The sequence below is a fragment of the Cryptomeria japonica genome, chromosome 4, assembly GCF_030272615.1.
Source record: "Cryptomeria japonica chromosome 4, Sugi_1.0, whole genome shotgun sequence".
Taxonomy (NCBI): Eukaryota; Viridiplantae; Streptophyta; class Pinopsida; order Cupressales; family Cupressaceae; genus Cryptomeria; species Cryptomeria japonica.
The window spans coordinates 4,875,866-4,947,954 of record NC_081408.1 but is presented as its reverse complement, the minus strand read 5'-3'; the positions used below and the strand labels follow the sequence as shown (position 1 = coordinate 4,947,954).

Here is a 72,089-nt window from a genome sequence, read left to right as displayed (position 1 = left end):
ATGGATAAAAGCATTATTTAATGAAGGATGTTGATGTGTTGGAGATGAATAGATGATTGGTATGTCACGCATGAAGTTTTTTAAGGATCTACAGCAATGGAAAATCAAGAGGAATTTATCTACAACACAGATTGAACCGCAATAACCTAACACAAGTTCCTAGGAAGGAATGCAAGTTCCGAGGTGAGGTAAAACATTTTCAGATCGAAGGATACATTGAACCTAGTCAAGATTGATGATCTAATCGCCAAGATTGATCATGGGAAATGTGATCAAGGAGATTAAGCGGTTAGCATATTGTTTATAAATAAGGAATTGTTGATAAACAATGTATGCGGGCAAGTGTAAGCACAGGGATGCTACATAGTGATTATCGAGCACAGAAGCTTGAAGACCTGTTTGATTAACAGAGTAGGGAGCCCAACAGAGGGACAAGATAAGTCCTATGATTAGATTGTTTTGAGCAAATAAGAATCTGCTTTAGCATTTTAGATGTGAAGTTGCAGATATATTTTTATTACTGTTATTTTGTAAAGTGATAGAAAATCTCTTAACTGAGTGGACTTAACAGTCTTATTTGTAAATCCTCTAGCAAGGTAACATTCTAAATGAGTGTTTGAAATCCTTTGACAAGGTCAATTATAAAAAAGTGAAGATCCTAATAGATCCGAGGGAAATCCCTTAACTAGGTCACATCTAGCAATGTGTTTGTAATCTTTAACAAGATTTGCTTTTAACCGAGCATACTCTAAAAGAGTATATTTCTTAGTGGGTCCAAAATCCCACAATGGTTTTTCCCTATTTGGGTTTCCATGTTAAATCTGGTGTTATATGTGTTATGATGACTATGTGTTTATGAGTTAACATGTTTAGCATTTTTTTTTTATATTGCAGAAGTATAAGTTACCAAGGTTGAATCTGTTGATTTTCTGGAAGATTAAGTTTGTATGATTCAACCCCCCTCCCCTTCTTATCTTGTTAGCTATTGGCATCATTACTTTACATTTAGTATTAGAACTAACAATTGGTATCAGAGCTTTGGAATCCGGAAGGAAAGTTTAAAGGTACTTGAGGCAAAGATCCGAAGATGTATAAAAGGGATGCACCAAAGCTGAACAAGTCAAGTTTCTCCACATGGCAGAAAAGGATGAAGTTTCACTTATCAGGAATTGGAGATTATGCAACATATTATTTGGAGAATGATTACATACCATCAAGCACCAACCTGATGACCTTGGAGGAGATAAAGGCAAAGCAAGAACATATTCAAGCTATGATTGAAATAACATCAGCATTGACCGACTCAGAGTTTAATGATCTAGAAGGTTGTAATGATGCAAAAGCAATGTGGACCAAGCTCATATCTATGTATGGCGGTGATGAACATGTTTAGAGAGAAAAAGTAGATAGTTTAAGAGGACAACTTGAATCCATGAGAATGAATGAAGGTGAAAACATAACCCAATACAATACGAGGTTAAAGGAGACGGTCAATCAAATCAAAGGAGTAGGAGGAACTATTGAAGAAAAGGATGTCACAAGTAAGTTATTGAGAATCCTTCTACCTGCTTATGCAATCCGAGTCTCTACAATCAATGAACTAAGGTATGTACCAAATATGCCAGTTTCTTTGGATGCTACTATTGGTAAGCTACATGCATTTGAGTTAAGTAATTTTGATAGCAGTGGGTCTTCAGTAAATAAAGTAGAATCTGCATTTAGTTCTTTTCATATTGGTATATTTGAGGATTACAATGATAGAATGAGTAAGTATTCTGAAGGGAATCACAGTGGAGCAAGTGAAAGATTTCATAAAAACATGGAAGAAGTGCACAAAATTCATGAGGAAATCAAAAAGCAAGAAGAGTTTGAAGCATTATTAGCCAGGAGGTTACCGAGAGGAAAAGGTAAGTACAAAGAAAAGCTACCTTTAAAATGTTTCAATTGTGATAAAATAGGACAAATGGCTTCTAACTGCCCTGACAAAGAATCTAGTGAAAAGAGAGAATACCAAGATAATAGGAAGAAATACAACCAATACAAAGGACACCAAGACTTCAGAAGGAGAGACAGAAAGACATGCCTAGTAGCTGATGAGGAATCTAACGATGATAAATCTGATGAAACTGATACAGAGGAAGTTGTTTATGTGGCTATTAAAGATGGATTAGATGAAGAAAGGTATGAAGAAAAATCCCTAATATCTCACATAAATATTAATGATTCTTGGATCATAGACAGTGGATGCTCACATCACATGACAGGTGATAAACACAAATTTGTTAAATTAGAAGATTATAATGGAGGCTATGTAAGATTTGGTAATGATGCACCATGTCTGGTGAAAGGTAAAGGATCTGTAACACTTCTTGACAATGCTAAATATGAATATGTATACTGGGTTGCAGGTTTGAAATACAATTTGTTGAGTGTAGCACAGCTAAACAATACAGGATACCAAATAGAATTCCAGAAGGGATGTGTCAAAGTTCATGACAAACATGGAAAGCTAGCTGCTACTGGGACACAAACAAAAGGTAATACATTTCATCTTGACTCAACTCGGAACAAATGTCTATATGCAAAAATAGAAGATACCTGGTTATGGCATAAAAGGTTTTGTCATGTAAATTTTGATAATCTGATCAAAATAAGTAAGAAGCACCGAGTAAGAGGTCTACCAAGTCTGGAAAAACCTAAGAATGTTATGTGTTGAGGATGTCAGATGGGTAAGATGACAAGATCAAGCTTTACAAGTAAGTCCTACACTTCTAAAGGAATTTTAGATCTAGTACACACTAATCTTTATGGTCCCATGAAAGTTCAAAGTTATTATGGTGATAAATATTTCATATTATTTGTGGATGATTACTCAAGGATGATGTCAGTTATGTTTTTAAAAGAAAAATCAGAAGCTTTTCAAATGTTTAAATGGTATAAGGCAAGAGTTAAAAATGAAATAGGAAGATAGCTGAAATGTCTTAGATCTGATAGAGGAGGAGAGTTCACTTTTGATAAATTTAACTTATTCTACAATGATCATGGTATAAAAAGGCAAGTGTCTACACCGAGAACACCTCAGCAAAATGGGATAAACGAGAGAAGAAACAGATCAATTGTAGATTGTGCTAGAACCCTGATGATAGAAAAGAGGGTACCTCAAACATTTTGGAAAGAAGCAATCAGCACTGCAGTTTACACCCTGAACCAAGTACAACTGAAGAAAGAAACTATGAAGACACCATATGAAATCTGGTATGACAAGAAACCTAATGTAAGTTATTTTAAAATCTTTGGAAGTAGATGCTATGTACACAAAGATGACAGAAATGGAAAGTTTGATTAGAAAAGTGAAGAAGGAACATTTCTAGGTTATTCTTCTAGAAGTAAAGCATTTAAATGTCTAATCAAATCATCTAACAAAATAGTAGAAAGTGCAAATGTGAAAATTGATGAATTTGCAGAAAGAAATGATGAAGGAAATTCCAAAGAACCAGAAAATTATGAAGAATTTGTTTATGTTCAACCGAGAAATCCTACCAAGAAAGTTACTGAAGAAAATGAAGATAATGTCCAGTTACCGAGTGATGAAGAAGATCATACAGAGCCTACCGAGCCTATATTAGCCAAATATGTCAAAAGACATCATGCATCAAGTCAAATTATAGGAGATAAGGATGATCCAGTGATGACAAGGAACAAAATGAGACAGAACACATGTCTGATATTTGAATTTGAATCGAGAATAGTAAACGAGGCATTTAACAGTGAAGATTGGGTAAATTCTATGACAGAAGAGATTGATCAAATCAAGAAGAATGACACATGGACACTGGTCCCAAGACCGAAGGACAAAAATGTAATCGGTACAAAGTGGATTTTCAAAAACAAGCTAAATGAAAAAGGTGAGGTCATTCGCAACAAAGCAAGACTAGTTTGCAAAGGTTATGCTCAAGAAGAAGGAATAGATTATGGGGAGACTTTTGCACCTGTGTCTAGACTTGAGGGAGTAAGAACATTGTTGGCATATGTTGCTTTCAAAATTTTCAAAGTATATCAAATGGATGTTAAATCTACATTTTTGAATGGTATACTAGAAGAAGAAGTTTATATTGAACAACCTGAAGGATTTGTTGAAGACAGGAATAAAGATCAGGTATGTAAATTGAACAAAGCTTTATATGGTTTGAAACAAGCACCTAGAGCATGGTATGAAAGACTGCACTCTTATTTGATCAAGATTGGATTTATAAGGATAAGTGAAAACAACAATATGTACATGAAGAATGATGAGGACAATGGAATACTGATCTCAGCCATATTTGTTGATGATATTATTTTTTATGGAAATGATTGTCTATGCAAGAACTTTGGAAATGAAATGTGCAAAGAATTTGAGATGTCATTAATTGGTGAGATAAAGTATTTTATAGGTTTATAGATACTACAAATGAAAGATGAGATTTTCATTACTCAATCCAAGTATATAAAGGAAATATTGAAGAAGTTTGGAATGGAGGATTCAAAACTTGTAAGTACTCCTATGACTACTAACTGTAAACTATCAAAGAATGATGAATCTGCATCTGTTGATGAGACACTTTACCGATCCATGATTGGAAAGTTGCAATATGTTGTTCACAGTAGACCGGATATAGCACATGCAGTAGGTATTATTTCAAGAGTTTTTGCAGATCCCAAAGAAACCCATATGACAACAATCAAGAGAATTTTCAGATACCTGAGAGGCACTGAAGACTATGGCTTAGTATATGAAAAGAGGAATGATATTGATTTGAAATTTTATACTGATGCTGATTGGGCAGGAAACATTGATGACAGGAAAAGCACAAGTGGTGGAGCTTTCTTCTTGGGAGATAGACTAGTAAGTTGGCTTAGCAAGAAACAAGGATGTATTTCACAGTCAACAGTTGAAGCTGAATATGTTGCTGCAACATTGAATTGTACCAATATTGCATGGATCAAACAACTGTTGGAAGGTATAAATGAGAAGGTTACCGAGCCAGTAACTATACTCTGTGATAATATGAGTGCCATTAACATTTCAAAGAATCCTGTAATGCACTCTAAGACAAAACATATCTCTATAAAGTATCATTATCTCAGAGAAGAAGTTCAAGAGAAGAAAGTTGTGCTAGAATATATCAGTTCAAAGGAGCAATTAGCAGACATCTTCACAAAGCCACTGCCAAGGGACACTTTTGAGTATCTCAGAAGCAAGTTAGGGGTCCTACCCCTATCTTCTATTCACTGACAGAGTTCGGTGAAAGAATCAATTTAATGATCTATAGAATATTATGTGTGGATTGATGTTGATTTATGCACTTTAGGAGGTTTTCTAAAGGTGTGCAGGAAATAGTATTGAAGGAAAGATTGCTCTGATCGAGTTTTAGATGTTACATTTGCATGTGTAACATAGAAAGGCAAAACACTTCATAGCAGAAGAGTTCATGATTTAGTTCTTTTACTTTTTGGCATTGTTGTCAAAGGGGGAGAAGACTAAATGGTAGACTAAATAGAAAAGCCTCAAATAAAGAAGATAACAGAAGACTAATGACAGGGGGAGAAGATTTTAATAGCTCAAGGATAACAGGAGAAGTCTCCACGGCAATTTGAATCTGAATCAATTTGAATATCTTGTTGGTATTACCATTTACAAGTTGGTATTGCCATCAATGCCAAAGGGGGAGATTGTTGGCATTTCAATAAGGATATTGAAAAGGTTGTTGGAGATTATTGATATAACTGAAGAAGGATGATTATTGTCTTTATAATATTATTTTGTCATTGATGTCAAGAAATTGACTTTCTGATTCAGTATGATGTTTCCATATCTTGAGAAGTATGTATTGATGAGAATTAAGATGTCGGTAAGTGACACAAAAAGAATGATAATGAAGGAGAATAATAAGTTATTCAATGGGCAACTATTACCAAGTTAGACAATGATGAGATCGTGTTGTTTTGATTGTTTTGATATCCTATATATGTTGTTGATTGTAAGGTTAATACTATACTATGTCACCAAGCAAAGAACCTAGTCGGTAAACCCTAAGGTTATCGATATCGGTTAATGAAGGCGGAATGTCTACCGAGTGAAGTTTAGTATTTATCGAGTAACAACTGAGTTATGATAGATCACATTGGATGGATAAAAGCATTATTTAATGAAGGATGTTGATGTGTTGGAGATGAATAGATGATTGGTATGTCACGCATGAAGTTTGTTAAGGATCTATGGTAATGGAAAATCAAGAGGAAGATCTACAGCACAGATTGAACCGCAATAACCTAGAACATGTTCCTAGGAAGGAATGCAAGTTCCAAGGCAAGGTAAAACATTTTTAGATCGAAGGATACATTGAACCTAGTCAAGATTGATGATCTGATGGCCAAGATTGATCATGGGAAATGTGATCAAGGATATTAAACAGTTAGCAAATTGTTTATAAATAAGGAATTGTTGATAAACAATGTATGCGGGCAAGTGTAAGCATAGGGATGCTACATAGTGATTACCGAGCACAGAAGCTTGAAGACCTATTTGATTAACAAAGTAGGGAGCCCAACAGAAGGAGAAGATAAGTCCTATGATTAGATTGTTTTGAGCAAATAAGAATCTGCTTTAGCATTTTAGATGTGAAGTTGCAGATATATTTTTATTACTGTTATTTTGTAAAGTGACAAAAAATCTCTTAACCGAGTGGACTTAATAGTCTTATTTGTAAATCCTCTAGCAAGGTAACATTCTAAATGAGTGTTTGAAATCCTTTGACAAGGTCACTTCTAACAAAGTGAAGATCTTAACAGATCTGAGGGAAATCCCTTAACCGGCTCACATCTAGCAATGTGTTTGTAATCTTTAATAGGATTTGCTTTTAACCGAGCATACTCTAGAAGAGTATATTTCTTAGTGGGTCTGAAATCTCACAGTGATTTTTCCCTATTTGGGTTTCCACGTTAAATCTAGTGTTATATGTGTTATGATGACTATGTGTTTATGAGTTAACATGTTTAGCAGTTTTTGGTTATATTGCAGAAGTATAAGTTACCGAGGTTGAATCTGTTGATTTTATGGAAGATTAAGTTTGCATGATTCACCCCCCCTCTCATCTTATTAGCTATTAGCATCAGTACTTTACATTTAGTATCAGAACTAACAGAACATGTGTTGACCAATCTTCTAAACTCCAAATTCATATCTCATCTTCATCCTAAATGAAGAAGAAAACCTAAAAACATTCTCAAACTTCTTCTTTTTGTAAATATCATCAAAACCATGGCCATTCTACTAACAAGTGTCAAGCTTTGAAAACACAAATACAACATTTCATTGATTCAGGAATTTTAAAAATAACATCTGACAATGAATAGCATATTCATCATGATCATTTAAAATAACATTCAAGTTTCTATTATGTTGCTCCTCACTATGTGACATAGTTAGCCTACCTATTGGGGACTCCTTGTCATTCATGGTGGTACAATTTCAGGTGCAATCATACTTAGTGAGAAACACAATAGTCTATTTATTTTTGCCTATATGCTTGGGAGGCAAGAATATTCCTTTGGCTCTTTCTAAGGTTTCATTGTTTTATTCTATTGCATTATTCATAAACTTGATGTCCTTTCTTGCATGGATTTTTCCTTCATGCGAGCGCATGTATGTTCCATGAGTGGGATCTTCTCCTTGCTTGAAACAGTATGTCTATTATGAATAATCTCTATTTAGAGAACATTTTTTAACCTTCTTCTTCTTTCTCTCTCCTTGACAATTGCCTCTTATATTGTATTATTCATAAACTTGATGTCCTTTCTGGCATGGAGTATTCCTTCATATGAATGCATGTTTGTTCCGTGAGTGGGATCTCTCCCTTTCTTGAAATGGTGCATCTATTATGAATAATCTCTATTTAGAGAACTTTTGCGAACCTTCTTCTTCTTCTTCTTCTTTCTCTCTCTTTGCAAAATTACCTCTTCTATTGTGTTATTTGTAACTTGATGTCCTTTCTTGAATGGAGTTATCCTTCATGCGAGCGCATGTTTGTTCCTTGGTTAGGATGTATTCCTTGCTTGAAATGGTACGTCTTTTATGAGCAATATCTCTCTAGAAGTTGTGTAATTCTTCTCATTGTCATATACTTGGGGGGAAATGATCTCTCTCCCTCTCTCTTTCTCTAAGGATCCACCTTTCCCTATTGTGTGGATGGTGTGAGTTTTATTACTTGATGTCATTCCTTGTGCAAAATTATGGGTTGTTTTCTCAAAGATTCTCTCTTATACAAGAGGTGTCAGTCCTTGACTACAACCTCTTTTCCACTTTGTAATGTAAATCTATGATAAATTCACCCATCCCTCTTGGGGATAAACATGATTCATCCTTCATCAAGAATCCCTTTCACCTATCAATAGGAGGAAGAACTGCATTCTTATTCTCTTCCGTGGTTCATTCTAGAAGATGTTATATTTGTCTAAGACAACTCCTCTTGGGGGTAGATGTCTTTTGAACAAATATCTCTTCTCCTCTGAGGATCACCTTTACACTTACAACAAGATATCTCTTTTCAACTATCTTATCCTTGCTTGAAGAGTATTCCCTCTCTTTCTTGAATTTATGACATTTTTGCATAACGGATATCTTCTTTGTGATGAAGGCAACTATCCTTGTTCTACTTTCCTTAAGATATCAACATCAACCTATGTTGACATCTTAAGGGGGGGGCACCCACACTACTCCTTTGTACTATACTTCTCTCATGCATTGTACAGTGGGACATTCTTGGAACTAGAGGGAAGCCTCTTAGAGAAAGATGTCACTTTTTCTTGTACAGTGGGTCATTCTCAGAACTAGAGAACAACCCCTTAGAGCGAGATGATGCCACTTTTTGCAAGGTGATTATTCTTGGAACCAGAGCATAGACTCTTAGAGCGAGATATCACGCCTTTCTTGACACATGTACTATACATTTTATATAGGTTGTAGTGTACTCGGGTATAGACTCCTATGAGGCACTTCAAACCTCACTTGCACACACACGCACTTGAGGTTGAGTGGAACTAACAGTGTTATCACTCTCTCTCTTTACATGGATCACCAAGATAGGCTCTAGGGGTGAGATTTTCCATGTCCTTCTCTCAATGGATCACCTAGTTTTAGGGGTGAGACATCCATGGTTTCTCTCTTTTTCACCTTTCTTCTCATGGATCACCAAAGTGTGTATTCATGTCCTCTCTCTCCTTCCTCTCATGAATCCATAATTTTGCTATTGATGGTTCGTGCATGATGTCAGCTTTTCTCTTTTATGTGATCGCTTGTGTTTATGTGATGGCATTGGTCTTTGTGTCCTGATTAGTTGTTTAGACATCTGAGTTCGAGGTCTCTTCGGCTAGTTGTTTTGTCATCTTGTGTCTTGTTTTTTTCGTGTGTCTTTTGTGCTTTGTTTTTGTTTTGTGCGTCTTGTTCTTTTTTGTTTTGTGTGCTCTTGCATATGTTTGAGTGAGTTAAGATCCTAAGATTGGGGGCTTGGTTCCTCAATATTAGTGACTTCTTATACTCCTTGTGATCTTGCTCTGAATCTCTCATCTTTATCTATCTCTTCTTCTACTTTACCAGCAGTAGTGGTGTAAGTCATACTCCCACTAAAGTGGGGACTAAATGTAGTGTTATAAATTGCACCGCTTGCAATTTTAACCACATTTGAGGTCGTCACCTTGGTGACAACATCCTTCTTCCAAACTGAGACCCCTTTCTACATTTTCACCCCTTGACCCCTTCATGTTTGAGCCTTGAGATAGCCTCAGGACCTTGTGCGGGCCCCAAGATAGGGCAGGACAGGGGCATGGTGCCCCTGTCCCACCCTCTTAGGTGGCCCCAAGATAGGTCCCCCTATCCCTATCTGCACTTCGGGACCCCAAATCTCCCCGATATCGGCCTTTTATGAGATGAATTAATCTTCAAGAGGCATGTATAAAAGGGAGTTGGTTTTCTCATTTGCACAAAAAAAAGGAGGAATGAGAGGCAAAATTCAAGCGAAGTGGATCATAAGAAAGCATGGGCGAAGATATACATCATCAAGCATTCAAGAATTCAAGTCTTCTTCATTCATCCATTGGAGCAACATTGCAACATTCATTTGCATGTATGTGTGTGTGTTAGGGTTTTGTCATGTTACATGCCATTTCATGCAACACTTGTGATTACATTCAACAAGAAAATCAATAATCATCAACACGTTGCAGATCTACAAGGTATATATTTCCATTGTTTACATTCAAGCATTTGCAATTACTTTATTTCAAGGTTGATTCCTCAACTAGTTTGGGCTTCATTTGCAAAGATGGAAGAACCCTTTTCATTTCATGGATTTTGTGGAGGACCATGTACATTCTAGCCATAGTCCCGATGACTTTTCTCCAAATTTGTTACAAGGTAGATCTGTATCAGTCTAATTATCTCAGATCTGAAGTTACAGTGTGATCCCGAACTGGTAGCCCCTCATTTCACTCATTTCCCCTCTCTTTTCCACATAGTCAACAAGTCAACTTTCTCATTTACAAAAGAGGGTAAATCACACTTCAACCTTTGCAATCCACTTGGAATTCACATCCTTGTTTCCCTTGGATTTGGATCTTGTGGATTCAAGCCCCTCTTTTGAATGTAAATTTCTCCCAAGTGAAAACCATCCTAGTGACTTCCTTTCTCTCTCCTAGGTGGGGGAGTCACTAGGGTTCAATTTTCTACTTTACATTGTTGTTGGTGTTTATCTTAATGTATCCCTTGTTCGGTTTAAACTTCACAAAAGATTGTTGAGAAATCTCATTCTTATCAATCAGAGCCATTGAAGGAGATAATTCAAATTCACTCATTTGAAGTTGATAATTATGAAGCACCGCGCACAACTACATAAAGGAAGTAAACTTAGAAAAGAGAAGCTTATCGCTAATGTATTTTTGTAAATTAGCAATAAAATTTCTTTGAACATCATGATCAGACATAGGATAAGAAATTTGAGAATACAAATTTTTATATCTACCAATAAAATCAATCACTTTCTCTTTAACTCCTTGCTTACAATGAATCAAATCATTCAAAATAATCTTACGGCCAATATTATTGTGAAATTGTTGAATTAAATCATTAGCTAATTGTTGAAATGATATAATAGAATAAGGAGGCAAAGAACAATACAATTGCAAGGATTTATCCCTAAAGGTTTGAGTAAACAATTCAGCCATAAGTCTTTGGTCATGAGCAAAGTCACTACACAAAGTTTGAAATGTTTTCACAAGAGTCAAGGGATCACTTTTTCCCTTGTACAAATCCAATTGAGGGACTTCCATATGTTTGCAACGGAAATTACAAACAATGTCAAGAGATAATGGGCTCGCTACATCAAATGTGGGCACATATACTTGGATTGGGTAATGGAAGCCAACTATTGTTGTAGGGATGAAATAATTAAATGAGCCAGGTTATTGATGGTTACTTTGGTGGATGGATTGAAATAAGATATATTGGATTGTGGTAGAGGAGTAAAATTGTTTTATGTGGGTGGAGGTTGAGAATAAGGAGGTGGAACACTATGATATGTGGGTATGGGAGATGATTGAGACACAAATGCAAGAGTCATGGAAGGAGGTATATAAGAATTTTGATTAACAAGGTTGATCCCTTGACTAACATGTGTATGATTAAAATTTTGTGTGGACATAGTCATGATAGAAGATGTAAATCTAGGCACATTGGGCAAGGATGTAGGCATAGGAATGGAATGATTGACTTGATTAGAGGGTTGAGAGTAACTAAGGACTTCAGCACAACTTTTGATAGGCATGATATTAGTTTCAACAATATGAGTAAGGCCACAACAAATCAACATCGATTTTATCACTTTGCACCATTCTTTTTAATCCTTCAATCAATACGATTGCCTCACTTTCCAGGTATTTTTAACTCATCCATTTTTGAAGATTTTCAAATTCATTATCAATATTCTCTAATTGGTCAATGGTAACCCTAGTTAGTGATTCATTCTCATCATGAGAATTATGAAAAGAAGGGATAAATGACATCAATTGTTGGGTTGGAGGAACCACCAACATTCTCATAAAAGAAGTTATCCAAATTAGGCTCCATATCCTTAGTAATTAAACCTTGGGAAGCCATAATTCTACAACTTCTTCAAATGGGAATATTGTAGGTAGGACTAATGATAACAAAAATCATGCACAAAGGAGGAAAATTTGCATGCACGGATTGAAGATTATGATTAAACAATGATTTTTTTTGTAAAACTTGTTGATTAACCAATTCATTAAGCGATTTGATTTGTATCTGCAAGATAAATGTCTCTAAATCATAGCATAACATGACATAAAGATTAGATTTGAAAAATCATGCAACCCTCAAGTAAATTTTAGAATTATAAATTATGGTTTTTATGAAATCAACCTTTAAATTTATGTAATTCAATTGAAAATGAGATCTAGGAGTGCAAATTTCAATTTTAAAATGCATAAACAATCAGATCTAAGACAATGAATCCAAATTAGGCAACCCACAAGTTCAATTTTAGAATTATAAATTAGGGTTTGTGTGAATTTAACTTCTAAATTTATGTAATTCAATTGGAAATAAAATTGTACTTATGTAAATTTGAATTTGAAAATGCATAAACAATTAGATCTGAGATCATGAATCGGAAATTAAAGTGTAAGAAGTCGGGTTCACCAAAATGTAATGGGTGAAAATTAGGGTTTCACCATAAAATATAATAAAGCCACTAATTTTTCTTAATTTACCATTATATTAGGGAAAGATAGGAATTTAATAGATCTAGGCTTGATAGACCAAGATTTTGATTGGATTCTAGGTCTCCTAAATGGGGCTCTTCTTTCCCTAATATTGAATTGAATTTTCGAATTGTTAAAGATAAGGGCAAAATAGTGAATTATTGAATCAATTTGATAGATACAGTAAGATACAATCATCGTATGGAGCCACCAACGTGGATATGACCAGAAGAGGATGGTCCAGATATGTTCCTAGAAGTTCAGCTTGATTTTTCGAGACCACATGGTGGTGGTTGTCCTAGTCCTCAAAATTTATTATCGTCAAAAGGCGAACCTATTCGTCTCTACGAATCCTATCAATCCTCTCGAACGCATCGTTGCACCTATTCCTACACATAGTGAAAAGGGGGAAATTATTGGGAATAAGGGTTTGCCTTAGGTCAAACCCTAGTTTTGGAATTAACCATGAAATTGAATTGAAAATGTAAATGAAGTACCACAATAAATACTTTCCTTTTGAGGAAAAAGTTGAAACTGAATGAAAACCTAATGATATACCTTAATGAAGTTTTGTTTGTCTTCATAAGGAATTAGGGTTTCATGTAGATAGTCTTCATAAAACATATAATATGAATGCCATCTCTAATGCTTGAATCTTGACTTCACTATTGCTCCAATGCTTGATAGAAGACTTATTTCTTACTTTGAACTTCCTAAAGTGTATTTGAGATCTTGAATTTGTTAGGTGACTGGTTAGGTTTTAAATGAGAGGGGTAGACCTCCTTTTATACTTGTTGGTCAGAAAAAATTTTGAATTTTCAACACAAGGTGACACATCTAGGTGCCCTCGTTCCCTCCCAAATTAGGTGACCCTTATGAGGCCACAAGGTGCACCCTTTTTGAGAGGACCATGGCATTGGGTGCTATGGTCCTAGTTGGTGCCATGGTCCTAGTTGGTGCCATGGTCCTAGAAATTAGGGCTCTAGGATCAAGGGGAGATAGTGTAGGTAGTGAACAATTATGTTTGATAGTTGCTGTGAGAAGAATTAATGCTTCAGTCAAGCCTTAGAGGACGAACACCAAAGTGAGGCCTAAGGTAGGACAAAAATTGTAGGTGAGTACAATTTAGGACTCTATAAGATCTCCATTTTATCTTTTTTGAAATGTGACCAAAAAAGGCCATTTGAATTTTCTTTAAATGCAGGAAAATGGAAGTGTCCATCTTCTATGTTGCTTGTTAGAATATGATAATAATCACCTACCATTATCTTAAAAAGGCATTCACATGCATAAGGATATCATCAATGTTTGTCCAACCTACTACCCTTAGTTATAAATGTCATTAAACATTGCCACAACAAAAAGTGTCTAAAGGTATTTATGAAATGGTGAGGTGGCATGCATTCCCATGCCATTCATTCATCGAATTGGTAACCCATATATCCTCAATCATTTCAACCATCAATTTGGGGATATCGTCCACGATATCATCGCACTCATAGTTTATGGGTGTCACCTTGACATCTATGAAGTGACTAATTCCTACCATAATTTGAGAGAGTATCACAACCAACTTCCAATTTGGGGTTTGTTTGGTACGAATCACATTCACAACCAGCCACAAATCACCCTATAAGTGCACATGCTCACAATTCAGCATTCTAGCTTCACAAAGGCCAAGAATGGTGGCATAAAATTCATCTTCATTGTTTGAAGCTCAACCCAAGAAAGCTTCAAGAATCCACATAAATTTGTTCTTCACAATTCCTGATTACACACCTGATGCTAGCATGGCTTGGATTTCCATGGGTGGCACCATCAAAGTTGACCTTATATGAACTAGCATTTGGTGGCTGCCACTTCACATCTTTCCTTAGATTGGTAGGAAAATCAACTTGCATAGCCTCATAAATAGGGGAGCTTCACCTAAAAATTATCCTTTAGTTATTAGAAGTTCTTTTAGCATGGTACATTATCTCTTAACAAAATTCTTGGGAGTTATTGGATTATTGGAAACTATGGAAATTATTCTTAAGATGATGTTTATGTATTTATGCCTACATCTACTAAGACATTTGTCATTAAATTGTCATGGACTCTAAATTCAATTATAATAAGATATTCTTTCCACTTCTTTGATGTTTTTTCCATGCTTCTCACATGTGGTTTTAATTTGACCTACTTGTGTTTATTCTGGAACAATTAGCATGATGGTCAAAGATATGTCCCATTTAGAAGGCATAAAAAGTGAAATAAATAGATGGACATGAGAAATGAAATAAAATAATTTGGGATTAGAATGAATGTTAATTATGAATAGTTAGCTATTAAGAAATTATTGTGATGGTCAAATTTGAGATGATTACGCTATAATTCAAATGTTTGAGCAACCTTATTTATTATAGGACATAAAAGTATGCACCACAATGTGGAAAACCATGATGAAAAAGTGTCATGTGTGCTACAATATTAAATCCAAGTAGGAAAATGATAGGATGCACCATGATTTGGAAGATCATGATGATGATGTTTCCATAAAATTTCCCAAGGACCAATTGAAACCTTAAGAAAAATAAGAAGACGTAGAAGCAAGGAAGTAAATAATAAGCTTAAGAACAAATAAGATGTTTCCCTAGTACAAGCTAAAAGAATTAAAGACAATTTGATTATGACCATGATGATGATGATATAGAATTATCGATTTGAGAATAATACATCTCAAAAATAACATAAGGATTAGGAATAATATATCATGATAGCTATGAAATAATTAAATAAGGCTTGTTGCAAGGTTGGAAAAAAAAATGCATACATTTAGATGTATGTTTGATTGCTTTGAAATATTTGGTTAGATGTTTCTACTTTGCTACTATGTTTGGATGGATAGGATCAAAATATTTGGAATAAATATGTGAATACATTTAATTCAAAAATTATTCTAGAACTAGGGGTGTACAAGGTGTTTGATGGATGAAATGATTTGGGGAAATCAAGATGGAAATAATATGGGAAATGAATTCAATATATTGTATCCAAGGATTATACTTTAGAGGAATGAGATCCCTCAATCTATTATGTGTCATTCATGATATGGTAAAATTCTAGCTAAAGATGGTCAAACTTCATCCATTAATTATAACAATAAGGATAGAGTGTTTTACTAAAAATGATTAGACATATTAAGAGTTGTCCCAAAATTGTTACAAATATTAGTTTTTGTTGTTATTGAAGTCAAAATTGTTGATTCGGATATGCAACTTGGTTACATTTCTTGGTTCGAATATGGTTAGATACAATGTAATTATAATGGAACAACAATGTGATTATGCAAATGTGTGGAATCTATTTGTAGTTGTTTCAGAAGGCTTATAATGAAGTATCTTGAATTTTTAAGAGCTTCAATTTTTTGTTCTAAGATTCACAACTGATATTTAGTCAAGAATGATTGTTTTGATGTCTGTGTACAGGAATTCACTGTATTCATGTACTAGCTAGTATTTTGGTAATGCAATTTGATTATTCAGTGTTGTGGACATTTGTTGATGTTATATTGGGCATCCACAAGTACTCTTAGTGGTATGCATTTAAGTTTGTGCAAGGTTGTGGTAGTGCACTTAAACAATTTTATCTTTCGCACTTGACCTATAATGTTTTGGTCCACACAGTTACATGTGGATCTATGGGCAGTGATTTAGGATGGATAGGAAGGTGTTATGACATGGTGTGATGCCTCACACATCTTTTTTGTCTTCTGTATTGCATTGGAGTTTGTTTTTGGGCTGACTATTTTGTATTTATGTGTTACATATAATTAGGCCGACAAATAGAGGGAAGGGGAGAGGGAGGGAGTGAGAGAGATGTATATATATATAGACAAATAGAGGTAGGGAGGGAGGTATGTAGAGAGAGGGAGAGGGGAGATAGAGGTTAGTATATAGGGAAATATTGAGAGTGAGATAAGTAGAGAGGAAGTATGGGAGGGTGGGATGACAAGAAAGGGAGAGAGAGAGAGAGAGAGAGAAGTAAATGAAGGGACTAAGGGGAGGTATGTAGGAAGAGGGAGAGAGGAGAGAGATAAATAGAGAGAAAAAGAGAGATAGGTGGGGAGGGGGAGAGAGAGGTGAGATAGAGGAGAGAATGTGCATGAGGTAGGTAGAGAAGAGTGGGGTGATATAAAGAAGGGTGAGAGAGATAGGTTTAAATCTTGCAGGAGAGGAGAAAGAGAGAAAGAGAGACGAGGTAGAGAATGAGAGAGGGGGAGTGATAGTGATAGGGAGATTGCTAGAAAAGTACTCAATAAGGTGAATTAGGTCTAATGGTTCAGTTGGTTTCCAAAAGACTTGTTTGTGATTGTTATATATGTTTCCAAAATCAATGTAAGGTTATAGGTACTAGCATTTCATCCACAACTTCTCCAACATCCACCCTTTGAAGTAGGCACATACCCTTACTCAACTCACTCCTCCTTGATCAAACATGCTCTAACTCAATACCCTACTTCCTAGGCATTCATACCTACTATTCTAAGACAAGGAAAACTCTTCCTAAGGTTCTAGGAAGTTAGGCAAAATTTTTGTCTTTGATCATGTATAATTTAGTAGTTACTAAGCATTTTGCTCTTCTTCTCAAACTCCTTTGCTAGGTTACAAACCCCAAAAATTACTGTCATACTTTCAAGAAAGTGGAGGGGTCTCCTTCAATGTTCTTAGTTATCCAAAGGTTTTTCAAGTTATAAAAAGTTCAAATAATTCGGGTTCTTGAAAATGCAGTTTTGCAGTCCAAAAAGGCTAGTAGCCCGTGGAGGGCTAATTTACAGATTTTTGTTCACCCAGCCCAACGATGGGAAATTCCACCATAAAAATTGTCTTGAATGATGTTTATGAGGTCTAAGCTCAAATATTTTTCAGGTCTGAGGCTCCATGAAGAAGGTTTAGTGACTGTTCTCAATTTTAGGCACAAAAGTAGGGTTTAGTGAGGGTTTTGGTTCATGCACCATAGATTCTCACTTCCAAGCTTAGTTAAAGCTTCCACACTGCTAGGAAACCTCTACCACAACAAACTAATGCATACCCTACCACTGTCAAATGAGCATTGTGCCAAACACTTGGCAATTAAACTGTAAATGAACAAAATTCACTGTCAAACACTGTTTTTTCTTATTTTTTCACTGTTGTTCCTGCATGACAGCTAATTAGGAGTACACATAGAACATTAACATTGAAAATAATTACCACCAAACAATTTTTTAACTCTGCTTCAACATCAAGAACCATTTTCCAACACAAAAAGGTATTCATAGAGCAAATTTTGAAACAAAAACCAATTTCTTTCCCAAAACAAGGAACTCGTTGTCCTTCACGAACTGTGACATATTTCAACACAAAAAGAATTAAGTATGGAGCTCCAATTTCTTCAAAATGCTAATAGGATAGGTGCAGACCTCTGTCCATTTCTTGTTTCAACATTTGGTTCTTAGAACCCAAATTTTGAGCATTAAGGAAGAATATTAGCCAAGTTAGATAACTTGCCTAATAAGTGCTCAAATTCACCTTTTCCACCACAACTCTTGCATAAAAGAAACTTATATACATAATGTACAAGCAAATCAACTTGACCAAAACCATTTGTGGGAGCCCAAGCCTAGGATCAGTCAAGTTGTGGCATTTTAGAGGCCTCAAACCCTTGACAGGGCAGTGAGGAGTTACAAAATGGAGTCAACTAACTATACCAACTTCCAAATGAAAAACCAAAAACTATTTACATTCAAAGCATTGTAAGAGTAAATGGAACCTTCTCCAACTAGATACAATACAACAAGCACAAAGAATGTACGGCCTGTCAAATGAAAAGAGTTCCCAAAAACATTAAAATCAGAAATGTAAGTACTTTCAACTGATTTTTCTTGAAACTTACAACCACCAACCCTATGCAAAGAAAAGGGAGGTTCTTAAATAAATTTTGAAATTAGTTGCCAATTCCTGTATGGACATAGGGCATTTTTTACTTGCTTTTACACAAAAAGTCCATTATGACAACTTTACAAGCCCAAATGACAACATTTGTTGCTTCAAGACACATTTTGGATAACCTAACCTCGTCAAATTATATAAACACCTAAGACATGTTTAAACACACTATATAAACATGTTTCAAAGCTTTGGAAAGCATTTCTAGACCTTTCAGGCAATTTTGCACATTTTTGCCCTTTTTGGCCTAGAAATCCCAAATTGTCAACTCAAATCCTGAAAGGCAAAACTTGATCTCTTAAGTACAAAATGAGATCAAGAACCACTTGAAAAGACACAAAACAACCTAAAACAAAATCATAAACCTAACACAAGACATTACAAACATGAAAGCAAGAAATACTCAAAAAGGAGAGTTTTTACTCAACTAGGTGCTCCTGCACCAGATAGGAAGAGAAATAGGTCTAGAGATGGAGAGAGAGAGAGAGAGAGAGAGAGAGAGAGAGAGAGAGAGAGAGAGAGAGAGAGAGAGAGAGAGAGAGAGAGAGAGAGAGAGAGAGAGCGCTTAGTGATTACTAAAATTTTATTGTTTGAGAAATTATAAGATCTTGAGATTGGGGAGAGAGGAGATAGTGAGATAGAGAGAGGTAGAGAGGGAGGGAAAGGAGAGATACAAGAAAATAGATAGGTCTAGAGCTTAGGGGAGAAAAAGAATGTGAGATAGAGAGATAGTAAGAGAATGATGATAGAAGCCTACTGATTTATGAAATTTGACTAAGTCTAAAAAATTATAAGATCTCCTAAAATCTAGAATCTGCATTATGACTCCTAGAGATCTGAAACCACTCTCAAACATCCTAACAATATATACATAAAATATAACTTAAAGTATAAGAAATATCTTAAATGTTATATTTTATGTATGTATCTTGATGAAAAGACTAAGAGAATGCTAAAGGAATTGTCATCTAAGTCCATGTTCCTTATCTAACTTAATGTAACCAAAACACGGTCGCATTTTTCTTGCTAAACATATCACGATTGCATTTTAATTTTTAAGAACACGATCACATTTTTATTTTTTTTTAAACACGATTATTTTTTTATTTTTAAGAACACGATCATGTTTTTAATTTAAAGAACGCATCCACATTTTGGCTCAAATTTTTAGAGCCTTAACACATGTGATTTTTGAATTTATTAAAAACACGATCGTGTATCGTCCATTTTAGGATTTTTTTTTGCTAGTGCATTTTTTTGTTCACTGTCTTGGTGCACTTACCCCTATATTATTGTGTCATATTTGTGAGAGTTGTAATCTTGTTATAAATTCCAAATTATGGTTATTTGTGGACTTTTGTGAAGGAAAAAAAAAGTGTTGCAAATATATATTTCTTATATTTATAATTGTTTTGATCCATCTATCTTTAGGATGGTATCCCTACTTGGGAATCAAGTAACTATTTGACTATAAATCACACATTAATTTGTAATGAAATTATCATCATTTATAAGTCCTAACTTTTCTAGATTGTAGGCTTCAAATATGATCATGTTGTAAAAACAGAGTATAGATGTTGTATATGTTCATTATGATGTTATGTAGTAAGATCAATTTAATTTGTAATTTTTTTTTAATTGGATCTTATATTATCAATTTCAAGCTTAGAGGTTTTGTTCCTTATTGCTCTATGGTTTTACTTATTTTCATGTAGTTATGGCTAGGTCAATATGAAATCTTTTGTGAAGTTTAAATATTGAAAATTATGCTTAAGTATGGTGAATACCATTTCTTTGAAAATTTCCTTAACATTATGCAAAATGTGTAAAATGTGCTTTATCTTAGAAGTCTTATCTAGGTCTAGCTTCTTACTTGTGCTTGGGGTCTTGTACATCAATTGCTAATATTTTAGGTAGTAGGTGTGTGGTATGAATTTAGATAGTTTTCTAGGATTTTAAGAGAACATTTGACATCTCTTAGGATCAAGTTTGATGTCATGAGGAATTCTAGATTTGTTAGGAAACATTTTTTTCTTTTTAAAGATCAACTATTTTAGGTTAGGAGTTAGTCACCTTGGTAATTCTACTTGTCTTTAAGTTTGTAACTAGCTAAAAGGTAAACCTCTCTCCTATGACAACCTTACCTTTTCCTAAGCGAACTTAACATCTCATGAGAAACCTTACAAGAAAAAAGGGGCGATGTTTAGATAGTGAATATTCCTTGTACTTTATAAAGAAAATTTCTAGATGGATATTTCTACATGGGTTTAATTTTATTGCTTATAACTTATGTTTGCATGGTACTTTGGCTACTTTGTGAATTATCATTCTCCTATGCATCCTTTTAATTTGAGTGGAACAATGTCTTGGTTGTCATTTTTGCATCCCTGTGGAAGTATAGTTGTGTTTCTTATAGGTCGAGGGATGTAAATGTTCAATCCTTGTCCTCTTCTTCTCATTTGTGATTGAGAGCAATTATGGTTCCAAATCTTATTATCAATGTTAAATGAGCTCAACCCCTTGCATAATCATCATGGCAACCTTGTCAAAAAATCAAGTTAGCCTTTTGGGAGCGTTGTTATGTGTTGATATGCATTAATTTTGTGTCATTGTGTACTGTATGGGGTTTTCATGTGCTCTAGTCATAATTTTGGCTAGTTTTGACAACATCATGTGAATGAGAATGAGGTTGTGAGATGTGTTTTTTGTAATTGTAATAAAAAAAAATCATCTATATTTTATTTGATAATGTTCTAATGTAAATTTGGGGTATTGCAATACTTTTTCTTGTAGTAAAAAAATGATTTCAATGTTGATGTGATTCCCATAAGAACTCATCAAAACTCTTGAGATACATTTGAAGATGAACATAACAACAAAAAGGTGATGATAATATGCTCCAAAAGCCTTTAAAAATTCAATCAACTCTCTCAGATATTATATTGATAAGATTCCTAAATCAAATGACAATTTTCTTATTAGATGAATATAAACAAATTATTCTTCACAACTTCCTAAATATTATTTATGTTCATTTTGTCAACACTTCATATTTTTCTATGTAAAAAATACAGCATAACTTATTTTAAACAATATATCATAATTTACATTAAATATTTATTTAGAAAAGTAAAAGGAATAAAAAATATTTTATTTCAAATGTTTTTATCATTCTCTAAGCATGAAAACTAATAAATTATAACAAATCTGTCAATTTCCATTTTTTATTAGTGGAAAGGGGCCTAGTTATGGTCCATGTTCTAATTACCATTCATTGTATTTTGCTAATTAAAAACCCATTAAAAATCATCTAGTGGGTCAATAGCCACCCATTGGTATACCCAATAGCTGGAAAAAGAAGTTAGTAATTAGATCAATTGTGCAACTTTATTGGAATCAATAACAAATGATTATTAGGGCATTTGTGCATAAGCATTAGATCAACTATGCAATTTTTTTAATTGTCAAAACAAATGGTTAACATAGCAATAGTGAATATGTATGAGACAACACTTTGAAACAACCACTTTTTGACCCTTGTTTGCATAATGAACCCCACAGTATTTGTCTTTACCATCCATAAGCCAACACAATAGCCAACATAATAGGCATAACCCCATTTCCCCATGCAGCTGCTTAAGCCTATTTTTGCTTAGTGAAGTGTTCGCATGCAATTTTTTAATTAGAGGGAAATGAAAATTTGGAACCTTTTCCTAGTTTTGTGGAACAACTACTGCTTAATAATAAAAAATAAGCTAGAAAAGAGGGTCTGGAAATGAGTAGCAACTGCTTATTAAAAAAAATGACACAAGGCTTCACCAAATTTTTTTTCTTTCTTTTTTATTTGCCCTAAATTTTGCTTCTAAATTTTATGTAAAAAATATTATTAAAAATTTCATTTAAAAGTGTCATTTAAGAGGGTTGCTTAAGAACAAGCAGCGATTTTTTTATGCATGGGGTCACCAACTCCACAAATTGTTGCACAAAAAGTGGAGCAGCAGCTGCTAGCCAAAATAAGCTAAGCAGTCGCATGGGGACCTGCCTTAGTAGTTAAGTCGAATATGAAGACAATAAAAAAAAAATCGAAATTCGATTTACCATTTAAGAACAATAAAAAAATCATCGAAATTCGATTTACCATTTAAGAACACAAATTAATCGAGAAGTTTTATTGGAATCAGCCTGAACTGTAGAAATCTAATAATATGGTTTTCTACCATGGTACACTTTCTAGGTTAGTAGATAAGATTGCAGTCATCTTTTTCTTCGATTGTAACCCTTGCTATGATTTTGTCCTCCGTATACGACTATTGGTCCGAGGAAGTGACAAATGTACAAATTCTTTGGGCAATAATTTCTCAGGTACATTTTAAGACATGATGTTCAGTCGACTATTGGTCCGAGGAAGTGACAAATGTACAAATTCTTTGGGCAATAATTTCTCAGGTACATTTTAAGACATGATGTTCAGTCATTCCAGGTAGAATTATGATAAGCTTCATTTCATATCACACAATACACTTCACTCTCTGTGCTACCTGACGTAGTTACTTTAAGTTCCTACTGGTTAAGCCAGGAAGAGGACATTTAGTGCCTCAAAAATTATGGTGTCATAGGATGGTACTAGTGTACACCATCCCCTCGATCATCTTGTCTTTCATTAGCTTGGAGTGCATGCGCATCGTCCTAATAGCCGTTTATCATGGAGCTCATTTTTTCTTCCTAAAGCAAAAAGCACCAGTACTTTACAGTAAGCTCGCTCCTTGTATACAGTTTCATAAACGCCCTTTGTTAAGCTAGCTCTTCTATATATCCTACTAATTTATAGCTTGGATGTCACGAAGGCCAACATAGATGTCTAAATAGAATTGTTAGATGACATAAATGTTATGTATCCGGGGATATGATGAAATATGGAGATAACAATATGTGGCACACCTCACTTAGTTATATTGGGCTTTGTATATAATTTGTGTAATTAGTTATATTAAGTGATGAGTAGATTGTCATTAGAATTATGATATTCTATAGGCCAGCTTTAAACCACACACACTAAGCAGCGTATTAAGCCTAGAGAATGTTAGTCAATTTTGAGTGTTTAACACTTTTAAGTCTTGTTACCTCCATATTTGGCCTACATAAAATTTGAAAAATTTCAAATCAATCTCAGTGTCGAGTAAAGATCCAATAGCTGTTTTTATGTAAACAGTGAACATGCAATCCAAGGTCATTGCTAGTCAAAATATGAAAAATGGAAGATTTTTGAGAATTATCACAAATTGAGGGAAATCGCTTGACAATCGGGATCTAAACATCATTTTATGTCGTGTGGCCAACTTTCCCCTGAACCCAGTTCATACTTTGTCATATTTTAAACTTTCAATTTTTGGTGTCTGTTTCTCCCAAATGATTAAAATATCTCATTTAAGGCTTCGTCATGAGGTGTGAATAATTGTGTGGATCAATTTCCCTATCGTTGACACGTGTTTCAAATTTTAGGATCCAACTCCTTACCGTTTGAAGGTTATGCCATTTTTCTCCAGCCAAAGCAATATATTTAAAATATTTAAATTATTTCTCAAATAATAATTTAATATTTTAAATTATTTTAATATGTCTGGTCATTTGTGCTTAAAAAGTTGTTCATAAGTGTTGGTTGCACTCTTTCTTGTTTTCTCTCAGTGGCCAATTGTTTCCAAGATTTACTCGATTGTTCGTTGAAGCAAAAGGTTAGAAATGCTCACTTTTTGAGCATTCTTAACCTCATTTTTCAACCTTTTGTCAAAAAGGTTAGAAATGCTCACTTTTTGAGCATTTCTAACCCATATTTCTAACCTATCCCCAAAAGGTTAAGAATGCTCAAAATTTGAGCATTTATAACCCCATTTCTTAACCTTTTGGGCCCCACTTTGTCAAGAAGGTTAGAAATGCTCAATTTTTTAGCATTCTTAACCTCTTATTGATTTTATCAAAGAAAGGGAAAATATTAAAGAAAAACAATAAATAAAAGAAGGATTCAAAGAACAGGTTATGAGCGTTCATCAATGCATTAAATAAGAGAGGGAATCGCATCAGATGTTGTAGTCGCGACTACTCTGATAGCCAATATACGTAACATGTTTGAATGTTGCAGAATGAGGAAGAATACACAATATCCATGAGATGCTTGACAAGAATACCACGTATGTTGCAGGTTATGGATGCACAGACAATGCATGGGAACTGTTCGACATAATTCCTCCAAGGAATGTGAATCAAGTGATAGGCAACACACATGACTGAACTCTTCAAAAATGTTCTCTACTGACATGCCTCACTTCTAGCAGTGTGGTCTTAAGGAATGGGATGGTTTCATGCTTTCAAAAAAAATGAATTGGAGTATTACATCTATCAAAAGACAATGCACCTGAAGTGTTTGGCAATAGTGAATGGCGTTTAACAGTTTGAAAAGCCGCCTCAAGGAAATGTGTCCCTCGATAAATGCAAATCACGGGAGCTTTCATTGTGGCACATTAATTGTTTGGCAAAATTCCCCAAAGAAGGTCGTGGTCTCAATAGTGCACTATTTGGTGTCATATTCCTCAAAGTCACGCAGTCTCAGGTATTGGCTGCAATAGTGCACACCATAGTGTTAGCAGAATCCCTCACGGTCACGTGGTCATAAGGCATGAAAAGGTGACAAGGCATGTGGACAGTTATCACCATCACTTCCAGCAGGGCTAGTTTGTGACAGCTACTGCAAGTCATGAGAAATATGGAAACACAAACAACACACGTGAATAGTTTGATAGAATTCCTCAAAGTAACGAGGTCTCATGGCATATACGTTTGACAATGCATGGAGACTTTGGCAACGTTGATTCCAGTAGGTAAACAGTTTGATAGAATTCTGCAAAGAAACATCTCTTTGGCAGGCGTTAACCCCAGAGATGCGGTCTCATGACATGCGGTGATGATATTGCCCTCAACCAAGCTCATGATGCAAATTGGAAATACGATGGTTGCAGGATATGATGTTAACCAAGCTCTCAACCATTGAAGCACGGACATGGAACGTGAACTATTCGAGACAAAATGCTCTTCTTTGAAGCATATTTCCTAACACAAGTTATATTGCAAAAATGTGGTCTCATGAAATGTGATAATTGCAGGATATCCACAAAATGGACTTTGAATGGGGTATTGACACCCATTAAAACTTTTGCACCACATGTTCATTGTTTAGCAGAATACCTTAAACAATGTCATCCATGGAATACGATGATCTCAGGATATGCAAAAAATGAACATTTATAAACTTTCAAGAAAATGCAATTGGCATACATAAAACCAAATTCCACAACCATTGCCTGTGCCAAATGGGAGCTTTGGAACACGGTATGAACATCTATCAAAGCATAAAAGTTAGATGAATTTTGTTACATGTTTTAGTTGCTACTGCTCTAGTAGACATGCATGCAGCAAGTGGAAGTATATACAAGGCATGAGAATTGTTTTAAAAAATGCCTCAAAGGAATGTGGCCTTGTGGAATGCCACAATTGCAGGATATGCAAAAAATGGTTTTGTTGACAGGGCTTTAGGCACATGAAATCGGTCGATGTGAAATCAACATTCTCCCCGCCTGTAACAAAATGAGAGTTTTGGAGCAGGGTATGGATATCCATAAAAGTATAATGGAAGTCAGAGTATTTTGTTAGATATTGCAGTCGGAACAATTTAGTAAGCATGGACAAGACACAAGCAAACTGTTTGACAGTCCGCCTCAAAGTGATAGTACCACATGGAATGCAATGATTACGAGAATATACTAAATGGTTTGTTGAACAAAATTTAATAACTTTTGAAACAAATGCAATTGGTAGGCAAAGACTAAATTCCTTAACCCGCACCATCATTTTCTCTTCTGTACCAAAATTTTGCAATTTGCTTAAGTCAACATGCATGAATGTGTGAAAGCATAGAGTACAAGACATGTGAGCTATTTGGCATAGTGCAGTGAAGGGAATACTTCTCATGGATCACAATAATTGTAGAGTGTATGCAACTGTCAAATCATAAGTGTCCGGTTTGATATGCATAGAAATGTCAAATCATAAAGAAAGACTTGAACAGTTTCACAAAATGCCCCTTGGGTGGTTGTTTCCTTCAATTGATTAAGACAGATTACAAAATTCACCACCGAGATATTGTAGTTGAAAGATATTGGGGTCATATTAATTGGTATTTTCATCATATATGGTTGTATAGAGCTAGCGACATTGGTGGTCACAGTTTAAGAGCAAAGAGAATTTATGATTAATTCCCCTCCAGTACTATTACTAATGTTGGTGATAACTTGGTTAAGTCTCCTTCAACGATTGTGCAAAATAGAATAATGTTGTATCAAAGGCTATAAAGTTGCCAAAGTGAGAGAAAACTTTAAATGATAAGAAGTAATTTTGTTAAATAGCAATATAGTACTGGCACTGGAAAGGGAGCCTCATGTTGATGGAGAAGGTACATGTAACACATTTTATGATTAACATTACACAAATGATAACATCTCGAAGAAGAATTAGATATAAATGATAAATGATCAATGAGATTCATGATTTGGAAAATTTGTTATTGATCACTGCAATTTCTCTTGTGAAAGTTATTAAAGGAAATGACCATGACAAGACCAACTTTTTCAAATTGCTTGGGAATACAAGGAGTTCACAAGAGGAAATGATGACTAGTAGATGTAGTCAAATCTCTCATATCTGAAGACCAAATTGTTGATGAGAAAGTTACTCGCAAATTAGAAGAAGACATGGAATCAACCCCGGCAAATCGACAATGAGTTATTTCTTCAATGTAATGGATTTGAAATTATTTTGTAAAAAGTGACTTATGTCACTTATTGTAACCAAGGTTGGAAAGTTGACTTCTTCTACGCATAAAAGTGTAGGTTACTAACTCATTGAAATTTACGCAGAAAAGAGTTAGTTATCAACCTAGGGTTGAAGTTGGTTATAAGGTAGCTAGTTATCCTACAAGCCTATAAATACAAGGCTATTTGTAATTTAAAGGGGGGAAACTTTTTACAGAGGGGAAAACTCTGCTGGAATTTTAGGAGAAACTTGTAATGACATTTTGATTTGCACCATGTATAGAAAGGATTTTGGACTTGTATATTTCCAAAAGGATAATGAAGAATACGTCTTAGTTTGTATGTTCTAAATGTATTCATGTGTTATCATTGTCAATTTCTCATATGTCAAATTGGTAGTCTTTTTATGCATGTGTGATCTGTACGATTGATGTGATGATGCACAAGCAACCTTTGGTATCTTAGTTTGAATGTGTTGAAGTGTCTTATCTCTTCATATGTTGAGATTTGTCATTCTTCTTTATCATCATCTCATGGCTAAGCATATTACCTTATAAACTCCCCTTGTAACTTGTTGTTAATGTTGGGAAATCTCAGTGGATGGTCGTATGTCTATTGTTGGGGTTTCTATCTTTATTCCTCTTTAGTTTTATGTTTTCTCCTTTATGTACTTTCAGGTTAAAAGTACACAAAATCCTAAATACCCCTATCATACGAGGGAGTTGCCCCTCTCAAACGCAGAGGAAGATTGTGTTTCATAGAACGATCTCTCCAACTGTTGGAACGTTTGTCACTGCTTATCGGGCAAACAGGGTCAGTTTCAGGTAAACAATCGCAGTGACAAATCTATTTACCAACAAGTCTAAAAGTGTATTCTTAGTGTGACCACACACCTTAAGCAACGTATGCCTAGAAAATGTCAATCAACTATAAGTGTTTAAACATTTTTAAGTCTACAAGTGTAGGCTTAGTGTGGGTGATTTAAGCGGTTCCTATATGACCTCATTAGGAGGAGGTATATTTATAGGATGTGAATATAATTGTAAGGATATGTGTTAAGTCTAATATATGTTTTGAATCTCTTGGATATATAGCATGGAGTGGTTTCTTTGATAAGGACTATTGTCTAGTGTTACCCTACCTAAAGGATTTATTGTCATTCTAAGTTTATTAAATATTAGGGCATATTGTCTCATAAACATCTCTTATGTTGTGTGAGATGTATCTTCTATACTTTCTTATACCATGATTATATATATGGATATTATCACTAAATATATAAATGAGAACACAATACTAATCACATAGCTTAATTAAGAAGTAAGATAGGAAGAATAAGTAAGTCCTAACGAGCATAGCATAAGACCTCTAAGCATTTAAGTCCCTTGGACATATTTAAGTCCTAGCAAGCATAGCATAAGACCTCTTGGAATTATGTCAAGCCCTTTGGACATATTATAAATTCTTCTCTCTTTAAATATTTCACTCATGAAAACATTGTATTATATACTTGACTGATAGACACTATGTAATGAACCTTGTGGAGGCTAGTTTGAGTAGTCATAGGTTCCAATAAAAATAATCAAGCCCTCATATAAAACATCATTTGTTAAAAACTTTAGGATTGTGAATTGTGACAAGATGACGCTCGTGTAGTCACTTTTATTGAAGACCTACATTGTTGGGGTACTTCATTTTTCTTTAATAGAAATTGACATGTGGAGTGTTAGAACATAATGTTATTAGGGGTCATACCCTTATACCATCTATATTTTTCTAATTTAAGGTTATAAAGCATTATATTGTAAAGCATAAATTATTTAATAATTAATAATCTAATAAATATTAGATCATTAATTATTTACGAATGGTTGCCTTGAATAAGTGCGACTAATACCCCTTAAGGTATTTTACCACCATTTCTCCATATTTAAAGAGGTTCCCTCTCATTTGAGAATGAGTGAATTTGGAGATGTATAGTGAGTTATGTCATTATACACATGAGTTATTATTAGCCATGTGGGAGTATGTAGAGGATTGTTACTAGGTTTGGTCTATTTTTAGTAGACTATATTTTTTGTGTGTTTTTAATAAAATGATGAGCTTCATGGTGTTTTTTACCCAAAAGGGTTTTACCCATACTTATATCTTGTGTAATGTATAAAATCTATGCTTGTATGAATCTCATTTTATTTATTTTATATTTTTTCATTATTATTAGCATACATTACATGAAAAAAGTTGCAGTTAAAAACTACAAGAATAGAACCAATTAACAGTTACAACAACATTACAACTTTGTCCAAGTGGACCAACAAAATGATAAATAAAATAACAACAATAAGAGCCATATAACATCCAACCCATATGGCCCAACAACATAACAATAACATAACAAGACACAATAAATAAATATTTTTTTCTATCAACATGAGAAACCATACAACAATCAATCTTGCAAGACTGATCTTAAAATGCACTCCATGCCAACCTTCTTTTCATGAAGCAGCTACATAACTTGAGATTTGATGCCTTGAATTTGAAAGTCCAGCTTCAAGTTCTTTTCATCCTTGGCCTATAACTCAGAAAATAGAGAAGCAAGACAATAGAAAATGTCAAAGTAACTTAGCCTTAGATCCTAATTTTTAGCAACTACTCATAACCCTATGTACATTATAAGATTAAGAGTGTAACATCAAGTAAACCAAATTATTACACATAGACATTATATTAGGAAACACCTAGATCAAAATGTTTGATTATGGACTTGAATAATACACTCCATAACATTTTATTAAACAATCTAGCTTTGCTTGGTGTTGGCCATACTAAACATCACATTGTATTATGAACTAAACCTTTTGGTCAACATAAAACACAAGAAAAGTTAGGTTTTCTAAAAAATAAATAAAGTGAGCATTAGATGTGAATCTCTTTTGAAAATAGAGAAGAGAGAGAGAGAGAGAGAGAGAGAGAGAGAGAGAGAGAGAGAGAGAGAGAGAGAGAGAGAGAGAGAGAGAGAGAGAGAGAGAGAGAGAGAGAGAGAGAGAGAGAGAGAGAGAGAGATTCCTTTAATGTGAGTTTTATTTGGATTTAAATCATGCTTCACATATGTAGCTCAAGTTATCATTCAACTTTAATACATAAGAAGACTTGTGTTTAAAGGACTAATATAGATTAGCTTGAAATACCACTTTTCCATTGTAAATCTTACCTTGAGATGCAAGAATCATGCCATATAGACAACCCCTACACCATCTTCTAGATCCCATGTGTTAGCAATATATCAATAAAGAGCTACACATAGATAGTCACAAATAAAGAGGAATACATTTATACCTGAAAAGTTACTAAATATCATTAGAATTTAATATTTTTCGTTGTTATAATTGATATGTCTTCTTGTTTGCATTGGAGAATATCATTTTGTGTTAAAAATGTGAGACCCAAAGTAGGCCCCATAGACATGATGATTGAAAAGATCTAGATCTCAATGTTTGAATATGAGATTCAATACTCTACTCCATGATATTTATAAAAAAACCTATGTATCCTAGGTGTAAGCCCCACCCGACATTACATGGTATTCTAGACTCCAAATTTTAGTTAACTGAAGAACCAAAGAGAATTCAAATCTTCTAGTAAGTAAAGAAAGTGAGCACCATATGCAATAATCCTTCCAAAACATAATATATAAATGGCTTGTGTCCTCTAATGAAAGCCCCATCCAGATTTAAAACATGACTCACAAACCTCTAGTTAATGTTAAGCTCCAAAATATAAGAAGAGACAAGTTTTTTAGCAACAAGATATAATAATTAGTATATAGTCAAACAAAATTTGGTTAAGTTGAAGCTTAGGTATGGGGTGCATGTGTGTGAGAGATATGGAATCAAAACATGTTTCTAGAGTTAAGCATCCCACTTAGTTGGATTTAATACAATTTCTTGGGATGCATCAAGGTCAAAGGTGTGAAACAAGTCAAACTAAGAAAGTGAGAAGCTTTCAAGAGTATAATTAACTTAAGGTCTAGGTTCAAAATTGAATCACAATAATAAGATATAAGCCCAAAAAATGTAAAACATATAATACATTGAAGCATAGAGATATTTAAATTTTACACCATGATAAACATGAAGCTTAGAAAAGTAGGAAACATGGAGATTAAACATAGATGTGTGATATAGGATATGCCACATTATTTTAAGGGGGGGCCATTAAAAGAATGAAAACTAATAATTAGAGAAGGGAAATGATAGAGATGGATGGTAAACACAAAGTTATAAAAAATATTGTAATAGGACATAGCCAATAGGGCCAAAATTGGGACATAGATTGTTCTTCTATTGTTGATTTGAATGAATATTTAGAGTGGTTGGCCTTGGGTTTGGCCTCATAAATGCACTTATTTTGTAGAGGTAAAAAATATTGTGGTGGCATCCTAAGTTGAATAGGTATACATATATTTATATTTCTCTTTAATATCTATGCACTTTTAGAACAATGCCACTATATTTTGAGTCCCTAGATGTTAAAATTTGTTAGCATTATGTTGTATGTTGTCATTGATGTTAAATCCTATGGTCTGGATTAGGTCTGGATGTGGTATGTTAAGCAACAACATATGTATGAGATGGTGTTATGCGTTTGGAGGTTTCCCATAATTCCCAGATGGCTTGGCTTTTCAGAAGATGTGTTACTAATATTATTCAGTGCTATTCTTGGGTCTGGTTTAACCCAAAAGTCAAGATCTTTGTCTGAAAGTCGAGATTGTGCTAGGATTATTGTATAACGTATGGATGGTACTTTGGGTCTAGCTTTGGCGAAGTTTCTAGCTTGTTGATACGTTTGATGAGGAACGTTGTGATGAGGTCTACTTCTCATTCCTTTCCATCACCAAAATGTTTAGTGGTGACCTATTTTGGATCCATGTCTTGGCCGAAATTAAGGATCATTTTTTCCAAAGATAGTATATTTATAGAGGTTGTTTTGGATGAATGGAGATATGGTTTTTTGTGTTGAAGACATGCGAGATTAAAGGAATCTAGTTGATGTGTTAGAGTTGTGTTGTAGATTGTTACTAGAAGCAGTTCCACATGTGCAGATTATGTTTCAGTGGTGGATTCTCTTGTTACTTTCTTTCTTCTTCAACAGTGATCCTTCTTCTAGACAGTGAGCCCTCCGATAGTGAGTCTTTTTGGGCAGTGAGTATCCTGATAGTGAGCGCCACCCTTTGTAAAAAACACCTTAACTAGTGTTTATATATTGAGAATTAGCATTCTCCGTGGTTTTTCCCTTCTTGGGGTTTCCATGTAAATTCGGGTGTCTCTTGTGTCTAATTTGATATGTGCATGTGCTTTGGTATTTATCTACTTTATTAATTTTGCTAATAATTCTAGATTTGAGAATTAAGCTAAAAAGTAAAAATTGTTGTCAACTGATTCATTCCCCCTCTCAGTTGCCTGGATATTCAACAAAATTATGGTTTTTAAAACATAGAGGATAATTTGAGCATTTAAGTATCAATTTTAAATCTACAAGGACTAGTTTTTATGAGATAATAGGTTTGGCTAGATTGAACATACACGGAGAGGAAGCATCAAGAATGCATTTTATCTATATTTTTGTTATTTAACCTTATAATTTGAGCCTAGGACATGTCATAAGATGCATTTTGTTTTCCATAAAGATAATGGGGGATGTTTTGAGTCTTCATTAGCCAATTTCATATCTATTGAAGCTAAAAATAAGCATTTTTTATAAATTCAAATCAAATAGTTGAATGTTTATGGTGCTAATTCTTGAATTGGTGATGAGATTAACACTCTTCCACTAGATTGCAAATTTCTTGAGGTTATTGGTTATGATTGACATCCTAATAGGCATCATGAATTAAAAAAACTTGTGAAATTCCATACTTATAATGGATCAAAGGATGTTAGCCTTCTCTTTTCAAAAGTTTTCTCACAATTGGTTTACACTAGGATACACCTTATCTTCCATCTTATTTGTGACCATGTTCGAATGTTACTTTATTTTTTCTTTCAAACCAATTGTAAATCCATAAACTAATCCACTTTAATGAATACAAGTAATTCCACTTAAGTAGAAAGAAAGACAATCAATTGATTTTTGACAAGTCAATATGACATAACAAAAAAGATTTACAATATTCATAACATGTTTTTATTCAATATTCATAACATGTGTTTTATTCAGATGAAAGGTTATATCTAGAATGTGAATGAAATAGATGAAAACCATTAGAAATGTTGTAAGTACATCTATACTCGAGCACTTATATAGTGGACCATATACATCTGAAAAAAAACATTGTCATAGAAATCTAGACACATTGTCATAGAAATCTAGACAACTTCATGACCTCCATAAATCCTCGAACTCTTTAAAAGTAAGGATTCAAGAAATCATTCAAAGATAATGAGTACAAATGTACTTTCACTTTTATATTTTGTCACATAGTAAGCATTCTCTACCTGTTTTTATATGGTGCTACACAAGATGACAGTCTACATTCTTTCGATTTGAAAGCCTGCCATGATTTTGTTCCATTATACATCTATCCGATCTTGAGAAGATTTTATTCCTCCGAGGAAGTGCTCTGTCAGATTAACATTTCACGTATCCAACGCCGCCAGCTGCAAAGTACATTCAAAGGAAAGGACATTGTATAACATGCTGCCTGAACTTCCGTCCATCCAGGAATGCACGGGGTGCAATTCCATCTTTTCAATCATGCCCCACATCGACAAATGAATTACATCTTTTCAACCATAGCCCACATCGAAAGCTGATATATTAAATAAGAAGCTATTCATCATCGTGAATCGCAAAGAAGAAAGCCAGAACAGACGAGTCAGTGATCTTTTAGTTTTTTGTCCTCCCTGTATTATCTCCTTCCTGTTAGTATTAGCAATGGGCAACTATTCTTTTCCTTCATTCTGCTGCTTCTCATCCTCTTCAACTGCTGAGGAAGTATTTGCTTCTCAGCATAACACCATTGCTGGACCTTCCACTACTGTAGAGTCTGATTTCCAAAGTTTTCTACACAAATTCAATGATATTAGCCAGCTTAACGATCTGATTCAATATATCGAGAAGCTGTTAGATAACAAAGTAAGTTATCTTGTATTTTCTAACTAAAATTTCTGCAGTGTAACAATTTTGAACATATCATTTGTTTCAGGTCTTTTATAATCATTCAATTTACCTTCTAGTTTAGGCAACTTAGATACCCGGTTTATCAAGTTTCTGCCAAACAGACACCCATTTGATTTATAAGGCAGCTTTCTTCACTGGAATGCTTTTAATTTTACTTGATATCCACGCTCAAGGACTCGACATTACTTTACTTGAATAATAAGTGTCTTGTATTTTCACATGCAGTCAGATAAGAAGAGTGAAGAAGCATCAATAAGTCCATTTATCAAGGATGGTCAAACATTGCTGGAAACAGTTGAGAAGCACATTGACAGACTTCATGACAAGGTTAAATTTGGATCTGACAACCACAAAATTTTAATGGGTGGTGACATTGTTGTGCCATTTGATTGTTTTAGCTCTTAAACCAATTTTAATTTATAATAAGAGTTACATAATTTCTACATTCTACCATGTTAGTTTTTTCCATTTCTGATTTAAATTATGTGTGATACTTTTCATCATCAATGTTTCGGATTATATTATATAATCTATTATCAGGATTTATGCTCTCTAACTGTTAATTACTTTCATACTAATGATAGATCATGTAATATGATTCCAAGACTTTATAATGAAAAGTATCACTCACACACAGTTTACATCAAAAGTGACAAAAAAAAAACTAATCCTAATTTACTTCAAATTATAAGGGCTATGGATTTTTTTGATATTTACATACTAAGGGAGCCATTAACATTGTTGTTTGTGCAGCAAGATTTCAAGGATGCAGTGAGTGCAGAGACAGAGAAAGTAGTTATGAATTTTCTCAAGGGTGCTGGAAAACTTCATTGGGTGGTAGCAGCACTCTCTGTAGTAGGATTTGCATTGGAGAGATATAATCAGATGTCAAAAAACTACCAGGAGTGCCTTGAACTTCTCAAAGACATGTTTAATCTTGCAAAGCACATAGTGTGGTTGAATGATCAAATGCCAGAGCAGAAGCACAAACTAAATGAGGCAGTCCAATGCATCGTGGTTGGATGCACTATGTGCGTTTCACAATCAACAAGGACAGAATTTTTTAGGTTAGTTCAATTATCTTTTGGATTTTATTTGAAAGTCATGTTTACTTGCTGTCAAAGTAATAATAACGATAATAATTTAATTTTGTTATAGTTGAAATTGTTAGGGGAAGCATATTAATAGTGGATATAGCTAATTTTGCATATTTAGAACTTTCAAATGGTACATCAGATTTTGATTTTTTGTTGTTGTTTCTACAACTTAACTACTTATAACTAAGGATCTGGCTTTCATTATGTGAATAAAGGTCAATAAGTGGTCATTTTAGAGTGCCCTTCGATATATAATCACCTTTGCACCAATAGTAGATAACTCAAAATAGCGAGCAGTAGTCTAGTAGTAGTGGACAAACGCCCTAGTAGTTAAGCACAAATGTCTCAGTAGTGATGCACAAATGGGTCAATAGTGGTGCACAAATGGGCTAATTATGGTAAAAAAAGCTAAACAATTTTATCCACTATTGGTACATGTGATATTCATTAATGAACTTAGCTGTCCACTATTGGTATCCTTCCAATAGCATTGATGTGATATAATGTGATATAATTTATTGTTCAAGTTTTTAAAAATTATAATACAATTAGTTAAAATAAAATATTAAGAATAAAAGAACATTGTTTGAGAAAGATTTTAATTTTGTTTTATAAGGAATCTTTATGTTTTAAAGAATATATATAAAAGATGAGGTAGTGACAAGTCTCTCTCATTGAAATATAGTTAGTAGTAGTTATTTAAAGAGTTAAATAATATTGGTTGTCTTTGTTATTTAATTTTTTTAAAGATGTTAATAAGAAAAACATTAACAATTGATCCATTTTCTACACATCTGTGATTTAAGACTAGGCAGAGTCCGAAGTCATTGCAAAGAGCCATGACCCATCCCTTACTTTACTCAGAAGTGTGCTAGCCTTGCATCTAGAGTGTCACCCCAACAAATCACACAAAACATTTATTTTTAATATTTGCAAATAAAATCAAATGTTTATTAGAAATTTACACTAGTCTAATTTATTGTTTAGAATGAGTTCATAAATTTTTTTATAGTAAACTATAATATAATTGGCTATTGATTTCTATAAAATCTTTTATGACAAACATACATTACTAATTTCATCATTTAGGTAACAAATATATAAACAATACTAAATCTCACTAACTTTTCATATATTCAATAAAATTTTATTTGTCTATTTAGTATCTTTTTATTTAAAATTGTCTAAAGTTGCACATACTTTGAAAAGTGATAGCAGAAGATTTGTATTATTTTTTGTGTGTGCTGCCTTGAGTATATGTGTTGTACTAAGGCTAAAACGATTATAGTACAATCCACACATCTAATCTCAAGTGTGTGTTTTATATATAACCATTGATCTTGCTAAAATTTAAGCCATTAGATTCTAAAAAGTTTAAATAACCATGATGCGACAATAAAGAGTTTTGGATTCAATTATGTAAGCTTTTTATATCGGACAAACTTAATGGATAAATGCATTATGCTTTTGTTAGACTCAACCCATCTACTAAACTAACTTCTCTCCATTTTATCACCACTATGTTAGTTCATTACCATAGACTCAAATAAGGTAAATCTTGATAATCCAATATGTTGATATTTAATAAAAATAAAGGTTAGATATTACATTGTGATTATTTAGTGCAATCTTTCTTAGCTTCATAATCACAAGATAATTACGTGATTTTGTCAAATCATTAACATTAATAGAATCAAACATTAACAACCTAGATTCAACATGTTGCAAGATCAATTACCACAACCCTTCAACAAGATTCATAAGACCAGCCACTTAAAAATAATCCTTTAAAACCTCAATTTTTGTTTTTTAAAACCCTCCATAAGACCTTACCCTAAGAGAGTTTTGATGGGTTTGGCTTGAATATGAAATGACGTCACAGGTGCTTTCGCCGCATTTTCAACCGGAGGCGTCTTGGAGCAGACTTTGAACCGCCCCAGGCATTCTGGCCATTTACACAACGTTTCAGGTTTTTCCTTTCTCCTCCATGCGCTTAAGAGAAAAAGTCCCTTCCTCGTGCAAAATAATAATGTTTTCCAGAACCAATGACAGATTCTCCATCCGCAGCTTAAGTATCATCCCCTGAAGCGAAAAACTTAACTCACTCATTCTCCCATAGTCTTCTGCATTTAAATCACCATAGTGAAAATAAACTGGACAAATAATGCATTGCAAAATTCAAGATCAATTTTCAGCAGTATGCAGAGAAGAATGAGCTAAATTTTCAGAACTCTAGGAGGGAAAAGAGTGCTCCTAATAGCGCCCTGTGCTGATAGGGGCTAATACGGTTCCTCTTAAATTAAGGTCTTACAAGGTCCACCTCCACACTAGCTATGGCCGACTCTACTACAGTTGACTCCATTTCAGATTCATTGGTTGCAGCAGAATCTGTGAAGCTTCAGGCCTATGCTTTAATAGGGCACTGTAAGGAGCCTTGGCTCTTAGTCCCAACAATCCAATAATTAGTGCAGTCTTATTTGTCCACCTCCCTGCAGGTATATTTTTCCCCTAAAGATTTCTTTATTTTGGTTTTTTCTTTCCTAGAGAGTTGTGATGCTATACTCCATGAGAATATTAGAATTCAAAACAGGAAGACCTCTTTCAAAAGATGGTCCCTTGGCTTTAGTAGTTCCTTTAACCCTACTGCTCGTTAGGAAGTTTGGATTCTCTTGTACGGCTTCCCTACAGAGTTTTGGAAGCAAACACAGAGTTTTGGAGTGAACATTGTCTCTATGCAATTCGCTGAAGTCTTGGTGACTTGGAATCTCCGGGGACCTGGACCTGGACCTGGACCTGGACTCACTTCTCCCTAAGAAGGTTCTTTTCTCTCTTTTTTTCCACTCCATTGTTGAACAGATTGACCATGAAGATATCCCTCTCTGTTGTTTTCTCTACCGTAAAGCGGGGCATGAAGTGAGTGTTTGCAAGGAAAAGAAAATCTAGTCCCCTTCTGTTTCTTCCTCCAGACAGAGAGAAGGGTTCAGTCCTCAAAGTTGTGGAAAACAAGTGAGGTTTCGAATATTAAAAAAATAAGTGCTTAAAGCGAGGCATAAAGACTTCGATTGTTCAGATGAAGTTTCTCCTCCCATATGGAAGAAATTCGTGGAGTACCAGAAAGAAGCTAACAATACTGTCATTAGTATGGAGGGTGAAGGTTCTCAAGTCAGTCAGACATTCATTCTTTTTGCCTCCCATGGTTCGACATCTTACTTTTGTCAGGAGAACCAAAATGAGTATTTGGGAAGTCCAGAAAGAGAAGCTGATGCAGTTCAAATTCTAAGAAACTGCAAATTAGACTCAGAACATACTCTGTTCTGCCTTTAATTAGAATATAAGTAATGTCAACAGTAGGGAATCAAGAAGGCATAAATACATCCACTCTATAACGAAGGCAAATACATAATCAGTTATTCTTATCTTATGTTAGTTACTAAAATTTACCAGAATAGCCACAGCTGTGGAAAGTGTGTAAAATATTGACCATATAACATTCAGCTTCTGCTGTTCTGTCAGTCTTGTCTGAGCTGGTTCCTCTTCCCATTACTAGTTTACCCCTTAGACTAACCCTCAAAACCTATGAACTTCATCAACTACTCAGCTCCTAGAGATTTCAAACATATCAAACTCTTCAAAAGCTTAAAATAGAAAATAGCTGACAGCTGTTAAGTAAGACTGGTCAAAACAAAACTGCCGAACAGACTACTAAAAACAGTAAAACAAAGTCTTGAAATAACTGAACAGAAACTCAACTGACTGAATGTGGGAGTAGAATGTGGGAGTAGATACTCCACATTATCCTTTCCTTAACTCAGTAAATCTAAACCTGCTGGCATTGGTCCATAGGGTGGAGTTGTTCAGTTGTACTTGATCATATCATCTTTTCTGATCCAAGAGTTGTAAGAATTTGGCAGGCGTTCCCACTTACAAAATACAATTAATAGAACTTGGATCAAGTAGCCACCAATTTGGTATCTAGTGCTCCTTCAACTTTGCTTTCTATTCTTCTTTGGCAAGTGTCTGGTCCAATTGTTGTTTTCCTTGTCATTTTCCTTCTCTTTCTCTAATCCTCATCAATCACAGCTAAGTGTGAATGAAGGGCATGACATTAAAGAGAGGATTCATGTCCAAGACCTCGGGCAAATCAATTTGGTTGGCATTATCATTCATATCATTCATCCTCTTTATGATTTTTGCAAGGTCCAATCTTCTTGGGCTTTAGCTTGTTATAGGCACGGGGGGGGTAGCTTTACCTTGAGCAGATGTAAATCAACTCTCTTTTTACATTGCTTATTCATGGGCTGTGTTGATGTGTTTTTTATGACCACATCTAACACAGAATAAAGTTGCCTAACGGTCACTTCACTTTCTCTTGATCAAAGTATGATTGCATGCTAAGATTGCAAGAAGTTCAAACAATCGACTCCAAGGTTCTTTCAATGCGTGGACGTGACTCAGTTGGCTAATGTGATTGCTGGTAATCCAAGGGGCCTTATGTGTGCATCGTTCTTTCACTTCTTTGCTGTGGCTGGAACTCCATCATCGGATATGGCAATTCTGCGATGCTATTGCTTTGAATGGACTAAAATGAACTGAAAGTAAAGGGAAAAGGGGCTAGAAGGATCTAAATCTATTCCTAAGGGCAGTGATAACAATGAATAATGCTTTGGTGGACAAATTCCAAATAAACCAAGCTTTGCTTCGCCAAGATCAACTACAACTCCGCAAGAACCGGTGCAATCTTTTGGGGATGTTGAAGGGTTTTCACATTGAGAAAGTGCATTTGAATACCCAACACGGCGCAATCCAAACGACCATTCACAATTGAACTTGGCACAAATTTGGGGGTTCAGGCTAACTTTACACTGCAACTTACAATCAGCAAGATGCAAAAAGTATGAACCATGGAAATTCATCGAACACCATCACATTCTCTATTGAAATCAAAGCACTTTACTACTTCTAATCTATTTGAGGAAGGTGAAACCATGCAAGTCTTGAAAAATAACTTAAGTGGACACCATCAGAGAACAATGTTTCACTGTTATTATCTCAAAGCTTATCGCAACAATTTCATACAAAGCCCCCTCCCTTACAAATGAGGGGGGTCACTCCTTATATAGGCTTCAAGCCCTGGCTACATGCAAAACCCTAATTAGGGTTTTCCCTAAAGATTCCCCACTCAAGGTGCAACAAGGTGGGAATCGGCAATTAATAACCCATTATGCCCATTTACAATTAATTTAAAGAGCCTAAAATAGTGTCCACTAGCACATTAAATGTGCCCCATGATGTTGATTATGCCCAGAATATAACCGACACCATCATAAATGCCCATCATTCTCCTAGTGACGGCGACATGCACGGAGAATCTGTCATAAAACCATAAATGTGACGGCTGCATGCAAAGAGATGTTTCATTAATTCAGCGTTTGTTGACTCGGCTGCCACTTGGTGGAAAAAACCCTGGAGAGAGAAAACTTCAAGAGGGAGAATCTCTGACTCTAGAAGTATTTTCTTGAAGTTTTTGAACTTGCCTTGCTCTGGAAAAGATTTTCAATGATTTTTCAACATCTCCTATTTTTTAGGAATTTTGCACAAAATAAGGTTCCACGGTCCAGGGGAGAGAAAATTCTCCTACGAATCTAAATCTGTAAAAAGTTTTGAAATTTGGATGTGATTTGATGCTCGGGAATGAATTTTTAAAAACTTTTTCTGGGGGAAATTTCTTGTTTAGTTCATCCCTGATTCCTTCCTTGCCTTAGAAATTTTATCTTCAATTCATCCTTGGATGTGATTTCTTGTTGTGGAGGAATTCTCCTTTGGAAATAAATTTGTTCCTTACCCTGAGGAAGAAAATTCTTCATGCCTTAGCCAATTTTCATGATTTCCAAGAGCTATGTCCTGAAGGAAGAAATTTCAAACACTTAGTCAATTTTTCACCTTTCTTGGAATTCTGTCATGAAGGTAGGAATTTCCGACACTTAGCCAAATTTTCACCTTTCTTGGAATTTCTTCTTCCTAGGCGCAATTCTTCCCCAATGAAGGAATTTATCTCTTTGTGCATTGTTCATTCTGGCGCCCTCCACAAGGTTGGGGTGGAAATTCCTCTTGAGGAAGGAATTCATTGTTTTGTGAATTGTCCATGTCTTCTTTTCAACATCCCTATTTTCTAGAAATCCTCCTAAAATTTAGGAGCCGGGTTCATTGGGTGGAGAATTCTGCCACGATTCCGAATCTATAACAATTTCCTCATTCTGGCGAGATTCGGTGTCTAAAAATAGCAAATTCAAAAATTTGTCCGAGGGGAATTTTATTTTCTATTTGTCCTTGACCCCTTAGATTCCATGCCTTAGGCAAAATTTCAACTTTTTAGGTTGGGCGTTGAATTTTCTCTATGTGGAGGATTCATGAAATTTATCCATTTGTCCTTGCCTGACTCATTTTGGCGCCCAACTGCATACTTGGGCGGAATTTTCACTCTGCCATGGATTCATGGAATTTATCCATCTGTCCTTGCTTGACTCATTTTGGCGCCCAACTGCATACTTGGGCGGAATTTTCACTCTGCCATGGATTCATGGAATTTTCCACTTATCCTTGCCTCTTCCATTTTGGCACCCAACTGCATCCTTGGGCAGAATTTTCACTCTGCCATGGATTCGTGGAATTATCCACTTATCCTTGCCTCTTCCATTTTGGTGCCCAACTGCATCCTTGGGCGGAATTTTCACTCTGCCATGGATTCATGGAATTTTCCATTTGTCCTTGCCTCCCTCAGTTTGGCGCCCAACTGCATCCTTGGGCGCAATTTTAACTATGTGAAGGATTCATGGAATTTTTTCACAAGTGCCAGGCTCTTCGTCAGGATATAGATATGAGATATAACATTTAAGTATAAGAAAGGAAAAAGACATATTCTTTCTTATATTTTAAGTTATATTTCATATATATTGTCAGGATGTTTGAGAGTGGTTTCAGGTCCATAGGAATCATAATGCAAATTCTAGATTTTGGAAGATCTTCCAAATTTCCAGACTTGGTCAAATTTCAGGCCATTTTCGGATCAGGATGACATTGGTGGATTGATGTGAATTTTTGGACTTGGATGATTTTGCATGCTTTCCTCTTCTGGAATAGGAGTTCCAAACTTAACCATTTTTTATCCAACTTGTCTGCCTTTTGACTCTTTTGGATTTAGAAATGGTCTTCAGGAACGTTCAGTCTTCAGAGATATTCAACTTTCAGTGTTTTCTTGTGAAGGACCTACCAAAAATAGATTTTTCCAATAGTAAGTGTTTCAAAATGTCAAGGTTTGGGCAAAATAGGTTAGAAAAACACTTACTAAAAATAGAAACTTACTAAAAATAGAACTTACTAAAAATAGTAAGTTTAATTTTTGGCAAAATTAGACCAATCCGAGACTTAGTAAAATCCCTTAAAAATAGGAACTTTCTAAAAATAGAAAGTTGCTCCGTTTTGGCTCAAATTTTACTGGGAGGTTCCTTGAAGGGTCCCGATTCCAGTTGTATGTTCAGTTTTCCCAAAACCCTAACAAAATCCCCTAAAATCTAGGACAGAAGGCAAAAAACCCTAAAATAAGGACAAAACAGGCCCTAAACTTCACAGGACTCACTCGACAGAGAAGCAGACTGACACTAACTGACCCTCGAACACCTACAAAGCAGAGAGATTGACGAAACTGCTGTGAAAAGACCCCAAAAACGCAAGCCAAAAGACCGGGAGGGCCTAAAAAGAAGGGGGTCCCCATTTGCAATGGGGCGATGCGTGAAAACGTCACAATAGGCTTCAATTTGACTGCAATTTGAGCCTAACTTGTTGATGTACCTCACGAATATTTTCTACAAAAAATTAGCTTCTTGGCTATTATTTGGGTTTATTGGTAGGTCAATTAAGTCCACAGCTTGAAATGTAGACATATATGTAGACCTATTTATGCTGGAATTATAGTTAAATTCAGCTTGAGGTTTCACTGAATCCAATTGTTGATGATTGTCACCCATTAAACACCTCAATAAATTGCCTAGGCTTCTATTTACTATCTTAGTTTGACCATCGGTTTGGGAATAGTATGCTGAACTGAATTGCAACTTGCTATTCAATTTTTCTCACAAGACCCTTCAAAAGTGGCTTAAGAATTTAATGACCCTGTCGCTAGTTATAGTTTTTGGAATACCATACAAATTCATGACTTTCCTAAAGAACAAATATGTCACTTGACTTGCGCTATTTGTTTTCTTACAAGGTATGAAATGGGCCATTCTAGAAAAGAAAATTGGTCCACCATTACAAACGCTAAATCATTACCTCTTTGGGTTCATTGTAGTCCAAAGAGGAAATCCATGGAAATATTAGAATATGGTTCCTTTTGCACTAGCAAGGGCATGTATAGGCCTATATTTTAATCTCCTACTATTTTGCACACCTTGCAAGCAACAACAAACCTATCGTCATCTCTTCTCATATTACACCAAAATAATTTTTTACTCACTAATCCAAAAGTCCTATCTCTTCCAAAGTGTCCACCTAATCCATTTGAATGCATCTCTATCACAAAATTTTCTCTCCTCCATCCAAGGGGAATTCAAAGCTGAGACCTTTTAAATAAAAAGCCATCTAGTACTATGAAGTCTTCCAATGGATGCATACTTGTATGGTCTTGACCATGTAGAATTGCATAAATGCTACTAAAATATCTATAATTTGTATATTCACCCTTTATTTCTTTAAAACCAACCAACCCATTGCTCGTTACAACAAATAAATGATGCCTTCTACTTAGGGCATTTGCCACTACATTGGTTTTGCCCTTTCTATATTGCACAATAAAAGTATAGGCCTGCAAGAATGAAGTCCATTTGGCATGTTTGTGGGACAGCTTACCCTATGAATTTAAGTACTTAAAAGGCTCGACTATCCATCATCAAGATGAATAACCTATATAGAAGATAATGCTTCCAATATTTTAATGTTTTTAGTTTGTACCACAACATAGAATTATTTATCATAGGTGGTTATTCTTTTTAGCTTTATTTAATTTCTCGCTGCAAAAAGTGACAAGTTTTCTTTCTTGGCTTAACACTCCCCTAGAATACTAGCTTATTTTTGTCAAATTCATTGTTTTTAGGGTTGATAAACAACCTTTCTTCTTTGAGTATGTTAACATTGTCAAGTACCACCCTCTCTTTTTTTTACATGCTCCTCCAGATTTCTACTAAAAATTAAGATAACATCAAAATTTTCCAATGCCCAATCTAAATACCTAGTTCACTGTTCACATAGAGGTAGTTGAATCATTGAAAATCCAAATGGCTTCACCACTAGCTCAACTAACCCATCTCAGGTTTTGAAGGCAGTCTTCCAATCACCACCTCACAAATTTGTTGATATGTTTTTTATGACACCTCAAACACAGAATAAAATACAAAGTATTCTATCCTCTCTTGAACAAGTAAACCTCAAATGCTAAACAATGTGATCAAATAAGGCAACCCCAAGGTTTCTTTAGTTAGGTCTTGACAACTGAGTTACCGGGTTTGGTCCCCTAAACCCTTGGTATTGGTCCGGTCTGGTCTTGGTTGGGGGTTTTGGTTTGGTTCGCCTGTGGTCTAGACAGGGTTTGTGATTCACAAGCCTGGTTCAGACCAGGTTGAACCCAAGAGGACCCAAGTTGAACCCAGGGGTCCGACAACCCAAAAATGGTTTACATCTTTGCAAAATTTAGTTTTTTTTGAATTCCACCACATAAAAAATTAAAATATAACCCTAAAAGTGAGTTTTAAAATATAACCCTTTCCTCATGGTCAATCTTGGAGGGCATACACTAAATTGCACCTCGTTCATAGTGATCTCTTGGGTCCCATGGAGAATCCCTCCATCCAAGGTTCAAGGTATGCACTTACCTTTGTTGATGATTTTTCAAGGAGAACATGGATATATTTCCTTCATAGTAAGGATCAAGTGCTTGATGTGTTTATTGAATTTCATATGTTTGTAGAAAGGCAATCTGGTTCTAAAATTAAGATTCTTAGTACTGACAATGGAAGAGAATATGTCAATAATGCATTTAATGCTTATTTGAAATCTTTTGGAATTAAACATGAGCTTACCGTTCCTTATACACCACAACAAAATGGTGTGGCAGAACGGAAGCATAGGACAATTGTTGAAATGGCTAGATGTTTATTGCATGCTAAAAATATGGATTACAAGTTTTGGGCTGAAGCTATGGCTTGTGCAACATATTTAATTAATAGAACACCTACCAAAGCCTTAAAGGATAAAACTCCTGAAGAAGCTTGGTCTGGTAGAAAGCCTAATTTGCAATATTAAATTTTTTTTGGTTCCATAGCTTATGTTCACAAACCTAAGGAGAAAAGGAAAAAATTAGATGCTAAATCTTCTCCTTTTATTTTTGTTGGTTATGATGAAAATACTAAAGGTTATAGAGTTTACAATCCTATTACTAACAAGGTAAAAGTTGCAAGAGATGTTTGTATTGCAAAAAAAGGCATTCATGATTGTTCTAAAGTGGAGGATGATGAACTTGGTCAAACCAAAGTTGTGCTTGTGGAGGACCAACCTCCTTCTCTTAACCCTACTCCTAATGCATCTCTTTCTATTCCTTCTAGTGATAGTGATGATGATAATAATAACTCTACTCCTCATGACTCTTCTTCTAGTGATGAATCCATTACTTCTAAAAGAAGACCTAAATGGTTTAAATCTTTAATTCAAGATAGTGATGAATACTTAGCTAGAATGGATAAACTTCAAGCTAGGAGAGTTAATTATTGTAATTATGCTTTAATGACTACTATTATGAATTCTAATGATCCTAAAACATTTGATCAAGCTAAAAATCAACCACATTGGCAAAAAGCAATGAAGGAAGAATATGATACTTTAACTTCTAACCAAACTTGGGATTTAGTTCCCTTGCCTCATGGTAAAAATCTTGTTTCTTGCAAGTGGCTTTATAAAACTAAATTGAATGCTAATAATCAAGTTAGTAAATTTAAAGCTAGATTAGTTGCTAGAGGTTTTTCTCAAATTGAAGGCTTAGATTATACTGAAACTTTTGCTCCTGTTGCTAAAATGCCTACAATTAAACTTGTGCTTGCTTTAGCTTCTAGAATGAATTGGCCTATTCACCAAATGGATGTTAAAAGTGCTTTTCTTAATGGTGATTTACATGAGGAAATTTATATGTCTCAACCTCCTGGTTTTATTAAAGAAGGTAATGCACACTTAGTTTGTAAATTAATGAAATCAATTTATGGATTAAAGCAATCTCCTAGGGAGTGGTATCCAAAGATTAATGAATTCTTTCTTTCTCAAGGCTTTATTAGAAGTAAAAATGATCCTAACTTGTATATTAAACATAGTGAAGATGATATTATAATTATTATCTTGTATGTAGATGATTTGATTCTTACTTCAAGTTCCAATACTTTGATTTCTGATATTAAGTTTCAACTTAATCAAAAATTTCAAATGACTGATTTAGGTCTTTTACATTATTTCTTAGGAATGCAAATTTGGCAAACCTCTAAAGGAATTTTCTTATCTCAAAGTAAATATGCTCAAGATCTCATAGATAAGTTTAAAATGAATGATGCTCATCATGTTTCAATTCCTATTGAATTAGGCACTAAGTTAATGCTTGATATGCAAACTCCTCTTGTTGATGCTACTTTGTATAGACAATTAGTTGGAAGTTTAAATTATTTAACTCTTACTCGGCCAGATATTGCTTATAGTGTTGGTTTGGTTTCAAGATTCATGTCTAAACCTCAACAAACACACTTTAAAGTTGCTAAAAGAATTTTAAGATATATTAAAGGAACAATTAATGTAGGTTTGTTTTATGATGCAAATTCTGATTTTACTTTAAAAAGTTTTACTGATTCCGATCTAGGTGGAGATCCCAATGATGGGAAATCTACTTGTGGTTATTGTTTTTTTGTTGGTTCAGGAGCAATTTCTTGGAATAGTAAAAAGCAACAATCTACCTCTCTTGGATCCACTGAAGCTGAGTACAAAGGATGCACTAATGCTTCCAAAGAAGTCTTGTGGCTTAGAAGACTACTAGAAGATTTGGGTCTACCTCAACACGAACCAACTCCATTGTATTGTGACAACCAAAGTGCCATTGCCTTGGCTAAAAATCCAGTTTTCCATGCAAGGACAAAACACATTGCTCTCCAACACCACTTTATTAGAGAACAAATTGAAGACAAGCAAGTTTCACTCCTCTATTGCAAGGGGGAAGACCAAGTTGCAGATATTTTGACCAAGCCACTTTGTAAAGAAAAATTCCAATTTCATTGTAAACATCTTGGATTACAACCCATTGAAGGGTTTGATGTAAGCTCCCCAAGTAAAGCTTAAGGGGGGGTGTTAGAATATTTAATCTTTACTTAGCTTAGGTTTATTTTTATTTAGTTTAGGATATTCCTTTGGAATTCCTACATGTAATTTGTCCTCTAGTACATGTGTGAGGACAAGTAATTTCTTTTATTTTCCTTTATTAAGGAATATTAGATTTCCTCCATAAGAGGATGTGGACACATGGCACACACATTTTATGAATGGTGGCATTCATAGATTTGGGAGTTACTTTGTAACTCCTCTCCTCATCTCTATTTAAGAGATGCCTCCTCTCTCATTTCTTCTTAATGACAATATTGTAAAGAGCTTCTTGCTCTCTCTCTCTCTCTCATTTTTAGGCATTGCCTCATTCATAATATCACAAGGGGTTTTTCTTTGCTTTTCCCCTTTCAAAAGTTCTTGTGCCTCCTTCTTCACATTTGGGTGATGCTCCAAGGTTTTTGCTTTTCTCATGGTAACAATTACTTCATCATAAACTTTCTTGGATTAATTTTCCTTTCCTTGCTCTTTTATTTCCTTTCAGTTTCTTTAGTTAGGTCTTGACAACTGAGTTACCGGGTTTGGTCCCCTAAACCCTTGGTATTGGTCCGGTCTGGTCTTGGTTGGGGTTTTGGTTTGGTTCGCTTGTGGTCTGGACAGGGTTTGTGATTCACAAGCCTGGTTCAAACCAGGTTGAACCCAAGAGGACCCAAGTCGAACCCAGGGGTCCGACAACCCAAAAATGGTTTACATCTTTGCAAAATTTAGTTTTTTTTGAATTCCACCACATAAAAAATTAAAATATAACCCTAAAAGTGAGTTTTAAAACATTAACTTGGCTCATTTCACACAAGCAACATGACTACAAGCAAGCGGAAATGAAGATTTGGGATATAGAGCCAGAACATACTGATTTGGATGCTTTCACTTCTCAGCTTGTTGCATTTGATGACTCAGATAGCGAGCAAACTTAAAGTGCAAATGCAAGTGTAAGTGGCATTAGCATTCGGATTGATTCATCTAATGTCAATGTCAATGATGAGGAGGAGGAGAATGAGGATGATGAATTAGAGAATCCATTTGATGATCAAACTTTAAATTGTTGAAAGTTGAAACAATGATATATATATATATATATACATATACATATACATATACATACACATATACATACATACATACATACATATGTATGTATGTATGTATATGTACATACATACATACATACATATGCATATGTACATACATATATATATATATATATAATTTACATGTTTTTGTACTAACGAACCCAAACAAACCCAAACCCCTTTTCAAAATTTTGCCGTACCAGCGTATCGGTTCTTCGAATGCGAACCGGTGCCTGAAACCAAACCGACAAGCTAGCTTGACAACAATTTCTAATCTCCTCTCCTACTTTACTTCTAACTATTACTACTTAATTATTCCTCTTTACAAATGAAAGGCCAAGCCTTTTATAGACTTTCAATTACAATTCAAGGGCCAGGATTGATCTAAAATTAATTTCCAAGATTTAACTAAAAAATCTAATTAGGGTAGTTACAACAAACACCACTTTGACCAATGAGAAAATTACAACATTTTGAGCACATGTCCTTCCCTTGAATTTGAACCAATGAGAAATGAGGTTAGGTACATTGAATAATATTTGATGTAATGCTACATGTCAATTGCTCCTCCTTTGATGAGTTAGGTTGAATGTATGTAGACATGTCAATGTGGCATCGCCGGAACGGTTGATGATGATCAGGTGCCACCTCAGCTTTCATGTTTCACTAGCAATATCTCTTCATACTCAACATCATCCAATTGCATGATGTGATGGTTCATATTCCCAAATTGCATCAACTTAATGATCAAGTTTCTAACTTTTGATTAACTCTTCTCAAACTATCTTTCCTCCTTGATCTTTCTTGCATTTCACTTTTCCATCTTCACATTCGGGAATTGTCCTTCTTATAAGGCATTTCCACTTTCAACCTTGGAATCTTGAAACTTTTCTTGAACTCCTTGATGTAATTCTTGACTTCATGATGTAATGTCTTTTTCTGTGGTTTTCCTCCTTCATGCTGATGAATTATATTCTTCTTGTTTTGCCTTGGAATGAACCCTTGATGCTATTCAATCTTACGGCTACCTCTTCATTCCTCCTTTAAGTGTTTCTATTTCTCATCATTATTTATTTTGATCTTGGATTTCCAAAGGAAATCCAGGGTTATTACAAAGTCCTTCCTTTTAGAGCAATGCATTCCCTTGAGCCTTGAAGTGTGCTAAGCCCTGATATTGTCTTTTCATCTTTTCTCAAACTCGAACCTTGATTCTTCTTATTGTCATTGTTGTAGAGCCCTTGCATCTACCTCCTTGCATCACTCGCTGCATCAAACCTGAAGAAAACACGGCGTAAATTATGATTTGTAGATGAAACGTTAAGTTAATCATGACAAAAACTGAGAATTAAAGGCTCTTGCATTCAAATCATTGTGAAACAACATGTACAAGCCCCCTTTTACAAACTGGAAATGATAATTTTAGATCTGAAAATGGTTGATTAATGGTTAAATCTTCTCAAGACTGGGTGTATTCTGCTTTCTACTCCCCTTCCAAGAGCTATCCTCTTGTGATTTTTGTCGTCCATACCTTTTCCTTCGTGAATGCTTGGTTAAATTGAATCCCTTGCTGGTAATTTTCCTTCAAAATTATCTTTCCTTGTTGCTGTAGGTCACAATTTACAGGTCTGCTCTGCTCCTTAAATCAGATTTAATTGATTTGAGTTTGAATGAATGAAAAATGAATGATCATCAACTTGCATTTATATGGAGTTGAACTCATGTTTCAAGAAGGTCGGTTCTGTCTTTTCTCCACATGTTTTACATTTGAAGAGGGATATTTGAACATGTTGAATGCTCACATTTTCAAACAAATTTCATATGTTTCTGATCCGTGCAAATTCTGCCCTAGCAGAAAATTTTGTGGATTTTCAGTTAGCATGGAAAAATCCAAATTCTCAAGCAAATTCGTGGATTCTAAGTGCTTGTCGATAAAAACAATTTGGGGATTTTGGGAAGTTCTGGAAAAAATCTAAGGCCTCCAATAATTTCGTGGATTTCAAAATGTCGTGGAAAAATTTGCGTTTCATCAAATTTTTATGGAATTTTTGCACTGAAGGAAAAGTTTGAATCCTTGCATTTTGTCGTGAATTTTGTGATGTCTTGGATCTTTTCACTCACCCTCTTTCATTTTTCCATGATCTTTCATCGATTATCCATGATGTTTCCATGTTTTTTCTAAGATTTTTCGAGTGGGATCTTGACTTAGACATGGATTCTTTGAAAGACCTTCATCCTAGACAAGGAATTCTCCAAACTAAATGTGCACTAAGTCATGGAATTTGTAGCAGATTTTAACATTACCATGGAAATCCATAATATCATTGATTATCATTGCGAATTTCAACCTTACATATGCATTGTTTCATTCCCCTTATTCACGGATTTCAGGCATGAATGCAACCTAGTTTTTTCCTTGTCTTGATCTTGGAATTTCTATCATTTTGCCCCTTCTAATCCACACCATTTTCAAATTTCATTTCCTTATCATGGATAAAATCCCACTTTCATCTTTCATTCTTTCCTCAAGCTTGGAAATTTTTCATTTTATTGACAACATTTCCTTTCACCACTTCCAAATTTCACGCCTTATCAAGTGAAATCTCATGATTTTACCTGCCATTCTTTCCTTGGAATAATTTCATTCACTCCTTGTTCAAAACTTTGGATTTACTCCTTGTTTCTCCTTGGATTTTCTTAGTTTCCTCAAGAATTACTCATTCATTCCTGTCCTTGGACTTGGAATTCCTAACTTGACTCACCTATTCCTGACTTGAACATACCCCTACCAAGCCCGAAATCCACTCATACTTCATGGATTTGAATCAAGTACTCTCATCCTAATCGACAAGACATCACCTATCTCTAAGAGCTAAGAGACCAAGAAACCCAAAAATGTTGCCAAGCTATGCAATCTATAAGCAAAACTACTAACCTAACAAGCAAAAAGTGGGGGTCCCCATTTGCAATGGGGCGTGTATGTTTGCAACATAACAAGATCCAAATTTGATGGTGTTTGCCTTTGAGGTCGATTGTGAAGAAGACCTTTTCATGTTATAGGTAATCTAATTAGTCATCCATTCTGGTCAGTGGGTATCAGTAGTTCATATTGATTTTGTTAATGGCTCTAGAATCCATACGTAATCTCCATTTTCCTCCTTTCTTAGGGCAGAGTAGAGTGGGTGTGGCACATGAACTCCTAGTTTCTCTTAAAAACCCCTTTACAATAATTCAATAATTTGTCTCCTCATTTTCTCATTTTCTAGAGGAGTCCAGCTATAATTAGCTTAATTTGGAAGCTACACACCTGGAATTAGATCAATTTGATGAATAATATCTTTGGAAAAGAGGCAAACTAGCTGCTAGATTAGTTGGTGTCAAATCAGAATATTTTTGCAACAATTTTTGCACCTCTAATGGGATCGTTTGCTGATTTGATTTCTCTTTTTCGCAAGGGTACAATAGATGACAAATCTCTCTCTTAGATTTTCTAAACAACTCGTTCCATCCCATTGTAAATAAACTAGCTTGCCAGTTCGGGTTCGAAGAACTGGTACGCCGGTACGGCAAAATTTTGAAAACGGGTTTGGGTTCGTTAGTACAATAACATATATATATATATATATATATATATATATATATATATATATATATATATATAGCCTATAAGCATGAAGTAAGATTAGCATGTCACATAGCATCATATAAACAACAAAACCAACATAAACTTCTAATCATAGTATCATGATCATACCATAACAGCATCATATGCTTCAAGTTTAATATCAAAATGATAAAATATTCAAGTATCATTGTTTCAACTTTCAACAATTAGTTTGATCGCCAAATGGATTCTCTAATTCATCATCCTCATTCTCCTCCCCCTCATCATTGACATTGACATTAGATGAATCAATGCCATTGCCAATGCCACTTACACTTGCACTTGCACTTTGCTTTCTATCTAAGTCATCAAATGCAACAAGCTGAGAAGTGAAAGCATCCAAATCTGTATGTTCTGGCTATATATCCCACATCTTCGTTTCCCCTTGCTTGTAGTCATGTTGCTTGTGTGAAATGAGCCAAGTTAATTTTAAAACTCACTTTTAGGGTTATATTTTAATTTTTTATGTGGTGGAATTAACAAAAAAATTAAATTTTGCAAAGAAAAAACCATTTTTGGGCTGTCAGACCCTTGGGTTCGACCTGGGTCCTCTTGGGTTCGACCTGGTCCGAACCAAGCCTGTGAATCACGAACCCTGTCTGGACCACAGGCGAACCGGACCAGAACCCTGAACCAGGACCGGACTGGACCAGTACTAGGGGTCTAGGAGAGTGGACTCGGTAACTCATTAAATAAAGACTGTTGCTATTTTAGTTGTTCCTTCTCCTTCAAAAGGTTTCAAAATTTGGAGTTAAACCTCGTGTTGTACCTTGTAAGTGTTTTCCTTGCCATGGTAAATTATATTTGTTGTATGGCCAAGGTCTACCTAATAAAAAGCGACAAGCATCCATCGGCACTATGTCACACTACACTGTATATTCATAAGAACCAATTTTGAAGCTAACAAGACTATTTATTTACAAATACACTTTGATTGTTTTTCAACCAATTTTTTTTTATAAAGATTCAGTTTTGGAATGCAAACAAGTTATAATTTTTGCACCATTTTTGTACTTACCAAGTTATCAATAAACCCACCATTTATAATCACCTTTTTATCTTTACGCTTGCATTGTGTTTCTTCTCCAATCAGCTATAGGGGCTCCTTTGTCTCCAACTATCAAGGTTCTAGTCAACATCAAATTCTCATCAATTATTTCTTATTCTTCTTTTATCAAGGATTCTTCTCCTTCTTCTAGGGTCACAATTGCTCTCTTGGGGTTTTGATTGCAGTTTATAGCTCTATGGGTCTCACTACAAATAAAGCACCTCAAACATTTCCAACCTTCAAAAGATTGTTGTCCTCATCTTATACCTCTAAAATCACCCCTCTTTTGGAAGTTTGGTTTCGCATTATTATTTAGCTCTTCTTCATTAGTTGATTTGGAAGAATTTCCTCTGCCTATACTCGAGCTGCCACCTCTTCTGTTTGCCACTTTACCCAATCTATTCAGTTTTTCCTTTACATTTAAGGCTGATTCTCTTGGAACTTTGACTTCACATTATGCTTTCGCTCTTCTTCATTAGTTAATTTGGAGGAACTTCTTCTACCTCTACTCGAATTGCTGCCACTCTTTTTGTTTGCCATTTTGCCCAACCAATTTGTTTTTTCCTCTGCTTTTATGGCTAATTGATATGCCTCATCCATGGTAATCACTTTGAGCAGGGCTAACTCATTTTGATGTTGAAATCTAAGTCCATTACTGTATCTGGCTGCTGCATGTTCATCATCTTCTTGCAAATTAGTCCTGATTTGCAGCCTCAAAACTTCTTCAGTATAGGTTGATATGGATAACTCCTTTTGCATCAGATTTTAGAATTCTTTAAAATGTGTTTGGTAACAATCCAAGGGCAACCTAGCTTTTAAATGTTTTAATATCTTTGGCCATAGTTTGATTTGTTCTCTCTTGTCTTTTCCTAACATTTTGGATATTCTCACACCAAAGACAAACATGAGAATTCATTTCAAATGCTGCAAATTTAACCCTGCATGGATTAGTTTCTTCAATTCCTTCCATCTCATATAATTTTTCTAACTCTTGAATCCCATCCAAGAACACCTCTAGGTTTAAGTCACCTTTAAAATTAGGGACTTTAACCTTACCTCTATTTCATGGGATCTATGTACCCTCCTCGACCTCTTTGAATTTCTAATTTTTCCTTAAAATGCTCATGAGGCAACTGTAATGTTCCCCAATAATTAAATTCCTGAAAGTAAATACGAAACAATATTAATTATTTTATATTAATATTCTAGTTTTGGATTAATATAAATAATTAATATTTTTAACGCATTGATGAATAAAATCAAGTTAAACACCATAATTATCTTTAACTATTAAGATGGTTCTTACGGGAAATATAACTAACTGGTTCGATGAATAAAAGGACGGCGTGAGTTTGAACGATCATGCCTGGAAGAAAAGAATTAAATTCCTGTGTGTGTGTGTTATTGCACCTCACGAAGCTTACTAGCCTTTCGTCAGTTTCCAAACTGGCCTATTGGTTGCTTGACTCTGAAATCATTATTGACGAAGCAAGTGTAGTTCAGTGTCATTATCGTCAAAGCAAGTGTAGTATAGCCAGCAGATCCCGTGGTGTGAGTTGCGGGAAGCATATCGCTACGCGCAGGACTGCAAATGCGATTCCATAAGTGTGAAGACGTCAACGTGCATTCGGCAGTATGGCGTAGAGCCGACGGGTGCGAAGCAGAGGGTTTGGTTGTACCGCGAAGTAGAAGTTGTCTACAGCACATGGAAGATTGAGAAGAACTTAATAGCATTCCATACACCGCGAGAAACTCAGTATGTCAGTATTGATGTAGATGGTGACCGATAGCACAAAACTTTGGTGAATCGTCTGCACCGACAGTGTCATATTCTGGCTTATGCATGGGAAGTGTTTGAAGATCCTTGGATGGCATACAACTACAAGTTCAGCATTACGGGAAGTCCACCATCGGCAGTCACAGTTCAACTATCAGGTGCATTTTAAAAAGATATTCCCTTCCTGCTCCTTTATGGAATATTTAATATACTGGTACCAATGTTCATGAATAATAAATGTTCAAGTTCCTATGTTTATCAGTACTTACAAGATAGAATGTAAAACACCATGCATTGGATAAACAAGAAGGTTCCAAATTAAACCGTATAAAGATGTTCATTCACATTTGACTGTGCTGTATAAACAAGTTCCTGTTTAGTGCTGGTGATACAACTAACTGCAATCAAATTCTAGTTAGGGAATTTTACAGCAACCTAGTCTCAAGGGCCTGTAACCTTTTGAGCACTTCATCTGCGTTACCTCTCCATCTTGCATTCCTCCCGTTTCTGCTTTCCTAGATCACATGAGCTCCCCTTTAGGCCATTTAAGTTTTAAATTGATAACAAAATAATGCAGTTTAAACTCTAATAACCTGCAAATTACACTCATAGCATACACTGTTCTTCCTTAACCTTAAAAACAAAGGCAATTTCAACAGTGGAGAATTAAGGCATAAATGCATTCACTCTATATCCAAGAGAACTACATGACGAGTTATTCTTATATTATATCGATAACTAAAAGTTATCAGAATAGCCACAGCAGATTGTAAAATATTGACCATATAACATTCAGCTTCTACTGTTCTCAGCCTCTTTTGAGCTGATCCCTCTTCTCATTACTAATTTCCCTCTAGGACTAATCCTCAAAACCCAAGAACTCCAATTACTCAGCTCCTAGAGATTTCAAACTAATCGAACCCTTCAAAAGATAAAACATTCCTTGTGGGCCATTTAAGTTTTGCACTGATAACGAAATGATGCAGTTCAAACTCTAATATCCTGCAAATTACACTCATAACATACTCTGTTCTGCCTTACCCTTAAGAATGTACAGAATCTCAACAGCAGAGAATCAAGAAGGCATAAATGCATGTACTTTATAACCAAGAGAAATACATAACCAGTTATTCTTATATTATATTGGTAACCAAGAATTACCAGAATAGCCACAGCAGTGGAAAGATTGTAAAATATTGACCTTATTGCATTCAGCTTCTACAGTTCTCAGTCCCCTCTGAGCTGATCCCTCTTCTCATTACTGATTCCCCTCTAAGACTAACCCTCGGAACCTACGAACACCACTAAATCAGCTCCCAGAGATTTCAAAATAATCATACTCTTCAAAAGCTAAAAGTTTCCATTTGGGCCATTTATGTTTTGCACTGATAACAAAATGATGCAGTTCAAACTCTAATAGCCTGCAAAGTACACTCATAACATACTCTCTTCTGCCTTGCACTTAAGAATATACATGATCTCAACAGTTGAGAATCAAGAAGGCATAAATGCATCCACACTATAACCAAGAGAAATACATAACCAGTTATTCTTATATCATATTGGTAGCTAAAAATTACCAGAATAGCCACAGCAGTGGAAAGACTGTAAAATATTGACCATATAGCATTCAGCTTCTACTGTTCTCAGCCTCGTCTGGGCTGATCCCTCCTTTCATAACTAATTTCCCTCTATGACTAACCGTCAAAACCTAAGAACTCCACTAACTCAGCTCCTAGAGATTTCAAACTAATCAAACTCTTCAAAAGCTAAAACTAGAAAATAGCTGACAGCTGTTGAGCAAAGACTGGACTAGTCAAAACAAAACTGCTCGACAGAATACTAAAAATAGTAAAACAAGAGCCTTGAAATGGCTGAATGGCAACTCAACTGACTGAATGTGGGGGGAGAATATTAAAGTAGATGCACCGCATCAGAAGTCTCTGTTGATGCTTTTCTTAGTATACCTGGTGATGGGAGAGGCAATAAAACTTGCGTTAGGAAAAATGAAGAGGGAGAGCAGGAATGGATTAGGAAGATTGGCCGTTTCTTTCAAAGATGAAGTTGGAGATGGTTTCCTCAAAGGTTCCAGCGGAGTGGAGGGGGAAGGTATTATTGATTTAACAAATTGATAAAGAATTTAATTGAGAAATATAAAGTGTTTCCTTTCTGCTATATCATAAAGCATATATATTTATGATAACGAATTGCTACCTAGAAGTCTTCTTAAAAATAGAAGATGACAGCATATTATCCCTTTAACTATTTAAGAATGTAGAATGACGTTTCTCAAATAAATATTAGAGTAACACAACTTGAGTGCACTGACATAAACCACACATACAGGGAACACAATTTGATTTCACTGTCCTTAACATCATCCCAAGTGCACCCATGTGCTCGTGTACTGAGGCAATTTCCTACTTAAAGAACGTTCTTAATGTAACTATTGCAATGAGGAAATCTCATTGTTCCTAGTAGCAACCTGAGTATTCAAATACTAAGACAATCCTACTATCTAGAGTATCTCAGGTAATATCTCAATCTTACAAACATCCTAAGAGTCATAACTGTTAAGACAATCTCATATACGTATAAGTTCCTAAGATCTCCGATCTCTGAGGCAATCTCTTCTCTTCATTTACAACTTCCCGCGTCTCCCACATGGAAATACACACTTACCAGTATAACAAGGAGGACATTTACTAAATTATGGTACAAGTGAAACCTTTACACACAAAATGAGAACCTACTATCATCCAACAGAGTGTTATCTTTATTCGGTTAAACAAATGTTTCAGGTCGACTGCCACATAGACTAGTTTCCATTTTCACTTTCTCCTTTCTCTTTCTTGTCTGTTCAATTCTTTCAATCCGAGAACGGCGGAGTCTTATCGGTGTTCAAAACCTGCCCTTATCCTTGATAATAATTGCTTCGGGTAAGGGCATTGTCAGTGCACCCCTTTCCTTACTACGTTCATTAGTTCTTATTCGTTTTTACAAGAAACCTCCTCAAATTGGATTTTTCTTTTTTAATTTAATACAGCCTATATGGCTTACACAGTTCCTTCACCATTATCAAATTTGGGTTTAAAATTCTATTTTCTTCTTTTCTGATCAACTACCATGCTTTGAGATGCGGGGATCGATGCTTATGCTTTGAATCAAGCCCATTGCTATTGGAGTTGTATTTCTGTTGGGTTGACTGAACTAACATCTGTTTGGCATTCTTTTATTCCCTGTAATCTGCACATGAATCGTAAGGTGCCAGAGCACCCTGTTTCGCATGGTAACATTATTAAATCCAGAGATAACCAATTGCTACGAGATAAACACATCATTCAGCACGTTCCTAGGTAATATTAAAATCTTAGACTAGGATGTAAAAGTCAGGGACTTTTTTCTAATGTCGAATTTATTTTTTGAATTGTTTGAAGGTTTCTTACTGCTTCTGTGAATGCTGAGAGTTTACAAGATTTCCAAGGCAAAAAAATCGATTATATGTCGATCTCACATTGTTGGGTGTAACTGAGATAGAAAGCAGACAATCAAAGATCGCTCCCCAGTTACAGGAGTTTTATGCATACCAGGAGCGAGGTAAGGCCACCCTTCAAGGGATATTTTTTGTTTTACTATGTCTTCCTGTTATATTAAGGAAATCCTAACACAGCTTTGCTGCAAACTTACAGTTGGAATCCAGAGCGGACTGGAAAGTGTAATTCAACTCCTTGATTTGAATGCACAGGATGCATTACCGATTGTTGTGGTTGTGTACGGTCTTGGGGGAATTGGGAAAACGACACTTGCTGATGCTGTTTATGCACAGATTGACCTCAAAACTTATAAACATTGTAGAATTCATATGGATCAAAATTGTACGAAGAAAGATCTTAAAGCCCTTCAACAACAGATTTTGTATGGACTGTTTCAACAGAATGTGGAATTGACAGACTGTGACAAAGGTTGAGGAATGATCTGGTCGCTTTGCAAAAAGCATCCTAATCAGGCTTTATTTCTTTACATTGACAACGGTCTTAAAAATACAGATCTCAAGCAACTTCTACCTGAAGACTTGGGCAGTTGCCTTCCACCCAGAAGCAGAATGCTTGTTACGACTAGAAACCTTCACGAGACAGACACATTCAATGCCAGGAATATTCAACGCCAACAATATCGTGTGAGTTCTCTTCCACAGACACATGCCAGAAAGATTTTGTTGAAGAAAGCTACCGAATATAATGATGAAAAGAATATTCATGACCTCCTTGAGCTGTGTGGTGGTGTTCCGCTTCTGTTGGAAATAGCTGGTTCGCAACTGGCCATAAGTAGCAGAAATACAATTAATATAGTATTAGAGTTGCTTAGAGAAGTGGAGAAGGTGGAAGAGGAAGATATCAGTGACCGTATGATTGATTTTGTTTACCACAGATTATTACCACCTGTGAAAGAGGCTTTTCTGGATATCACATCCTTCTTTCATGATTGGCCAAGTCAAAAAGTGGCCTACATAGTTGGAGAGGAGGAATTCAGAGCTCTAGAAGAAGCTTCTTTCATCAAGAAATCTCAAATGGGTACAGTAATTGTTCATGACATAGTTCGAGCAAGAGGAAAAAAGATGTCAGAGCAAAACAGGATCAGAGATCCCGAAACTTTATTAAAATGTTTGAAAGATGAAGAGGTATGTCAGAGTTACAACATCTGTTCTTAAGATTATAAAATTGCTTTTGTTATTCACATTCATAATGATATATATGGTTTATTTTCATGCAGAAACTCAAAAATTTAAAAGGCATCCTTCTATATGAAGAGTATGAGCAGCCTCCAATCGAAATCAATGAAAACCATCTAAATTGCATGAGCAATTCCGTAAGAGTGCTATCTTATGAAGGATCCCAAATAATATTTAGGGGGAAATGTAACAAATCATTTAAACAACTCAGAAACCTTGGAATTCCTAGTAATGTTGCCAATTTACCAATGGAGTTTGAGAAACTTGGGCGACCTGCTAGGTACAGAGGCCCATTTACGCAAGGCATGAGTTTGCATGAGGTAAGATCTGTGTCTTCAGTTCATATTTGTCAGTCAATTAGCTTTTATCAGAATGTATAATATTAATTAATCCTTGTTCAAATTTTTTTGTGCAAATATGCAGCTTCCTCCAAGCCTGCTCGCTTTGCACTTTACAGGTTCTTCTAAGAATGCAGTTGAAAATTCAAAACTTCCCCCTGAGGTCACTTCATCTTCTTCGGTTGTAAAATTAGGCTTTTCTGATTTGAAAAATATGCAAAGACTACCAGATGGATTGGAAAAGCTATCAAAGTTAGAGGAATTGTATTTAATTGATTGCCATCAGTTGAGAGAACTTCCTTCCAAATTGGGGGATCTCAGCAATCTAAAAAGGTTGTGGCTGGATCAGTGCCATGAATTGAAAGAGTTGCCTTCAGACTTTGGGCAACTTAGCAATTTGACATCATTATATTTAAGTGGCTGCTCTTCATTATGTGTATTGCCTTCCAGCTTTGCACATCTAATTTCCCTAAAACAGTTGTTTTTAGATTATTGTACAAGCTTGAAAAAGTTGCCTTCAAACTTTGGGCAACTCAAAAATTTGGAAGAGTTAGATTTGAGCCACTGTTCTGGGTTAGGAGAATGGCCATTAAGCTTCCGAGGCCTCACAAAGATGAAGAACAGTGGCTCAAATCTAACTCTTCCAAATTTTTGAGTTGCCCAAAGTTTGAAGGCAACTTTTTCAAGCTTGTACAATAATCTAAAAACAACTGTTTTAGGGAAATTAGATGTGCAAAGCTGGAAGGCAATACACAAAATGAAGAGCAGCGGCTTAAATATAATGATGTCAAATTGCTAAGTTGCCCAAAGTCTGAAGGCAACTCTTTCAATTCATGGCACTGATCCAGCCACAACCTTTTTAGATTGCTGAGATCCTTCAATTTGGAAGGAAGTTCTCTCAATTGATGGCAATCAATTAAATACAATTCCTCTAACTTTGATAGCTTTTCCAATCCATCTGGTAGTCTTTGCATATTTTTCAAATCAGAAAAGCCTAATTTTACAACCGAAGAAGATGAAGTGACCTCAAGGGGGAAGTTTTGAATTTTCAACTGCATTCTCAGAAGAACCTGTAAAGTGCAAAGCGAGCAGGCTTGGAGGAAGCTGCATATTTGCACAAAAAAATTTGAACAAGGATTAATTAATATTATACATTCTGATAAAAGCTAATTGACGAGGCCTCACAAAGATGAAGAAGATGGTTTTGGTAGGTTGTTCCATCAAGTTAAAAGAGTCATTACCTTATAATATAAGAAGTTTTATCGTATTTGATTAAATATTTTTTCAATGGTTCACCTCTCAACTGTTTTTTTTTTCGTATGGCTCCCTTATTCTTTTTATAAAATTTGTAATAGCACATGTAAGGCCTGTAATTTTCAGATGGCTCTCTATTTTATCATTCAATATTCTTTTTAGTCCATTAAATTTTTTAAAAAATATACATTTACTTTTAAGTTAATTAAAACTCATTAAAAATAATTTTTAATGATTTTTTGGAAAAATATTTTCTCATATAAATCCAGGTTAATTAAAAAAAGTATATAAATAAATAATAAATTAATTTATATTAATTTAAAGTAGTCGGGAAAGGCAAATGAGGAATCAAAGTTTTTTAATATTTAAATGAAATTTATACTTTGATTTTGCTATAAGGATGTAATACAAACATTAATGACTTGAACCAATTTGTCATGATATAAAAAATTGATGATCTTGTGTATAATCCTTCCTTGAACTTTGTACAAGTTTGAGACTCTATGTGGGTCAATGTCATAGTTCAAGATTAATCTTGTGTAACAAAGAATTGCTCTCTAGGGCACAATTCTAACTTCGTAGAATGCAAACTATTGTAAGGGGGGTTGTTGCGATTCTCTCTTTGTTGATGCGTAAGATGAGCATTATTTTAAAATACCTTGGACTAAATTGTTGAATTGCAAGGGTTCATGTTCTCCTCAAACTAATCTTGAAAGACTAACTTTGCAAATTTGTCTAAGTGTGGATTGCAACAAAGTAGTGTCCTAAATGTGAATATGAATTTTGATGCAAATAGTGTTTCAAATTTGGACACTTCTAGGAATGCTAATAATCACTTTGAATGTTTGAATGAACTAAGATGATCTTTAGATGTGTTTGTACACTTAAATTAATGTCTTTAAATACAAAGACATAATTGATAATTGCACAAGTGCGGTGGGTGGCATGGCAATTGGTGAAGCTACCAGTGGACAGTAGCCTGTGGTTTAATAAACAAATTGACATAGCATAGACTGGTGGGCAGCTCAGATCGGATGTATGGGCATCGGCGCATGGATTGCATTAGGATGTGGCACCGGAATCATCAGCATCATTGGTGTGTGCTTCCTGTCATGTATCTTCCCCCTGTCCACTGCTACCAATATGTGCTTTCCCTCGTCCTTGCTAATTTGCTTTCTCCTGCGCCTAATTAACATGTACTTCCCTACGCTCCTTTCCCATGTGTGCTTTCTCCGATCGATGTACTTCTAAGGGTGTTACCCTATGACTGTTGCAAAGCTAGTTGTTGTTGACCGGGTTCCATCGCCATCTAAACAAACAGCACCCCGTAGGGCAAAGGTAACAGTAGAAGCACTACCAACAGCTCCAGTTGCAGCTGATCCGGAACCACTACTATCATCATCGCCGTTGGACCTACACAGCCGCAATCCTGCAGGCATTATTACTAGACTATCTAGAGAATAGGAGGCTGGGCGGCCATCGAGGAGGACCTATAGTAGAGAGTAGATTCTATTCTCTATATAGATTAGACAGATAGTTTCTATATGAGTAGAGTCGGAGGACCGTCTTTACTTGACTAGATATGGATGTAGATAGGACTATAACTAGAACTGGCCCAACTGAACCCTATAGAGAATAGGGAATGGGGTAGGAATAGGTTAGGTAGGGGCGGTCTCACTCATCTATCTGGGCCCCCCCCCAACATTAGATTAGATTAGATTAGATTAGAGGCATGTCACATGCCCCCTACCCCCGGAGAGACATCAATGTTGTGAACTTCCCAACGTTCCCAACCATTCGGTATCGGTTTGGCCATAGAAGAGTAGGGGCAACCCCAACCTCCTACGAAGCCTCCCCCCACCCACCCACCCATGTGACGTATATAATCTGGCCCTAGCCGAGCCATTGTAGGGCTTGACTGCAGCCCGCTACTTTGACGTTAGTCTCGCCCTTTAGCATAGAATTGGGGGCTAGCCCTCCAGTCAACACTCGAGCCGGATTTGAGGGGCATAGTTCTCGATTCTAGCAGGTTTCAATCAAGCCCTCAAATTATATGGGCAGTCAAGCCCCCCAATTATAGTAGTAATTGCCCCCTACAATAACAACTATGATGGGGGGGGGTTCCAATCAAGCCCTCAAATAGTTTATGGGACTGGGACTGATTAATAAGGAGGGCTAGCAGGCATGCATTAATTCAGGATGGGAACTATAGGAATGAAACGTATATACTCTGGCTTCAGAAACTTCTATCGGCCATAAGAAACGTTCAGGGCTTTCTATCTATACGTAACATGTTCGGGGTGGGAGGCCCCGCATATCTATATGGCCGGCTAGTGGAAGTGGGTGGTTTTTTTTTGTTTTTTTTGGGGGGGGAAGAATTTTGGGTCATATCCATGTTATATGTTACCAAATTAGCATGTTATGAGATTTACTAAAGATAGGGAATACAATATTTCAAGGTGAGGATTGGTTTCATGAAAGTTTAAGAAATTTATAAGTTGGGAGGAACAAGTAAAATTAGGGTGGGAATATGTTATGGAATTATAGGTGAGGTAAGTGAGGATAAATAGGGATCATGAAAGGAGACCAAATTGACACAAAAAAAGTTTCATAATGTAACTGCTCAAAATTTGTGAATTGACACATGTAGGCAAATTTCATCATTATTATCTTCCGCAACTTTGAGGTGCATGTCAATCTTATAATAAACATGTACTTAAAAACATATGAGCACTCATAGCTATGCATAAGAAAGAAAATAATTAGAAAAAAATAGAATATTGGAGTCCATGTGAAGTAGTGGATCTTCCTAATTTACTAAAGGGTTTCGAGAAAGTTAAGCATGTTGACATAAAAAAGCATGTTAGACTTGAATAGTTGTTGTTGTCATCAGATTTGAATCAACAACTTAGCTCCATCTGATATTACTTCTTAGGTTAATGGAGAGGAAAGCATTTTAGTTCCAAAAGTGAGTGCATTAATAAAATATAATATATCCCCTTTGCATGATAGACCTAGGGTTTGTTAAGAAAACCCTTCCAAACCAAGTAGATCTGACCTAGGTATGCCTATAGTTTTTTTGAACTTGAAATTATAATAATAATGCAAAGCTTAAAATATCAAAAAATGCATAGACATAAAGCCTAGGAATTGATAAAAAGGCAAGGGTATCATAGGTCAAATCTCAGGGTTTAATCTGACAAAATAGCAACAGAGTTCAAGGTGATCAAGTATCTTCAATCCTTGATCCCAATTGAACTGAACCATAGGATATGAACTAGAAGTTTGCATTTTTGGATGTAAACATGTCTTCAAAACACTAGGTCAAACTTGAAACTTGGAGCCCGAACCTCAAATCCTCACAAAGGAATTAAATCTAAGTATTGTACACATCGAGGATCAAGGTTAACCTTTCTCATCTTCACCATAATTTTGGAAGTTTAACTCTTTAACCCTAACCTTAACACCATCATAGATCTTTCCACTATCTATCAGATGTCAATGATTGGGGGTGTTGTGTCAAGTGTTTCAAGGTATAATAAAAATGTCATTAAGAGGTCTAATCTCTAAGCCAATAACCATAGGCTATGAACTGAAAGTTTGAGCTTTGGATTCAAACATGTCTTCAAAACTCTAGGTCAAACTTGAAACTTGGAGTCCCAACTTCAAATCCCTACAAAGGAATTAAATCTAAGTATTGCACACATCAAGGATCAAGGTTAACCTTTCTCATCTTCACCAAAATTTTGGAAGTTAACTCTTTAACACCGACCTTGACTCCACCATAGATCTTTCCACTATCTATCAAACGCCAGTGATTGGGGGTATTTTGTCAAGTGTTTCAAGGTATAATAAAAATATCATTAAGAGGTCTAATCTCTAACCCAATAACCATAGGCTATGAACCAGAAATTTGAAATTTGGATTCAAACATGTCTTCGAAACACTAGGGCAAACTTGAAACTTGGAGCCCCAAACTCAAATCCCCACAAAGGAATTAAACCTAAGTATTACACACATCGAGGATTAGGGTTAACCTTTCTCATCTTCACCAAAATTTTGGAAGTTAAACTCTTTAACCCTGACCTCCACACTAGCATAGATCTTTCCACTATCTATCAAACATTAGTGATTGGGGGTGTTGTGTCAAGTGTTTCAAGGTATAATGAAAATGTCATTAAGAGGTCTAATCTCTAACCCAATAAATAGTTGACAAATAATTCTTTTGAACATTAGATGTCAAGGTTAGCTATCCACATTCTCAAAGCCTTGCAATGAACACTGGAGACTTGATCTCCAGTCATGGCTTAAAGTATTTAATGCATTTTCCCAAGGATACAGATTTAATTCTTAAGAAGTTTAAATAATTTTTATGATGATTCTAATGGATTTGTTAAACACACCCAAGATTGAGAGGGGGGTAAATTAGTCTTGAACAAAACATAAAACTTCGTAACATAATTCAAATTCCGAAATCCTTAATCTGATCGATAGTAATGAAAAATAAAGAAAAGAACACCAAGATTTAGATCGAAAAACCAAGAAGGGAAAAACCACAATGAGAGCCACCTCACAATAGGGCGAGCCTACGTGATGTAGGAGCATCCTCGGTTCTTGGGAATCTTGCATCGACCAACAACATTTTCTTTTCAGTTTGTTTCATGTTTTGCAGTTTTGGCATTTTTTCTTTGCATTTCTTTGCATTTTCTCATTGGATATTGCAGAGCTAGATTTTGTTTGTTGACATGTTCATCTACATTAACGTTGGTTTGCGGTACGTTTGGATCTTTTTTTGACAAGTTATCGCTTCCAGAATCTAGAATAATTTTCTAGCTTGGAGCACCGGAACCGCCTGAACCTATTTTTTCTATTGGCGAATCTTGTGGATCTCTTTTGTAGCTTGTAGAGCTTCAATTCTTTGTTTCCAACATTCCTTGGCATGTGGCTGACCTTCCCTTACATCCACACTTTATTCTATGGATTTTTCGAAGGGATTCCTTTGGCATTGGCCGACCTTGTTGTTTTACACGTTTCATCTTGTTCATCGGCTATTGTTTCATCTTAGGCTGACACGGATCACCCTTGATCATATAAATCAATGTAATTAAGCATTTAGAATCAAGTTTTAGAAGATGGAAGAGAAATAAGAAGGTTAGGAGGTCCAAAGTTGGCTCGTATGCTTGCTTGAGGCTAGATATTATATTTGAGCATGTATGTAATCAGGCCTGTGTGTCGAATCTTGTAAGCCCACATGTTGCTGACAATTTGTAATTGAATTTCATGATATAATAAAGTCTGTTTTGTATTGCCTCCATCATGATTGTGTTGTTTCTTTTGTTTGACTCTTGTTGCACGACCCAGACTGTTCTCTTTGAGGACTTACTCCTGCCGCGATTGCACCAAGTGGTATTAGAGCAATTTTTTGTTTTAGAGATCGCAAAGTCCTATAGGAATTTGTTGTGGGGTGGTGGATTGACGATCTAACCTACAAATGCAGAGGACTGGCATAACAATGGCACACGGAGGAAATCGTAGAGGTGGTGGAGAACATGGAAATGCAGCCCCTGTTGTGATGGAAATGTTGAGAGGAATTATAGCCCAATTGGAAGTTGTCGAAACAACCCAGAGAAGAGGTCGACATGTTGAAGATGTGAGTGATGATGAGGAAAAAGTAGTTGGAAAATAAGGAGAAAATCCACCGGTGAACAAACCAGATGAATAAAGGTTTATAAGAGCATTGTTAAGAGAAAAAACCAGACCACATTTTACCCCACCAAATTATGATGACAAGTTGGATTCGAATGAATCACTAGATTGGATCATGGAGATGGAAAAGTATTTTGATTTTGAAGGCACCACAAAAGAGAGGAAGGTAAGATATGCTTGCACTAATTTGAAAGGACGTGCATCTCTTTGGTGGGAAGATTTGCAGGTTGATAGATAGAGAAGAGGTAAAGAGAAGATTAAATCTTGGGAGTTGATGATTAACAAGTTGAAATTGAAGTTCATGCCTACTGATTATCAAGTGAACCTGTTCTGGAAGTTACAAAACCTAAAGAAGAAGGAATCAAGAGTGAAGGAGTACATTGAAGCATTCTACAAGTTGAATAACAGATCTGGACATACTGATGATGATATTGAACAAGTTTCCATATATTTAAATGGGTTGAGGATGTCTATACAAGATGAATTCAGTCTAATCAAGTTGCAGAGTGTTGAGGAAGCTTATCAATATGCCCTGAATACATAAAAAAGAATTTGAAAAAAAGAAATGAGTAGAAGCAAATAGGTAGAGGTGGAAGGTTTTCCGAAGGAAGATTTCAAGAAAAAAAAGCTATTCTCGAGGAAGAGGACCTTGTACAGATCAGAGCAAAGACAAGGAAGTTAATCGAGATGGTAGTTCATACCGGAAGGGTGATATAATTTTTTATTGGAGAAGAGAACCTAATGGATACCATAATGAGTATTATGGAAAAGAAGACAAAAGACATGATAAGAGAGTGTTTAAAGGAACTTGCTTTAAGTGTGGAGGAGAAGGACATCGTGCTTTTGAATGTAGGAAGGCAAAGAGCAGTGAGAGAGAAGTATTGGTGGAAGAAGACCATACCAGTTCAACTAATAAACCGAAAGATAAAGAACTATTGGTGATGAGGAGAGCTTTGTGTCATATCAGAGGTGATGAAGATCCCTTGTAGAGGAGGAATTTGTTCAAGACAAGTTGTAAAGTATCCGGTAAGTGTTGTAAAGTAATTATTGATAGTGGTAGTTCAAATGATCTTGTTTCAGAGGAGATGGTGAATAAGTTGAATTTGGAGAGATTGAAGCACCCTAATCCTTATTAGATAGCATGGATTCAGGATAATCATAAGATACTAGTAAGTGAACAATGTTTGGTAAAATTGAAAACTGGATCTTATCATGATGAAGTTTTGTGAGATATTATGCCTATGGATATTTATCATATTTTGTTGGGTAGACCTTGGCAATATGATAAAAAAACAATACATGATGGGTGAAAGACATTACACTATTGTTGCAAATGGGGTGAAACAAACCCTCTTACCCTTGGAGGAGCCCCTAAAGCTTGAAGTTTGTACAAGTGCTAGAATTTGTTTGGTGGATGGAAGGAAATTCTTGGATGGGATGAGACATGAGAATGTGTGTTTTGCTATAGTCCTTAAGAAGGATGAGAATCTAGAGCATGAAGAAGAACAATTGAAGGAGATAAAGGAGATGCTAATAGAGTATGCAAACATCATTTCAGATAATGTACCTAATGGATTACCCCCTCTGAGGAGTATCAGTCATTGCATGGACTTGATTCCCAGAGCTAGTTTTCCTAATAAAGCAACACATCATATGACATCAACAAAGAGTGAGAAGTTGAATAGACAAGTGCAGGAGTTATTAAGAAAATGTTTGATTATAGAAATCTTGAGTCCTTGTGTAGTGCCAACAGTGTTAGCACCTATGAAGAATGGAGAATGGAGAATGCGTACCGACTCTAGAGAAATAAACAAGATTATCATGAAGTACCGATTTCCTTTGCCTAGGATGGATGACATAATGGATTGTTTGAGTGGAGCCAAATACAACACAAAGATAGACTTGAAGAGTGGATGAGTGGAAGACAACATTCAAGACAAATGAGGGACTGTGTGAATGGTTGGTGATGCCTTTTGGACTGACTAATGCACCGAGTACTTTCATGAGGTTGATGAATGAGGTATTGAAGGAATTCTTGAGTAAGTTTGTTATTGTGTATTTGGATGAGATTTTGATTTTCAGTAGGAGCAAGGAAGAACATATGTTGCATTGGACAAGTTTTGCAGAGGTTGAGAGAAGAGAAGTTGTTGATAAATATTAAGAAGTGCAATTTCATGAAGGAAGATATAGTGTATTTGGGATTTGTGATATCTGCGGATGGATTAAAGATTTATCTTGAGAAGGTAAGAGAAATTTTTGAATGACCTACAACAGAAAGAATTGGAAAGGTAAGATCATTTCATGGATTGGCTAGTTTCTATCGGAAGTTCATCAGAAATTTCAGTTCAATTTGTAGTCCTATGACAAAAGCAATGGGAGGAGATAAAAACGATTTCAAGTGGACAAATGGAGCAAATAGGAGTTTTGAATTGTTGAAGTAGAAGGTGATTGAGCAGTCTGTGTTAGCTTTACCAATTTTTTAGGAAAGTATTTCAAGTGGACTATGATGCCAGTGGGAATCCAATTGGAGCAGTGTTAAGTCAGGAAGGAAGACTGGTAGCATATTTCAGGGAGAAGTTGGATAATACAAAAGGAGATATATTGTATATGATTAGGAGTTTTATGCCATAGTTCAATCATTGAAGAAGTGGAGACATTATTTGTTGCCTAAGGAGTTTGTGTTGTATATTGATCATCAAGCTTTACAATATTTAACTAGTTAAGATAAGATGAATTAGAGACACATGAGATGGGTGGAGTTCTTGCAGAGTTATACCTTTGTTTTGAAGCATAGAGGTGGGAAGTTTAATAAAGTTGTTGATGCATTAAGTAGAAGGAGGGATATGCTAATAGAGATGAGAGTGGAGGTATTAGGTTTTGAGGAATTGAAGAACTTGTATGGGAATGATCTAGGTTTTGCAAAATCTTGAAAGACATGTAAGGAACCGGTAATGGTGGAAAAAAGTAAGTGGTTGGATTATTTCATTCAAGATGAGATGTTGTTAAGAGGAGTTCAATTGTGTATACCTAGGAGTTCTATGAGGGAGAATCTGATAAAAGAAAAGCATAGTCGATGCTTAGCCGAACACTTTGGTGTTGATAAGATAGTGGCATTGATTAATGAAAATTAATTTTGGCCTCATATTCATAAGGATGTCAGGAAATTTGTGCAGAGCTGTAGAATTTGTCAACTTGCGAAAGGTAGTAGTCAGAACGTTGGATTGTATAAGCCTTTGATGATTTCAAAGAGACCTTGGGAGGACATAAGCTTGGATTTTATACTTGGGATTTCCTAAGACATAGAGTGGAAATGATTCTGTATTTGTGGTGGTGGATAGATTCTCAAAGATGAAACATTTCATACCCTGTAAGAAGACCACATATGCAGTACATGTTGCTGAGCTATTTTTCAAGGAAGTGGTAAGATTACATGGATTACCTAAGAGCATAGTTTTTGATAGAGACATTAAGTTTGTTGGATATTTTTGGAGAACACTTTGGAAGAAGATGAAGATAGATTTGAAATTCAGTTCTACTTTTCACCCACAAATTGATTCATAGATAGAGGTAGTGAATAGGAGTTTGGGAATTTTGAGATGCTTAGTTGGAGAGAAGACCAGAAATTGGGACTTAATTCTTGCACAAGCAAAATTTGCCTACAATAAATTAGTGAATAGGACTACCGAAAGAAAACCTTTTGAGATTTTTATAGAAGCACACCCTAGAGGTATATTAGAATTGAGAGACATCACTAATGAAGATAAAAGGAGTGCAAAAGTAGAAGAATTTGTAGAGCATATGAAGACCATACATACTCAGGTCAAACGACATTTGGAGGACATGAACAACAAATATAAGGAGAAAGCAGATGAAAAGAGGAGACATAAGGAATTTGAAGTTGGAGATGAAGTGATGGTGTATTTGAAAAAAGAAATATTTCTAGTTGGAACGTATAACAAGTTGAAGATGAAGAAGTTTGGACCTTGTAAGATCTTGAAGAAATTCGGTTCTTGAAATGCATATGAAGTGGAGTTACCAGATAGTTTGGGGATTTCACCTATATTCAACATTGTACACCTACATCAGTATCATGAGGCAAAATTCAGTGAGGACAATATAGCAGACTTGGAGAAGCAGATACCC

At 35.3% G+C, this 72,089-nt stretch overlaps 2 protein-coding genes across 3 annotated transcripts; both read left to right on the top strand.

The window, feature by feature from the left end:
- Window positions 1-34,532: 34,532 nt before the first annotated feature.
- Window positions 34,533-59,886, top strand: LOC131059177 (uncharacterized). The gene is made up of 6 exons (XM_059218634.1): window positions 34,533-34,771; window positions 35,042-35,143; window positions 35,570-35,883; window positions 37,796-37,882; window positions 59,357-59,441; window positions 59,575-59,886. Exons 1-6 carry the CDS (start codon window positions 34,571-34,573, stop codon window positions 59,884-59,886), a joined length of 1,101 nt encoding a protein of 366 aa, XP_059074617.1. The 5' UTR covers window positions 34,533-34,570.
- Window positions 37,843-61,598, top strand: LOC131059178 (uncharacterized). 2 transcript variants are annotated; one of them, XM_059219510.1, is made up of 4 exons: window positions 37,843-38,408; window positions 59,357-59,516; window positions 59,609-60,597; window positions 60,690-61,598. In XM_059219510.1, the coding sequence occupies exons 3-4, from the start codon at window positions 59,890-59,892 to the stop codon at window positions 61,026-61,028; spliced, it is 1,047 nt and encodes a 348-aa protein (XP_059075493.1). In that variant the 5' UTR covers window positions 37,843-38,408; window positions 59,357-59,516; window positions 59,609-59,889; the 3' UTR covers window positions 61,029-61,598. The 2 variants fall into 2 exon arrangements, with proteins under 2 accessions (XP_059075493.1, XP_059075494.1); XM_059219511.1 differs by lacking the exon at window positions 37,843-38,408 and adding an exon at window positions 55,979-56,077.
- The last annotated feature ends 10,491 nt before the right edge of the window (window positions 61,599-72,089 follow it).

Coding starts and splice junctions, on each gene's coding strand:
- LOC131059177 (XM_059218634.1), top strand. CDS start 34,571: ATGGGCAACTATTCTTTTCCTTCATTCTGCTGCTTCTCATCCTCTTCA. Junction 35,144..35,569: donor TTGACAGACTTCATGACAAG/GTTAAATTTGGA, acceptor TTGTTTGTGCAG/CAAGATTTCAAGGATGCAGT. Junction 35,884..37,795: donor ACAAGGACAGAATTTTTTAG/GTTAGTTCAATT, acceptor ATGACGTCACAG/GTGCTTTCGCCGCATTTTCA.
- LOC131059178 (XM_059219510.1), top strand. CDS start 59,890: ATGATCTGGTCGCTTTGCAAAAAGCATCCTAATCAGGCTTTATTTCTT. Junction 60,598..60,689: donor AATGTTTGAAAGATGAAGAG/GTATGTCAGAGT, acceptor ATTTTCATGCAG/AAACTCAAAAATTTAAAAGG.